We start from the raw sequence: 72,089 nt of genomic DNA on the forward strand, positions 1-72,089 counted from the left end.
ATTAAAGTGAAACTTGATAAAGAAAAACCTAAAAAAAAACATTTACTATTTCATTAGACTACATTAACGACTTTATTTTTTAAATTAACAATTTTGTTTTTTTAAATGAAAGAAAAAAACAAACACATATTGATACTTGATATCTATTTCAATCATTTATAACAGTAATGCAAAAGACTAAAGATTCACTGCCAAATTCTATATGGTTTGATCATTAATTTTCAAGTTCAATTTTTTGTTTAGCATGTGTTCAAAAAAGCAAATAATAAACTGTACTGGCAATAAATAAAACGAGACAAAATATACACAATTAATCAGTAAGCAATCCTTTATTGTCCTTAAGGGCAGGGATGGGTCTTTGATCCAACCGTGCTCCTAATTGTTTAATTGAAGCAATTCAAGCTCCATCCAGATATTAAAGCAGTTAATTATTCCATTATACCTGTTGGCCCTCTAGGGCCAAAGTTACCAATCCATGCTCTGCTTTTTTATTTTCCAGAAATAATTGATCCAGTAGAGCTGAAAAGTTGGAGAACTGTTCATTGCTAATTGTATAGCTGGGTAGGTCTGCAGTAAAAAAAAAAAAAAGGTCAAGAGGCTTGTCCAAGGTCAAGTAGCAAATCATAGGCGAGCTAATACTTTTACCAGGGTGCAACTCACCATGACAGATATATATATGGTGCAGCAAAGTGGAGGCTCTGTCTTCTGGCAGCATATAGCTGCTATGAAACAGCAAGCGGCTGTTGTTTTTGTAAAGTTCCTTTACATGTGAATTAATTGTTAATTTGCCAATCACACAGACCTGAACCATTAATTTTTTTTCTGACTTCTAGTTATGTCCTTCTGTTCTCTTACCATGTTGACTTGTCACGTTTCCATGTTAATTAAAGGAAAATAACTGACTGTAGCATCTGCTTGTAATGATTGGCAACAACAAACCCATAGCATTCCATCCTCACAAATCTGTTTGATTCTCTAATTTTGAAAAACATTTTGTCAAATGTACTAAGAGAAAATATGTTAATGAAGAGAGCTGCAATCTACTTAAAGATCTGTTGTGTTATCTTAACAAGATCTCTAGCATTGCGAGAGTTATACAACATTTTTTTTTAATATATAATAAAAGTCAGTTTATTCCCATCAGATTCTATAGTGGGGCCCTCACCTTCACCCCCAAATAAAATATTTGTTTCTATCAAAAACCTTTTCATAATCACACAGTAGACCCTGGCTAAACCAGACATATTTGTCTGACATGAGGACGTGTCGGGTTTAAAAAATACAATAAAATAGCACACATACTGTACATCTGTGCTCAATGTATTTTAAATGTATAAATCATTGCACTGAAATAACATGAATATATGTTTTTTGTAGGCTACATTATGGTTAAAAATATAAATCTGTACAGTTGGCATATACAGTACAGTAGTGAAATCAAATAAATCTCTGGTGCACTTTCTTTTTTACTTTAAACTGCTGTAGGCTACCGGTAACAAAATAAATCACACTGCTGCATTGTACACATATAGCCTTGACAATTAACACAAAATAGACCATGGTACTGCACTGACAAGTTATGATACTGTGGCCAACCACGGTTCCCGCAAGCAGGGGCTTCTCACAGGCAGAGGTCTGGCGCGAACCCAGAACCTCCCACTGGAAGCATAGCACCAAAACCGCTGTACAAAAGAGCCGGGCTTCCTTACAGGAGCTGAAATAGATTGTGTCACTTACCAGCCCTGACTCTTACCCCCTGTGCATGCTACAATACTTATAGGAAAGTCAGTTCTCTTTAATACGAACTTCAAGGGACCAGCAACACATTTTGCATTATGCCACTAATTGGTATTATCACGAGCAGCCTATAAGCTAAATGTAGACTCAGTTTTTATTTAAGTTAGTCGGATGCAGTGCTAAATTGTGCACAATTACCAACCACCTGCTCATTAATAGAACAGGTGTGTTTCCTATTCCTATACAGATGCTCAGAATGAGCTGGAGGGGTTAGCGTCACACGTGTGTTGTCTATTGCTCCCAACATGTTGGGGAAACCAGAAATATCATAGAAATGTATTTTCAAGGCTTGTAAGTACACACTGCTTTTAGGGGAAAATGGGTATTTGGGTGTTCAAACCACTAAGCACAACTGGCAATGCATGAGAAAAAGCAGACTGGGAAATGCCAGCAACAGCTGCCATAGTCCTCTGAAAGGACCCAGAGGCAAGATAATGCAAGGTTGAAAATAGTTTGACCACTGCAGTAATAGCACGACTTCTCTGGGTGACAGGCTCCAGGTCATCTTTCAGACGGAAGCTCAAGAATTATGTGACTGCCGAGCATGTACTTGTGCTTAATTTGGTTTAAATGCAATTGTGTCGCAGCTTTGGTGAATCTCATTCCAATATCCACCCCCTTTTTGCGAATTTATGCAGGAACGCTCATAACTACATATTTATCTAGGGTTGAACCACAAAGAAAAACTGTTGCTGCAAAGCATTCCCTAAAAAGTCACTAATACCATTGCACTTGTTTCCAGCTGGTTTGTGATTACTACGACAGGTGCAGCACTTTAGTACATCTACCCCTCAGTGTTTTATTCAATAAGAAGTCTATTAGTGTTGTATATGTTTATATATATATATATATATATATATATATATATATATATATATATATATATATATATATATATATATATATATATACAGTACCAGTCAAAAGTTTGAGTACACTTGCTGGAAACTAGGTTATTTTCATAATTGACAATGTCTTAAGTTGTATACATTTCTGTAAATACTTGAAAATGAAAACACATGTTACAATATACAAAACAAAACATAAGGAGGAGCAAAGCAATGTTCAAGAAAATTGAAAATTGTCTCTGAATCTTGGATTCCTCAAAATAGCCACCCTTTTCCTTAATAACAGCCTCACAAACACAAGGCATTCGGTTAACAAGTTTCAGCAGGAAATCAACCGACATGTCTTCCAAGCTCTTCTTCAGCAATTCCCAGAAATGTAGGGCACTTGTGGGTAGCTTTGCTTTGACTCTTCTGTCCAGTTCGTCCCATACAAGTTCTATGGGATTGAGGTCTGGAGACTGGGCAGGCCAGGTCATTAGATTGAGTTGTCCTTCACTTTCCTTCTTCGCCAGATAGTTCTTGCACAACTTTGAGGTGTATTTTGGGTCATTATCTTGCTGAAGAATGAAGGACTTCCCAACTAACCGTAATCCTGATGGAATGGCATGCCTCTGAAGTATGCTATGATAGCCATGCTGGTTGAGCTTGCCATGGACTTGGTAAAGATCACAAACTCTGTCACCAGCAAAGCAACTCCAGACCATGACTCTGCCTCCTCCATGCTTGACGGTGGGAACCACACATGCAGAACTCATGCACTCACCCTCTCGGCGTCTTACAAATACTAGGCAGTTGGACCCAAATATTCCAAATTTTGACTCATCGGTCCATAAGACCGACTTCAGCTCCTCAAACGTCCAATTTCTGTGTTTTTTGGCCCAGACACGTCTCTTCCTCTTATTCTGCACTCTTAACAATGGTTTCTTTGCAGCAATTCTTCCAGTTAGGCCAGCTTCACGCAATCTCCTCTGAACAACTGATGGTGAAACATTTGTACTTCTAGTAGCATTTAGCTGAGCTTGTATTTCAGGGGGTGTTAATCACCGGTTTCGCAGACTTGTGACTCGAATGAACTTGTTCTCTGATTGATCTGAGTTCACCCTTGGCCTGTCTGACTTTGTTCGGTCCTCATGAGTGCCAGTTTCTTCAAATCATTTGATGGTCTTGGCCACAGCAGTTACAGACACTTGCAAAGTTCTTGCAATTTGTCTTAAAGATTGACCTTCATTTCTTAAAGTAACTACAGACTGTATTTTTTGTTTGCTTAACTGAGCGTATTTTGTCATTTTCTGCTCCCTTACATTCAGGAATGACAAACTTGTGCCTATGCTACCTATATTTATAGTAATCATAGACCCTCACCTGTTAACAATAATTGGTGACAAAAGGTTAATTAGGTAACATGCTAGTTAACTCAGAGAACATCTAACAAAGACACTTTTATACTTAGGCCAGATTTCTAACACCTTGTTACACACATTTCAGACTTTTAACTGACTTGGGTTTCAGACTGAAATCCCCTTGCTTTAGGTGACCATTTCATTGAAATTGACAAGATTTACATTTTCATTTAAAAATTTAATTTTTGAATGCAATTCACTTATGATTATCAGCTTATATAAGTACACATATCATATAATGAAATATTAAGTGTTTATAGACAAGTTTTACTTGGTACTCTATTATATATATATATATATATATATATATATATATATATATATATATATATGCATCCCATAGACAACATATAATGCTTGTCTTAATGAAACAAAGAACTAAAACATATTTTCTATATTATTTACAATGGTGGGAGAATAGATTTTATTTGTATGGCAGGAAATTGAATGCTATAGATGATACACTCATGCAGTGTAAGTGTGGCGAACCTCAGTTCCCACAAGCAGGCGCATCACACAGGGCAAGGAAATCCACACGCACGTGGAGGGCAGGCGGAAACCCGGGACCTCTTGCACTAAAGCATAGCGCCGATACCGCTGTACAAAAGAGCCATCTCCTTTGCAGCAGTATTAGCGATATGCTTTAGTGCGAGTGGTCCCTGGTTCACGCCCGCCCTCTGCCTGCGTGTGGATTACCTCACCCTGTGTGAGGCACCTGCCTGCATTAACATATTTCGCTACATAAGCAACTTCATTTTTAGGGGTAGCTGTACTAAAGTGTTGCGCCTGTCGCAATAGTCACAAACCACTTGCAAACGAGTCGTAAGTCTCAGGTGAAATGCACTAAACATGTGTAATGCTGTTTTTGGGAATGCTTTGTGGCAGCAGTTTTTCTTTGCGGTTCAACCTTAGATTAATATGTAATTATGGGCATTCCTGCATAAATTCGATAAAGGGGGCGGAGATGATGCAAATGAGGGTTCTCAAATATTATAGTGAGATGTACTAAAGCTGCCGACAATTACAACACTTACAATTGCACCAATTTGTTAAGAACTTTTGAAAGCATGTTCTAAACAGTCGCAGTTGTTGCTGGTATTTCCCAGTCCGCTTTTTCTCGTATGTTGCCAGTAGTGCTCAATGCATTTTTGAGGCGAACATCCAAGTACCTAATAATTTCACTAAAGTCAGGGTCTACTTTCTACAGGGTCTACAAATTTCTATGACATTTCTGGTTTTCCCAGCATGTTGGGAGCAATAGACTGCACGCATGTGCCACTAACCCCTCCAGCTCATTCTGAGCATCTGTATAGGACCATGATTTATTGTGTGTTAATTGTCTAGGCTACTAAGTAGACCAAGCTAAAAGTAATAATGCTTAAAATAAAAAAAATTAAAAAAACCTAAAAGCATTTAGATTCAATTTAAATTAATCTTTTATTCACATTATACACCAATGCGCACAATACAGCAGCATGATTTATTTTGTGTTACCAGTAGGGTAAATTTAAAAAAAAAAAAGTGTGCTAGGTATTCATTTGATTTTACTACTGTACTGTATACAGATTTATATTTTTACATAATATAATGTGTAGCCTACCCAAAAAAACATTAGTGTTACTTCAGCGCAATGATTTATATTTCAAATACATCGAGAACTGCAAATGTATGTGTGTACGATTTTATTGTATTGTTTTTTAATGTGACACCAACACGTGAAAAAAAAAAAATTCTATAAATTTGTAGAAAATGAATTAAAAATAAAAACTGAAATAGCTTAGTTGGATAAGTGTCCACCCCCCTTGTAATAGCAATCTTAAATAAGCTCAGGTGTAACCAATCACCTTCAAAATCACACACCAAGTTAAGTCGCCTCCATCTGTGTTAAATTGTAGTGATTCACATGATTTCAGGATAAATTCAGAAGTTCCTGTAAGTTCCCTCTACTGGGTAGTGCATTTCAAAGCAAAGACTCAACCATGAGCACCAAGGCGCTTTCAAAAGAACTCCGGGACAAAGTTGTTGAAAGGCACAGATCAGGGGATGGGTATAAAAAAATATCAAAGGTCTTGAATATCCCTTGGCGCATGGTCAAGACAATTATTAAGAAGTGGAAGGTGTATGACACCACCAAGACCCTGCCTAGATCAGGTCGTCCCTCCAAACTGGACGACCAAACAAGAAGGAGACTGATCAGAAGCTATCAAGAGGCCAATGGCGACTTTGCAAGAGTTATAGGCTTTTACGGTCAAGACTGGTCAAAGTGTGCATGTGACAACAATATTCCAAGCATTCCACAAATATGGTCTGTATGGTAGGGTGGCAAGAAGGAAGCCATTACTCAAGAAAGCCCACCTTGAATCCTGTTTGAAGTTTTGTGGTCTGATGAAACTAAAATGGAACTTTTTGGCCTAAATGCAAAGCGTTATGTTTGGTGCAAACCCAACACAGCGCATGACCCAAAGAACACCATTCCTGCTCTGAAGCATGGTGGTGGCAGCATCGTTTTATGGGGATGTTTCTTATCGGCAGGGACTGGGGCACTTGTCAGGATAAAAGGGAAAATGAATGGAGCAAAGTACAGAGAAGTCCTTGAGGAAAACCTGCTGCCCTCTGCAAGAAAGCTGAAACTGGGCAGAAGTTCACCTTTCAGCATGACAACGACCCAAAGCACACAGCCAAAGTTACATTGGAGTAGCTAAGGAACAAAAAGGTAAATGTCCTTGAGTGGTCCAGTCAGAGCCCCGACCTAAATCCAATTGAACATTTGTGTGACTTGAAGATTGCTGTCCATCAACGCTCTCCAAGGAACTTGACAGAGCTTGTACAGTTTTGTAAAGAAGAATAGTCAAATATTGCCAAATCTAGGTGTGAAGAGGTGGTAAAGACCTATCCCAACAGACTCACAGCTCTAATTGCTGCCAAAGGTGCTTCCATCAAGTATTAACTCAGGGGGGTGGAAATTTCAGTTTTTTAATTTTAATATAGATTTTTTTTCTCAATAAAATCTTTTTTCCCCTTAACAGTGCGGAAAAAAATCGTCATTTAAATGTATGAAACTCTGAGGCACTGACACAACAAAATGTGAAAAAAGTTCAAGGGGATATAGACTTTCTATAGGCACTGTGTGTGTGTGTGTGTGTGTGTGTGTGTGTGTGTGTGTGTGTGTGTGTGTATGTGTATGTATGTATATATATATATATATATATATATATATATAATATATATAATACCTTAAATATAATATAGTATATCTATTGGTATATAGAAATGAGGCCTTGGACTTCAATCCCAAACTGAAAATAATTTAAAGGAGACTTCATGATGAATGTTGCAGGAAGCACTGTTTAACATGCTATAAAAGTTTATAATGTAATGTAACATTAAAAACTCTAAATATTAGAAAAGGAAACTGGTTCTTACCAACAAAGTTCTAACAACTTACAAAAAACCCTTCATAAATTTTGCTGGGTTAGAGTGCCACCATGTGGTTCTGTGCTGTATAAGCTTAAATGACCAGGAAAAGTAATGCAACAGGTATGGGCTAGAATTTGGTCATGTTATTTTGTTATATTCACTTTCCATCCAATATCTTGTGTTGAGTGCCTCACACATGTGTTAGTCTTGGTGATGGGTTACCCTGAATGATTTGCTCAATACAGTAAGTATTGTAAGTATAAGTAAGTTTAATACTAATACTTTATTAAACTTCAATGACAGCTTGTAAAATATACAATAAAATAATATTTGGCGTCTAGGAGTAACTTACCCTAATTTTACCAAAGAGAGTAAAATGTATTTTCACATGGGTAAAATGCATTATTACATTGAAGTCGTGAGTAATCTTGATAAATACTGTACAATCTTTAATGTTAATGGGGTAGGCATTAAAAAGAGCCCTCCATTTTAACTGCAATGTTACTTGAACTACTGTACAACCAACGCAGAGGTATGACACAGGCCTGATTTTTGGGATGGAACCGCATAACAGTCTCATGTTTTGATTGTTCCTTGTCTGTCAGAGGAATATGACGTCAGCACAAGTGAGAAAGATTGAAGGCATTTTAACATTGTGATCAGAGAGAGAGAGAGAGAGAGAGAGAGAGAGAGAGAGAGAGAGAGAGAGAGAGTGCCTGAGAAGGGAAAGCTGGGAGTCAGTGAATGAAACAAAGATCAGTTAACGTCTCCATCTGCTGCTTTTTCCTCCAAGTGCACAGGTCATTACAGTATGATGGCCACAGTCATAAAGAAACCAGGTTGCGCTCTGTGGCAAAGTGCCCGCCCCTGTGTGTATTTTGTGTTATATGTTGTGTGTTAATGTTGGTGTATAGTCATTGGTATATGGGATATAAACTGTTTTTTTAACACAATTGTTTCAAGTGTACATTTGTATTTAGGCACGAGGACTGCTGCACAGCACTTCAAGTGCAAGTAAAAAGTAATAATGTGTGAGCATGGGGAATTGCACTTTATTAATTCATGTGCAGTTGACCACAACTGCAATTGAATGATTGATTAGCAATCGAGTCTCGGTACAGATGCATAAAAGCTGCATGCTTTCACTCACTCGGGGTTGTGTGTTCGGTGAGTGGAGAACGGGATTGGAGACGGAGGTAATAATAATAATTGTAGTAATAATAATAGTAGTGAAAAATATCTGCTCACCATGTTTTGTTTAGTGTTAGTTCATTTTGTTTGTCTGTTTCTTTTGGCTACCAGTGCCGTGTCCTGTGTTTTTGTTTGTCTTACAACCGTTTATTTTCTGACTGTCTGTTCATTTATTAAATGCTGAGTGAAACCATTCGCTCAGCTCCACCAAACTCCACCTCTCTCTCTGTTTATTTCCTGGTTCCTGTTTCTGGTCTGACGTCCCCCACTCAGGCCGTCTTTGTGACACGTGGTGTCAGCAGTGGGATTACCAGCGCCTCCTAGATGCAGACCAGAGCAGGGACCTCAGTTTTTAGGCGAAAAAATTGCTTTTTTTTGTGTGTGGGGGAAAATAAATAAATGAAGGAATGGGGAGAAGAAGCGGGTAAAGAAAGCAGCAGCAAGGACTGCAGGAGGAGGAGGAGGAACTAGAGCCCAGGAGAGAGGAGACAGAGCCTTTCCCGTCCTCTGAGGAGATGCTGGACTGGGTGTCTGACCTGGAGTGGAGCAGGGAGGACCTCCCACTGGTTGTTGACCTGCTGTGGGCCAGAGATGGGGAACGTTGGGAACGCTGGGAACAACATTTCTACCCAGTGCCTTTCGTGAACCCGGCAGCTGTGATGATCAATTACCTGGCTGCCGATATGGGACTGCCCCAGCAGGTTGCATTCCAAGTGGGAGGAGCCACATCTACCTGCATGAAGAGAGACGACTTGCAGCTCCCATCTCCCCCAGCAGAGGAAGAATGCCTGCTGGTTTTGCCTCCAGAGCCAGAGGGAGAGGAGCCATCTCCGGCGCCAGAGGAAGAGGAGCCTTTGCTGCCAACTCCAGCGACAGAGGGAGAGGTCCCACCACTGTCTCCAGAGCAGGAGGGAGAGCTGCACCAGTCCCCTGTAATAAGGGTAGACTACACGCCGATCCTACCTCCGCACCAGGAGACTACATGCCGCTCCCACCTCCGCCGCCAGGAGACTACACGCCTCCACCACCTCCATCGGCAGGATCAGAGCAGCAGGAGCTGCATCTGCCTCCGCCACCTCCACCGGCAGGAGCAGAGCAGCAGGAGCTGCCTCTGCCTCCGCCACCTCCACCAGCAGAGGGTGAATGCCTGCTGGTTCCCTGTCCACCAGCAGAGGGTGAATGCCTGCTGGGTTCCTGTCCACGAGCAGAGGATGAATGTCTGCTAGGTCTCCGTCCACCAGCAGAGGGTGAATGCCTGCTGGGTTCCTTTCCACCAGCAGAGGATGAATGCCTGCTGGTATCGCTTCCCCCACCATCATGAGGAGAGGAGATGGAGCTGCCTCTGTCTCCATCACCATCAGGGGGAGAGGAGCAGGAGCTGTCTCTCCCTGCACCAGAAGGACCAGGAATAGATGCTGGTGGTCCTCAGCAGCCCTTCTATTGGCTGCTGAGGGAAACACAGGGAAGAACTTCCTGGCCGCAGTGGCCGAGAAGAGGGCCAACACCCACACCCCAGCTTGTCCTGACTCCCTGCCTCGCTTCGCCCAAGCATGCCTCTCGCTTCGTCCAAGGATGCCTGCCTGGCATCGCCTGGGGTTGCTTGTTGCTCCGCATCGCCTGGGGTTGGCTATTGCTCCGCATCGCCTGGGTTTGCCAGTCGCTCCGCATCGCCTGGGGTCACTGGAACTGCTTCAACAGGGGTTGCAGTCAGCTCTGCTTGGCAGCAGGGATCAGTGTGGCCGGAGCCCCACCAGAGGGAGCTGCCAGCTATGAAAAAGGGGGGAGAGGTCAGGAGACTACCTTCCCCCTCAGCAGTTTTGCGGCCGGAGATCTTGGGGGAGGTCTGGAGACCACCAACCCCAGCAGCTTTTCTGCTGCTGGACTTGCCCTGGCTGAAGGACTCAGTCTGGGAGCTGTCAGCACGTCAGCACCTTTGGCAGAATTTCTGTTGCCAGTGGTACTGCGGGAGGAGAAATTCGCCCCACTGTCAGCAAGTCTGCTGACAGCATGGCCAGTAGCAGCCTGCCTACTGGCAACATTGCCGCTCATCAACCCCTTAAAGTCCCTGTTCTGGGCCCAGGACTTTGAGCGAAACTTTTGGTATTTTAAGAAGGGAGGTGGCCATTGAGGCCATGTGTGCTTTGGGGGGGGGGGGGGGGGGGGGGGTATATGTGGCAAAGTTCCTGTCCCTGTGTGTATTTTGTGTTGTATGTTGTGTGTTAATGTTGGTGTATAGTCATTTGTACATGGGATATAAATAGGTCTGTGTAAGGTCTGTAGGTCAGTGTTTCAAATGTATATTTGTATTTAGGCACGAGGATTGCACAGCACTTCACGTACAAGTAAAAAGTAATAATATGTGAGCACGGGGAATTGCACTTTATTAATTCACATGCAGTTGTACCGCGACTCCAATTGAATGATTGATTAGCAATCGAGTCTCGTTACAGCTGCATAAAAGCTGCATGCTTTCACTCACTCGGGGTTGTATGTTCGGTGAGTGGAGAACGGGATTGGAGACGGAGGTAATAATAATAATTGTAGTAATAATAATAGTAGTGAAAAATATCTGCTCACCGTGTTTTGTTTAGTGTTAGTCCATTTTGTTTGTCTGTTTATTTTGGTTACCAGTGCCGTGTCCTGTGTTTTTGTTTGTCTTACAAACGTTTATTTTCTGACTGTCTGTTCATTTATTAAATGCTGAGCAAAACCATTCGCTCAGCTCCACCAAACTCCACCTCTCTCTCTGTTTATTTCCTGGTTCCTGTTTCTGGTCTGACGTCCCCCACTCCGACCGTCTTTGTGACACGCTCCTATTGCATTTTCAAGAAACAAATACTTGTTATTTATATACAAGTATAAAAATGCTGGACAGGCCTGGTTGCTTGTAATTATGGCTAGCATGGCTGCAAGAGGAGACCTCAGTGACTTTAAAAGAACGATGATTGTTGGGGCGCATTTGGCAGGAGCTTCAGTGACCAAGACAGCTCAACTTGCTGAAACTCCTAGGAAAATAAATCATCAGCAAAGGGCAATAGTGGGTGGAAGCACATACTCTAGGATCGTGATATCCGTGCGTTAATTCGAAGTGCAAGGCAAAACAGGCGAGCAACTGCAGATCAAGTGACTTCAACTTTCAAACAGTTTCATCAAAAACGGTCTGCTGAGAACGCCACAGAGAGGGATACCATAGTCGGGTTGCAGTGCACAAATCGCTCATCACACGTCTGCGAGTCCAGTGGTGCAAAGAGCACAGGCAATGGTCTACCGAGTAGTAGGGAAATGTGATATGGTCAGATGAATCACCCTTCACCATGTTCTCGACAAAAGGACGAGTGCACATGTGGCACCAACCTAAAGAACTCTACTGCCCTTAGTGCTTGGTTCCAACAGTGAAGTGTTCTGGTGGTTCTGTAATGTTGTGGGGCGTATTTTCCTGGCATGGTTTGGGCGCACTCATTCTCTGAGAAGGCAAGGTCAATGCTAATCGCTACTTAATGGTACTGAGTGATCATCTTCACCCCATGTTGCAGTATAGCAGAGGGGGGGAGGGAAAGGTGTCTTACAGGATGACAATGCCCCCTTCCACAGAAACAGAAATCTCTTTTTTTTAAAAAAAAAAAAAAAAAAAAAGCTTGTTTTTTTTATTACAATGAATAATCTACATTGCACTGAAATAGATACATGAAAATTCATTAAAGCAGGCATATTCCTTTATTAAAGGTTAATAATTGAGAAAGAACATGGGATTCCAAAAAGGACATCTCATTTGCTTATGTGCATCAATATATAATCATGCGTAGGGGTTTATCAGACCTCAACATGAGTAGAATAGTGGAGTTCAACATATTTTATTCACCTATCAAAAAGAAAGAAAAAAAAAAATAAAGGCCTATATCAGCACTTTCACTATGGGTTTTAAGAGACCAGTGGCCTTCAGCAACTTAACATGAGTAGTATTGTATTGTACTGGTCAAATAGTCCTTATCTAGTCCTGATATTTTAAACTGTAGGCTATACATAATGTTTCATCAGTGGGACTATGCAAATACAATGGAAAAAAAATACATTGTACTGATCTTACATCTTTACATCTAGTGAGAGATTACAGACATTGTTGTGCAAAGTGCAAATAATATGTAAAAATATGCCCCTCTACCATTAACTTTACAGTCCTTCCCATTTACATAGGCCATAAAAGGTTAATTGCAAGAGTGATAGAATGACCCAAGTTAATTGTATCAACCTGTACGATCTATGTAATGCCTAGATTGATACTTTGTTGTAGTTGATACTTCTAACAGTCCATAGGCAGTCCTGATATTAATAGAATGCCACAGGTTAAATGTATCAACCTGTGCCACCTAATAACTGTGATTGATACTGTGTTACACTACACACTTCTAATAGTCCACAGACACAAATGCCTGACATTCTAAACAGCTTGACATTATAAATAGGCTTGTTAGTTTTTGACGTATATTCCTAACAAAACTACTTGCCTTCAAATGTCATTTTTAAAAAAATCTAATCTATTAACAGCAAGACTAACTTAATCAGCCTTTCTTTTCTCTCCAGCAAATAACGCACAGCACAAAAGGCGGTGCGCTAATTGTCTAGTTCGGCACTCTAACAAGTTCATTGCTTCGTATCACCAGATTTACATAGCTCCCATTTTAAATCAAACACAAACTAATCCCCTATAACAGTGCGTCTCCAGTTAGGATATATTTATTTAGTGAAACAAGCGGTGTGTAACGTTGTCACTACATCTTCCTTACAAGATTAAAGCCATTGGTTTTGTTCAAGGAATGTACAGCTAGAAATATGCTTCAGCTTGATTCATCATTGTCAGATATCCATGCTGTAATTAATGGAGATGGTTTGACAATGTTAATTACAGCAGGCAGGTAGAGAGCAGCAAGCCTATACAACCTGTCATGCATTTTGTGTTCACCCACAGCTGGGTTTGAGGTAAGAATGTGCTAAATGACAATAAAAAACAGGAAACTTCCTATGCCCGCTACCACAATCCTAAAGTGGTCACAGGTAAGCAATGGAATGCCTTTTTTTCACACCATCCATTTGTGTTTGGAGTAAAATGTCTGTGATCTCTCACTGGTTGTAATCATTACTATTGTACGATGTATTTTTTTTTTCCATTGTATTTGCATAGTCCAACTGTTTAAAAATTATGTATTGCCTACAGTTTAAACTATCAGGAACAGATAAGGAATATTTTACCAATACAATACAGTCATATTTATGTTTATTTGTTGAAGGGCACTGGTCTCTGATATAGGAGCGGATATAGGCCATTATTGTTTTTTGGAGGGTTTTTTTGTGTGTGTGACAGGTGAATAAAATATGTAGGTGACTATATATTGATGGCAGGGCCGGATCAACCTGTATGCAAATTACACTATAGTGTAGGGCCTCCAGCAGAATTGGGGCCCCTGCGAGGTCACCGTTTGTTTGGGACATTTTACAAAGACTGCATGCAGGCGGACGGGTCCACACACACAGGAAGAGAGAACAGAAGCTTGCTTTTGGTTTATTTTGTTCTTTTAATGACGGCTAGCTTTTTTTATGTCTGCGATCCATATTGCATCATTTTCTGTTGTATGTTCCCACACTGATGTTTGAATGTTAATTAAAATGATCGTTATCAACAGTGAGATTTAATTATTACCACTCGCATGTGATTTCTGTCCCACAAGGCAAAAGGCATACACAGTTTAATAACCCTCATGCCCAGCTATGATCAGCTGAGAAAAAGGGCCTAAAGTGCTCAGATAAGTTATGTAATTCAATTCAGAGACACTTTCTCATTATTATTGATTGGTACTAATAATATGTGTAAATTGAAAATGAAGAAGAACCTAGTAAATATCATCTTACAGGGTTTTAACAGGTGCTGTGAAAAAGCGGGCTGGAAATGTCTGCTCCATGCTCTGCTCCAGCAATTACCCCGCTCCATATACAACTGGCTCGCTCCACTGCCCGCTCCGCTCACACTACACTCTGTACCCAGCGCAGAGCAATATGCCAATAGAACCATTTGCAATAATATGCATAGGGACCCCAAAATACCGTGCCTATAGAAAGTCTACAACCCCTTTCAAAATGTTCACCTTTTGTTGCCTTATAGTCTCAAATTAAAATGCATTAATTTTTTTTTTTTCATTTATCTACAGATCCTACCCCACAACTTCCAAGTTAAAAAAAATATTTTAGAAATTTGTAGAAAATGAATTAAAAATAAAAACTGAAATAGCTTAGTTAGATAAATGTCCACCAACCCCCACCCCCTTGTAATAGCAATCCTAAATTAGTTCAGGTATAACTAATCACATTCAAAATCACACACCAAGTTAAGCTACAGGCTTTTATGGCCAAGACTGGTCAAAGTGCGCATGTGACAACAATATTCCAAGCACTTCAAAAATCTGGCCTATATGGAAGGGTGGCATTACTTAAGAAAGCCCACCTTGAATCCCATTTGAAATATGCAAAAAAACCACTCAGGAGATTGTGGTGTAATAAAAAAAAGTGTGTTGTAGAAAGTTCTAGAAATGCGTTCAAGTTCATCTTTGCCCTTCCCCTATAATAACCCTGTATCTTATATAACTTGTTTTTGTCACGTTTATATAACTTGATTTGGTTAGAATGTTCTAGGGAAAGGAATGGTTTATTCAGAGGGCCGAGCCTCGAGGGAGTGATCTGGCCAATTACTCTCTCGCATGCAAAAGCCTAACTTGGTAAGTTATAAAGGACGGGGTTCTCCCCTGCTCTGATGAGAGTCAGCCGTGAGGATTAGCGTGCAGTCCTGCTCGGTAATTTCTTGGAGACAGCTGCTTTCTCTTACCAGGGTCGAAGGGCTCTCCCGATCCGCTTGGAAGGGTAAGAATTAGTTCAGTTGCGTCTCATGGATTGTATTGATCTGTGATTAATATAATCTTTGTATGTAACCTTGCTGGGTTGTGTCCCGTTAGGGATATCGTTATTCGCAGTATAGCATCTGTGTATGTAACTGCGTGTGTGTGTGTGAAATAATAAAGGACCTTTTAAAATTACTCTGTGAAGTACTTATTTACTTCCACATCAACTTCCTTTTAAATTTAAAGTAATTAAATTTCACACAACATGTGGCAAAAAGTTTTGTGGTCTGATGAAACTAAAATTGAACTTTTTGGCCTAAGTGTAAAGCGTTATGAAACTCAGATGGAAGTTCACCTTTCAGCATGACAAGAACCCAAAGCACACAGCTAAGGAACAAAAAGGTAACTGTCCTTGAGTGGCCCAGTCAGAGCCCCGACCTAAATCCAATCGAAAATTTGTGGCATGACTTGAAGACTTCTCCCAAAGGAACTTGACAGAGCTTGAACAGTTTTGTAAAGAAGAATGATCAAATATTGCCAAATCTAGGTGTGCAAAGTTGGTAGAGACCTATCCCAACAGACTCACAGCTGTAATTGCTGCCAAAGATGCTTCCACCAAGTATTAACTCAGGGGGGTGGAGACCTATCCAATTATGATCTTTCAGTTTTGAATTTTTAATATATAATTTTGTTCAATAAAAAAAACTTTTTGCCCCTTATCAGTGTGGAGTATGGTGTGTAAATAAGTGGGTAGGTAAATGCATTAAACTCTGAAGCACTGACACAACAAAGTGTGAAAAAAGTTCAAGGGGGTGTAGACTTTCTGTAGGCACTGTATGTGTTAGCGAAGAGGCCCCAATGTCTTTCAATCCAGCCCTGATTGATGGACATTACATAAGCAAATGGTGTGTTTTAATATTAACCTTTAATAAAGGAACACACCTGCATTTTCATGTATCTATGTCAGTGCAATGTTGTTTCTTCATTGTAATAAAGAAATAAGCTTTTCTTTAAAAAAAAAAAAAAAAAAAAAAACATTTCAACTTGATTTCTGTATCTTCTTAAAAAAAAAAATTGTGGCGAGTCAAAAAATACATTAACTTTTATTAACATGCTAAGGGTTACTCTTAAATTAATTCTGCTGTGTATTTTTATGGTAAACTGAGCATGATCTTCAAGCTGAGCTGTCACCTGTAAGAGCAGAACATCCCAAAAACTGGGCTGAATACAGAACAGCAGAGCGGCCCAGAAATTGGGATTTTATCCGAAAACTAAAGCAGTACAGAATTTGGGACGTTATCTGAAAACTAAAGCAGCACAGAATTTGGGACGTAGCCTGAGAACAAGGACAGTCTATATGTAAAACTGATTACATTAGAGATAAACTAAACTGTAATAGTGGGCAGGATATATAAAATAAATCAAGCAAACGCTTATAGATATATATTGTGAAACAAGTGTGTTCACGTAGTTTGGGACCTGGCTAACGTGTAGTGCAGTGATCCAGACCGTAATTGCAAATAATACATTTCTTTAATGATTCCAAAATTAAATAAACACACAGAAGTTCTTCACAGTTAATAACTCATTAAATGAACACAGTACAGTTCTTCAGAAAGAGGAGGCAACCCTCTGCACCGGGACTCAGGTGAGTACTTGGCGGTTGTCTGCAATTCCCTTTTCCTTTTGTGGGATTATTGCTGTGTCCCCTTTCCAGGTACTGGGGAGCTTCCAGCAGATGGTGCTGTGGAGTCGGGTTCCTCTGTTCTCCACTACACCTAGGTTTGTATTTACTATTGCCCCGGTGGTCCTTTGCAAAACTACACGGCACAGGCAACCTTTTGTGAAAGTAAAAACAATGATCTTCAAATTAAATAATATCAACTGTATTGTAACCACAGTCAGGGTTCTGTTCGTACTTATATACTTTCCTTACAGGGTTCCTTCTCTATGGATATAAATCCTGTGGTGGGAAGCCCCACTTAAAAGGCCCGTATGTTGTGAGCTTTTTGTTACTGTCCTGCTACCCCATTGGCTGCAACCAAGGTTTTTATAAAACACGCACCAGTCCCATACCACAACACATCCAGGAACAAAACACAGCGCGATGTACTAACTATAACCAAATCCACGATGAATGCGTTGTTCCACCGCGATTGTCTTCTGTCTGGTGGAATTCCCGGTGCTTGTGTACAGTTTTCTGCTAACTAAAGACATTGCATTATGGGAGATGTAGTTGTTAGTGGAAGTTTAAGGGGAGGCAGACAAACTGTGCAGCATATTTTTCGTATTTCAGATTTAATGCGTAAAAACTGCAGGCACACAGTTTACCTGGACAGCTGCACATGGGTTATCGTCACCGTCATCCACAAAGGGTTTGGGGGGTTGCTGGCAACACTGTAAGCAAAATATCATTTTACAACATAATTACCCTAATTTAAGAACATAAGAAAGTTTACAAACGAGAGGAGGCCATTCGGCCCATCTTGCTCGTTTGGTTGTTAGTAGCTTATTGATCCCAAAATCTCATCAAGCAGCTTCTTAAAAAAAAAATGTTCCCCATACAACACACTGTTCTGAATACAATACAGCAACATTTACTTTCCACGTATACCCATATTCCCATTATATATAGGAAGAAAACAGGGTTTTGAGTAGCTAGATTGTTTCTTTGTTGAGAACGTAATGTACGACCGGAGCGTTGTTTGTTTTTCTGTTTCAGAGGACGAGTAGGGTACCCCCCTGAGCACTTCCTTCGCTACACAGACACTCGCCACAATTCCTTGGATTTGAAGAGCACAGTTTCGTGCACAGTGCACGTGGACTGGGGATTTATTGTTGGTAGAGGGCGGCGTTTGATTGCAATAAACCGACGTTGTGTGAGAAATACTGCCTTGACAGTCACTTATTATACCACTCACATCGGGATCACACCATCTTCCCAATAAAAAGAGATATAAAACAGTGATCTGAGTAGCTTGTGTTTTTTGCCATCTTGCCATGTTTAGGTCTTGTTTAAAGACATCTTTCGACTTTAGACTTGTTAAAACCATTACTTTGAATAATGAAAGCAGTGTTTTAAAATGCACATTTTCCATAAATAATCATTTGCCCACACAGATTATTAATAGTATTTGGGTTGTTCTATTTTCTGGTACTTTTTTTTATTATTTGCACTGCCATCTAGAGTTTGGAGGAGTCATTGCAGCCAATTATTCCAATCGCCCTTTTAATACGACCTCGTTTGAAAAGACAGTATCAAGTGCACTATAATAATGCCTGCATTAAAAATGAATGTGATACAAACTGTGTATAAAGAAAGCATTTGCAAAAGACAGCATAAGTGCACTATAATAATGCCTGCATTAAAAATGAATGCAATATTAACTGTGCTTAACACCCTGCATTATTTAAAATTACTGTACTTCCTGTACTTGTAAAATGTATTTTAGAAATAACTGGGACCTATTTAACAAAGCTACTTACATTTTTAAATCGGAATTTTTCAAACAACGGTTGATAATCATATCACTGAGCCTGTGACACACATTTTGAAATGAGGAAATCAACAATTGACAATGAGTTAGTGATGAATTTAGTTGAAATCCTATTTGTCAGTTACAGGGTCAAATGTATGAAAAACCAATTCTGCAGTAACCACTCAGAATGAATGAAAACATCACAAAAAGAAAACGTAAATGTATAATAATAATAATGTATCAATGCCCTGGAAGCGCTTGACACAGAAGCTTCCACCCAAGCTTCTCTCCATCCGCCCTAATGTTGATTACAGCAAACGATTACAGCAAACTGGTATGAACCCTGGAATGAACTGCTGAACCATCCAGTATGAGGCACACTGTTCCAGTTATACAGCACCCTCACAGGTCGGGAGGGAGATTGCTGACTAGGATTCATTCACTCTCCTTCACAGCAACTGTATGTTAATAAACTAGAGTAATAAAGTAAGAGACAAACTAGAGTTAATAAACTAACTGTCTAACTAAATTACACAGCACCCCTACACACATTAAAAATGCAGCAGCAATATATAAGACATGCACATCATTTAACAGAATGGTGATTCAACATTTTGTAAACACCAAATTGCTCGACGACTTGTGTCTGATTGAGGTTTTTTTCAAGAGCTCGAACAATTAACAACAATTTTTGCCATTTGTTTACATGCTATTTTGTAGCAATGAGGTGCACTTGTGGAAATCAGAATACAAAATAAGTCAATTATTTGACGGTGGTCCTGGAAAAATGTATTAAACCAATCAGTATGCCTCAAGATACTCTCACGATGACAAGTTGCTTTTGGAAAGACTGAATAAACCATTTAAATTTAAGTTTGTTGATGAGGAATTATCATGTTACAAAACAGTACTGTATCCATTGTGAACAAATCGCTATCAGTACCAAGAAATTTTTTTAAGCAAAGTTCCTGTTCCTTTAGCTGAAGCATTAACAACGGGAAAAATCAGTTTCCGAAAGGCATTCACTTCGGTGAAGTGTTCGCTTAGGAGGTGTCCCTATACAAGGAGACTACTATAATAATAATAATAATAATAATAATAATAATACTTAAACACCTACATCAACAAATGAGAACCATTTCACAATTTGCAAAGTTTTTCTTCATCTGGCCCTTTATGTATATGTTAATATAATAATATTTATTAGCTCCAAGCTGTAAAAATTGCTGTCTGATGGGTAGGCTCTAACTCAAAAAACAGATATAATACTAAATGCCAGTGATTATTTCCTGTCTACAAAGGAAATTAACATGGGAGGAAGGTTCAGTTGAAAATGTGGATAATTTTAAAACTAAAAGAAAAGCGCAACCAGCTATATCAGACACACACACACCCAAAACAGCAATCATCCAGGAAAACAGTAACCAAATATATTAACACATATTAGGTAGAGGTACTGTACTGTGTATAATTTTTAGTGAACTTATTTGTTGGGTTCAGATTTCTCGTGGAGTCCATTAAATCAAAAGTATCCTTACGCATTATTTAAATAGATAATATCTAAGGCTTACAACCAATTCTTATTTCTAATACATGTTTATAACTGCTTGTGATGGGGTGCCCACCCCTTGTGTGTTTTATTATTTATGTAAGTATTCATTTGTTGTTGTTATTATTATTATTGTGTTTATGTGCTGGCGGTAGATCACCGTCCGTCTTTTATTATTTACTGTTTGAGACTGACGAAAAGCCGGTCTTATAATGTGTAGTCGTGGGGATGGGGTTAAAATTTCTTTCCTAGACCTCTCGTGGGAATGTGGCTGGAGCCTTAATAAGGTAATTTATTAACAGGTAATTAAGGCTCCAGCCATGAATATAAAAAACCCACTCTCAGCTCAGGAGGAGGAGAGTGTCAGAGAAAAGATGTAAATTTCTGAAAAAAGAAGTAGTAAGCAATTGCTATGTATGCTGGTTTCACAACCAGCATACCACTTGTTACTGTTTGTTTGTTTGTTTGGCCCTTATGCCCTTTTGTTTGGTGTTTAGTTTTATTTAAATCTTTTCTTTTATTATTTAATAAACGCGCTGAGCACCGTCGTGCTTCAGTTTTGCCCCGTCCTTCTTTGTTTTGTTACTTGTTTCTGGTCCGCGACGTCACAGCACCTACACACTGCAACCACTCTGCCACAGTGCTCCATGGCCTATTCTAGACATATTAGAATTGCCTCACACATTCTTTGTTGTGTCAGGCCCACTAGTGGTGTCTATAATACAATCTACTGGACAAACATCACACTAATATGGTTGGAGGTAGCCACAGAACACATAAACATTATGGGCCCAATTTTGGGTAAATTTGAGGAAAAACGCAAGGAAAGTGCTTTACGTTTGCACTGGATTGCAACGTGTTGGTGGAATTCAGTTAGTGCTGACCAATGAAGACAAAGTGGGGGTCAGAAGCTGCTAGCAAATTAGGAGCAACTGGCATTCCCTTTAAGAAAACAATAGCCCTAGCAATTGACTTTGTTGAACAAAAAGCTGGTCATTATTGCCATAGCACAATTTGTTAATGCAGAATTTAGAAATATTTACATTTTTGGCATGTTTGACTGCAGAGTTTTGTTATATTCCTTAACATTTTATACTTTACTGCTGCTGTGAAAAATAAAGATTTGTATGAAATATAATTAAAAAAATACATAGGACTACACATCATACTTCATCATTTCTGGAAGTAATTTATTGTTTTAAATTTAAATGTGCACTTATTATCTGAAAAACAGCCATTATATTAATTAAGAAAATACCAGAGCCACCTTAAAAATCAACAAATGCATAATGTAAAAAGTTAACCTTTACTAAATGTTACATTTATTTAAATACTAAGTCAAAATGCACATACTGACTAATGTTTACTAGCAATTTGAAGTATTTAAAAAACGTATACAAAGTGGTACAGTTACTCTAGTTATAATTCTAATAATAAGAAAATGTTGTTTTGCACTTAACGTTTTCCTCATAAGAAATCCAAAAGTTATACTCCAACATACATTTTATACACCGGTGTTTGTGAAGGTCAGTGTCACCAGTACATACATGATTTAAAGGTTTCAATTCCATCAGCTGTGATAGGCTACATTATAAATAAGAAAGAAAACTGAAGGTTAAACCCTTCTTTGTATTGTTGGATTTAAAAAAAAATAAAAAAAGGATGTTTCACAACAGTTTTAGGCATTTCTATGAGCAGTACTGTATATAAAAAAAAGAAAAAACCTTAGGTCTGTATTAATAAAATAAAAATACCAAAATAAAATGTTGACTTTAGGTAATACATTCACTCAGCCTAGCAGATTAAATGTACAGAATCTTTAGAAATTAAGTCACGTAACTTTGTGTATTGCATACATCATTATAAATTCAATTACTCACTAATCCAATACATCATTCAAAATTATTAACTTTGCGCAGAATTTATGTCCGCTGCCAAGGATATAACAGCTCATTCACTGTGACTATTTATTCAGGATAAAATGAATATTTGCTTTAAAAGCTTATCTGTAACCTTCTGATTTCTTTTGTGTTTCAAGTCTTTGGGACTTCAGGGAGCGGCTGCTCAAACAGGAACATTGTGTACTTTCGCAGATGTTATATAAAGCATTGAGCGACTGCCAGATCTCAATTTCGTTACTGTTGTAGGCATCCTGCTACACTAGCTAATAGGCTATTTAGGGAAGAGCTGATTCAATGCGTATGCTCTCTCCCTCCCTGGAAGTAGTAGGACACAGTGGTTGAGGTAGGACACAGGCCTGGTTTTTGGGATGAAACATCATAACAGTCTTGTATTTTGATTGGTTCTTGTCTGTCAGAGGAATATAATGTCTTGGAGGAGAGAGATAGACGTCACCTGAAAACCAAAGCGGCCCATAATTTGGGATGTAGCCTGAGAACAGGACAGTCTATATGTAAAATGTGATTAAATTACATTAGAGAAATAAATGTATCCTGTAACAAAACTGTAATAGTGGCCAGGATATATATTTGCAATTAAAATAAATCATGTGAATGATTATAGATATATGCTATTTGAAAGACAAATGTATATCACCACGGAAGGCCAATTCCTACATTCGTGCTGTCACAAAGACGGCTGTAGTGGGTGACGTCAGACCAGAACCAGGAATCAACATAGAACAGATGTGGAGTTGGGTGAAGCTGAGCATTTCATAACTGAACAAACAGAAAATAAAAGGTTGCAAGACAAACAAAACACATGACACGGCACTGGTAGCCAAAACGAAGAGATGAAACAAAACAGACTAACACTAAACAAACAGTGGACTAACAGACAAACAAACACGGTGAATCAAGACAGTTCTAACTACGTTATTTTACTTTGTTTACTCTCCTTCTCCACACTCGTTCTCCACTCACTGGACACACAACACAGAGTGAGTGAAAACACGCAGCTTTTATGCAGCTGTAATGAGACTCGAGTGCTAATCAATCATTCAACTGGAGTCTCGATACAACTGCACTTGAATTAATAAAGTGCAATTCCCTGTGCTCACATATTATTACATTTTACCTGCACGTGAAGCGCTGTGCAATCCTCATGCCTAAATACAAATATACATTTTAAACCCACTTGTGTTACACAGACCCATTTATATTCTGTGTACCAATGACTATACACCAACATTAACACACTACACGTAACATACAACACAAATAATTAGCCCAGGGGCGGGGCACTTTGCCACACGTGCATAACATGATAATTTATATATTCCAATAGTTACCCACAGTTTGTTATATTAGTACAGCAAAATACCATATCATATTTTAATTGAAAGTGTCTGGAAAAGCAGGTCTATCTCTTTGACCACAATGTTAAAATGTCTCCAAGCTTTCTTACTCGTGTTGTCATATTCCTCTGACAGAAAAGGACCAATCAATATTCAAGACAGTTATGAGGATCCACCCCCCCCCAAAAAACAGGCCTGTGTCACACCTCTTCTTGACCCTGTAGACGTATTTAAAAAATTTGATAAAATTGCGCAGTGAAATATGGGACTTGTAGTTTTTTATTGTTAAAAAGGACTGTTCAGAAGTACAAAAATACAATGAGCCTGCAACAAGAAACGTATCAGAATACAGTACAACTTGTTAATAACGTTTTATTACAGATTTGTATGACTGCTAAAATATTTTACTCAAAAGATGATCAAAATGTTCAAAACTCTTAACACAAAAAACAGTTCCAAAATTCTAAACTTGAAACACATTTTCACATGTTTACATACACAATGCTAAATTCTTAATCACCCACTCAATTCTTTAAGTGCTATTACCTTTCTCAAAGACATATTTCAAATGCTAATACCTATTCTTGCAAAATACTTAATTGTATTTTAATTTACTAACGATTAGTGCTCATTATTGGAAATGGCCTTTTCAATGTGAGAATGCAGAGAAACTTAATTGATAATTACTACATCACTACTTAAAAGGCTGTGAGGAAACAGTAGCAGTTTATGACGACACGAAGCAGGCTGCTGAAGTTGCTGGTCATGGTCGTGGTCGACATCAAAGTCAACAACAAGGTCAACAACAAACAAGACAGACCGTGGTCACCAATGAAATCAGAGCAACCATAATCAGAGCAAACCAGATACTGTAATACTGTGGTAGTACTGTGAGTTGATATGGATAAGTAAACCCAATTCTGCATCTCTATTTTCAGAAGGCAATGGAGCTGGATGCAAACGTCAATTGGCACAAATACTTTTTTGTTGATGAGGCTGGCTTCAACTTGGCCAAAACATGAAGACGTGGCAGGAATATCTTCAGCCAGCATGCGACAACTCAAGTCCCAGGGCAGCGTGGCAGCAACATCACCATGTGTGCTGCCATTTCAGATGATGGTGTGGTTGCCCATAGGCCATTACTTGGGTCGAACAATTCCACACATCTACTGAATTTTCTAGATGAGCTGCTCAATAACCTTGTTCTTGTTCAAGTAGTGGTCTGGAAAGACAGAGGAGTTCGCGGATCCTGACTGGACCACTAGACATCCCTGCACATAAACATGCTGGAGTTGCAAGCTGTATCCTTTGCTCTCCATCACTTTCTCCCAGTGTTGAGTGGTACACATGTGTTGATCCGGACGGACAACACGACAGTGGTGCCATATGTCAACCACCAGGGTGGCGGTCCTCATCTGTCAGAGTGGTTACTCTATCCTCAGATAGTGGTGCGCATTCGGGTAGGCATGGGTCGGTATACCGGTTTTTCGGTTTACCGCGGTTTAGGTACATTACGGTATTAATACCGTTGCTTTTATTCTAAACCGCAATTATCGTAGTTCGGTTATACACCGGTTAACGCATTTTTTCAACTGCAAACACGTTTCTTCTAAATCAAGCAATGGTACTTGCATCCTTAGCAAAGTGTCAGAGGAAGATCTTTTTGTGAACTGATACAGTATTTTGGTAATGGTTTTGAAGGAAACGGTCGGCGACGCAGAATACACGTTTCAGTTGCTGCATTCTGTTACTATGGATGGGCTGATCGATTAAAGTATCGATACTTCCGATCCTGACTTTTCATTTCTGAGACTCGATCCTCACATAAAAAGCCAGTGATTTTTTTTTTTTTTTTTTTATGAAACTAAATGTGTATCAGATATTGAAAAGTGAAAATAAAATAAAATGAAATGTAGCACATTGTTTAGGATAGAAACTACCTATCCTTCCGCCTTCTCCCTCCGCTCCTCTATAGCCTATACACAGGCACGCAGAGACACACGCAGTCACTCAGTCACAGTCAGTCACATAAACGAGAGTGAACACGGTTACCGGTGCTGCGAAAACGAAGCGTCGTTTGGAGTCATTTCACTCCAATAAACAGCAATGAAGCAAAATGTGACATATGTCAAAAGTGTGTAAGATATTATGGCAATACCACAAACCTTCTAAAACACATAAAAATCAGTCACACAGGAGAGCATGACGAGTTGCAGCGGAGGCGATTAGAGGAGGGGGAGAGAACAGAGACAAATGCCGCCACGTCTAGTGACAGAGTGAGGCTGAGTTCTCTGACAGAAGCCTTTCAGAGAGGCAGGCATTATCCATGTATCTAAGTGATAATATTAGGTTATTTTAATTATTTGAACAGAAATCGGTTAATTCGTTCTATTTCTTGAGGAGCATAATATTACAGTGGGTGCATGTACTTATACACTAATACTCCGATACCCCGACTAAAGTTAATAACCGGCTATGTAAAAAGTAATGTAAACACCTTTATCTGATATCTTTAATCGGTGTCTTAATAGCAGTAACACACCAAGATTTCTGCCCAACACTTTGATTAATCTGGGCATGTTATCAGCTTTGTCAGATTTCTATCTGTTTTTTTTTAAATGCGTTCATGTCCAGGCCCTTTTACAAAGAGAAACCCCACTATTTCACCGATCCCTTCGAAACAAGGTTTTTTGTGTAATCGCGGTATTGCTGTGCATGTAAACACTTCAGCCGAATTATTGCCATACCTGATTTTTTCCATTCGGCGTTTTGTTGTGCATGTAAACGCACTCAATAGGCTGCTAGATTGGACACATTGAATGCATTGTATCAATTTTCTGGAAAAACTGATAGGCATTGCTCAGGATTTCTAAAACACAGATTATATTTTATAAAATGTAAATAAAGATCTCAGGTTGCTAATACCTTCAGGAATGATCTGGTGAATATAACGCTTATGCCAGCCATCATTTTATCACAAAGGTGACACTTATCAAATGGTGGATAATGCATTTTGGAATGAAACTCTTCATACTTTAATTAAATTACACATTTTAAATGTTAAGTAATTGCCTGTAGCTACTTAGTCTAACTATTTTATGCTGAATGAGAGTTACTCCCATATACTGCCTATACTGTGTAAAGACATAACTGCATGTAGTATAGCTTGTAGGACAAAAGTATTTTTATTTTTCATAGATAACTCCCAAAGAGCTGCAGAGGTTACAAGAAGCCTGGGAGAGATGATTGTGAGGGACCTCCAGCCAATCTCAATTGTTGAGAATAGAGGTTCCTAGAAATCAGAGAAGCATTTATTTTTCTTCTTAAGAGACTTTTATTTTATGTTGTTGATTTCACTTCAGGGTATCTGATTAGCCCAAATTTTCAGTTGAAGTGATGTGAAGAATAACACCTGAAAAGGGTAATAATATAAGTGAACATTTGTTGAACGTTATTGAACATGTGTTTTATAATTGCTGTTATTAAACAGAAAACAAAAAGAGAAGTCTGATCATTGGTAGTTTATTTAATACTAATACAAAGGCTTTGAAATATAATTTTTGATGTCTGCATCTACCAGTTTTCACTGTAAAAATCACAAAGATTTCCCCTTTTTATGTACATAAGGCGGCTTTTAAAAGTATCGGTATCGGTATCGATATTGGGATACTAGCATTGGTATTACCTGGTATCGGATCGAAAAGAAAATCAGTGGTATCGCCCATCCCTATCTGTTACCCAGCGCTTGCTGCGCCGGCTGCTCTTGGCTGCTGTCTTTCTGACGTCACACGCAACGTTTAGAGAAACGCCTCCTCCAAACGTAGCACCAATTTTCAACGTGCATTTGTCTGGAATATCAAGAGTCAGTTTTTTTACAACTTTATTGTAAAATTATACATCACTTATCACCGATTTACTACAATATGGGTTTTTTTTTTTTGTTGTTGTTTTTAATATGTTATTTCTTTATTTAATATAGCATTGACAAGGCAGTTCACGGCTTCATTGTATAATGATAAAATTTTGCTCGCCTCCGCTAACAAGGTGGCAGCGGTAGTTTTAGTGGTTATTTGCATTACGATTAGCAGGTCATTCGTGATCTTTGCATCGTCCCTTTGGTTCACAGCCACAGCCAGCCTCCCACAGTAACATTTCAAAGCTGTACTGGGCTCTGCAGAATCTGTACAGATTTCTGTGGGTGTTGAGTGACGTCTACAGCGCATCTCCACGATTCTGTGCAGCACTGCGGAAATCTGCGCTATAAGAACACCATCAATGTCTCAAACAAAACTAGCACAGACCCGCGACAGCAGCAGGATAGCCTACTTATTATCAACGTAGTTTTGCTAAAACTAGTTGTAACAGTATTCCAATTGTTTTAGGCAAGTGAAGAAATTTTTTTTTTTTTTTTTTTTACAAACTCCACATGTGTAATAATCATTGGAAGCTTACTTGTGCAGTGTTGTAAATCCAGTAACACGTTTTACTGCAATTATTTTTTTTTTTTTGCTATACATATTTTATTGATCAGGTTGAAATGATAAACGACTCATCTCTGCTCTTAAATAATAACCTGTGGTACATGTTTGTGTTTTAAGCAAAAGACCGATCATTCCCCCATTCTATTTGCCATCAGCGAAACAAAGTATGTATTTATTTGTTGGTTTATTTATTTAATTTTATATGTTAAAATACAAACTACAGCACCACGTCATTTTGAGCAAATAGATCTTAATACTGTTGTAGTATAACATTGAGAGTGTACAACTTTAGGGTTTTTTAAAAAAAATGTATTTATTTATTATTATTATGACTGTATTTTATAAAAAAGAAATGTACCAAGTTATTTGCATAGTAAAATACTAAATACCAAATGTTTAAATCATCCCATGAAAGGAGGTGTGTTTTGTTGGTTTTAGATTTGTGAATTACGGTAATTTAATTGATTTACATTAGTCTTTCTTCTTTTGAGACTTTATTTGATAACTTGCATGATGTACTGTATACCGTGATATTGTGGTTACCACGGTATTTTTTTTAACGAAAGTTGTACTATCAGTCAAAACACATATTATCAAATTAGAGGTACCTAGGCGGGACTCCGCGTGAAACTTTATAAGTCAGTGTCGATTAAAAAACAACAGACTGTTCCATTTACGGGGGGGGAGGGGGGTGGGGGGCTACAGCTACTGTTTATAAAGATCACAACAAACAGTTTACTAAAAAGGTATATAATCACAAATACTTCTGAAAAAAATAAACACATAGGCCTATCAGCCAACTTTAATTCTCTGTGCGAACTCCTACATCACACATTTTCAGTAATAGACTTGCCTGGTAAAAAAAATAAAAAAATACAATTTTAAAAAAAGCGCTAAGTGGAAGTAAGCTAACTTTTTCACAGTTGTGGTAATAAGTACGTAACCTACGGTATATCAAATATGCCATCAAAACACAAGTCGGGTTGTTCAAAGCGAAAACAGCAGAAAAGACAGCAAGACATTTCCCCAAATTAAGCAGAAAATGCTTAAAAAAATAAATAAAAAAGTGTACAGTAAATGGTTTAAAAGTGGGTCGACAACAGCAGATGAAAATACAGCGCAGCAGCGGAATTGCCATCCTCCTCCTTGTGCGAAAAATAAACAATACTTAAGCCAAAAGAAAGAGGTGAATCAGAGACATCGGATTGGAAATGTACAACAACAGCAAATACAAGGCACTGAATCATATACTGTATTTAATTTTTGGAACAAAACTTCAATTAGATTTTTTTTAGTTTGATTATTTTTTTTTTTTTTGGGGGGGGGGGGGGGGGGGGGGGGGGGGGGGGGGGGGGGGGGGGGGGGGGGGGGGGGGGGCTACTTCACACTCATGCACCAGGGCCCAGTGGATCCTAGCACCGGCCCTGAAAATGATGCCTTAACAGTATTCTGTACATTAGGTTCAAAAGTTAATCCAGGATCAAGAAAACCTCCCAAATGTCTCTTTTTAAATAATTTTTATATAGCATCTTTCATAGTGGACCACCATCACAAAACACTTTACAAATTACAAGACTAGGGTGTGTGAACTATGCATCAGCTGCAGAGTCACTTACAACAACGTCTCACCTGAAAGACAGCACTAGGAGGTTAAGTGTCTTGCTCAGGGTCACAGTGAGGCAGTGGCTGAGCTGGGGTTTAAACCAGGGACTTCCTGTTTATAAGCCCATTTCTTTAACCACTGGACCACACAGCCTCCTCATATACAGGCACCTCCAAAATTATTGGCACCCTTGACAAAGATGAACAAAAAAGGCTGTATAAAATAAACAACACAGGTAATGAGTTATATTCTATGCTCAAAAATATGGGTAAACTGTTGTTATTTTATACTAGTACAATTGCTCAGAGAAAACGTTTATTTTTAACAAGTAATGTAGCCTTATGACGTAGTTTGGGGGACGCCGTAAAAGGCACTCACCTGCTTTCCTCTCTCTCTCTTTCTCAGCCAGTTAACCCGAAACCACGCTGTCCTGTCCTTACTGATGATATTCGGCTGGGGGAAGGGAAGCGGACGCATTTTCGGTATATCTGCTTTCGGGCGGGAGATGACTCGGCAGCTGACCCCCCAGCTGCTCCCAATAACTGGCATTGTGTTCTCGCTGGTTTCTGGGCGGGGTTTGTGCAGCGTCGGGGATCCCCTCTGGCTATACCATCTGTCAATCTCTCTTTCTTCCCTATTTAAGTTGTGCACTATTTCCTGCTCTTGTGTTTCGTTTTGTGTTGGTCCTCCTCCTCCTCCCTCCTCCTCCTCTTCTTCTTTTCTTCCTTCACGCATTGTCCGCACAGAGCTCCCTCTGGGGAGGAAGTGAGTCTCCCCCCCCTCCTGCCGGGCCTGGCTCCGCCGCCCAGGTTCCTCGTAGGTCAGAGAGGACTCCCGGCCACACCTATTCTTTCGCAGCTCGTACGCTTTAGCCTCAGCGAGGCTCTAATCTATATGCCTTTCTGTTAACCGTTTCTCATTTTCCTCCAGGTCTCAGCGGGTGCCCGGCCCTCACTTCGGGGCTCACGCCTGATGGAGGTCAGTTCTACGGACGAGACCTGTCTAGATCTTTTTCCTTTCCAGGTCCGGGTACCTTTCTGTTCCCCCGGGGTAGCCAGGTCTCCCTACCACCAGGCAAGCTGCCAGGACGGGTCCTCCTCCGAGGGGGGGGATTTCCTCTATCCATGTTGTCCCATACTCGCCACAACCGCTCATGCAGTTATCGGACCTTCAGAGTAGGGGACCTGTCCTGTCTGTTCGACTTTATCATTGACACTCTATCGCTCAAGTCCCACAAGCACTCCAATCCCCTTCCGCCTTTGCAGGCATTCTGTGAATTTATTTTTTTTCTTCGAAAGACAGGTGTTAAAATTATTGGCACCCCTAAAGATTCTTATAAGTAAAATCAAACAAAATTCAATCTGCATTAATATTCTACTTTTTTAAGTACATCTCATTCATAAGGAACTGTGTTGTTGCCTTCCATGGCTTCCTGTTTCACTGGGGTATAAAAATGAGGTAACGCGCATGTAAATCCATTTGTCATCCATCACCATGGGGAAAGACAAAGAACTCACAAATGAAAAGAGACAAATGGTTGTTGACCTTTATAAATCAGGCAATGGATACAAAAAAAATGGCTAAAAACCTACATATACCACTGTGGCAATGTTGCCCCGCCCCTGTGTGTATTTCGGTGTTGTATGTTGCGTGTTGTGTGTTGTGTGTTAATGTCGGTGTACAGTCATTGGTACACCGGATATAATATGGGTTATGCGCACAAGTGTTTAAAATGCATATTTGTATTTAGGCACGAGGATTGCGCAGCACTTGTTAATGTCAACGGCATCATGAACTCTACCAAGTACCAGGACATTTTAGCCAAAAACCTGTTTGCCTCTGCCAGAAAGCTGAAACTTGGCCACAAGTGGATCTTCCAGCAAGACAATGACCCCAAGCACACAACAAAATCCACAAAGAAATGGTTAATTGATCACAAAATCAACATTTTGCAATGGCCATCTCAGTCTCCGGTCTTGAATCCCATTGAAAACCTGTGGTTTGAATTGAAGAGGGCAGTCCATAAGCACAGACCGAATGATATCAAAGATCTGGAAAGACTATATGGAGGAATGGATTAAGATCCCTTCCAATGCGTTTTCCAATCTCATAAAGAATTATAGAAAAAGGCTCAGTGCCAGAGGGTACACAAAGTACTGAAAACAAGGGTGCCAATAATTGTGACACTTACTTTTTTGGAAATTAATTTATAATTTGAGAAATGTGTCATTTTGGTTGGTTCCCTTGAATCATTAATAAAGTACAATATATTCCACATGTTGGAGAATTACCTGTGTTGTTTATTTTATACAGCCTTTTTTGCTAATCTTTATCAAGGGTGCCAATAATTTTGGAGGTGCATATATATATATATATATATATATATATATATATATATAATATATATATATATATATATATATATATATATATATATATATTTTATATATAATATCAAGTATCAAATAGAACGAAATTTCAGTGTACCATTTGTAATTCGGTAATATGACAGAATTGGTCAGGGGTCTGAACACTTTTGCAAGGCACTGTGTATATGTATATAAACTGAAATATCTTGCTTGCATAAGTATTCATCCCCTCTGCTGTGGAAGCTCACAGTTTGCACCAGTGAAAGATATTGCCCTAACGAGGACACAATTACCTTTGGCTGTGAATCTGAAGTAAAATGAAGACCAAAGAGCCTTTTACAGAAGTTAGAGATAAAGTAATACAAATGCATTGATTAGGGAAAGGGTACAAAATAATATCCAAGTGTTTGGATATCCCAGTGAGCACAGTTGGATCAATAATCAGGAAGTGGAGGCTGCATCACACCACCCAGGCACTGCCAAGGAAAGACCGTCCCTCAAAACTCAGTGCTCAAACAAGAAGGAGACTTGTGAGAGAAGCCACAGAGAGCCCAACAATCACTTTGAAGTGATATTTAGAAGTCAGCAGTTTTTCGAGATTTACGATTATACTGTATAAGCGTAAATCTCGAAAAACTACTCACTTCTAAATATTTTGTAGTCATCTTTGTATTACTTTAGTATAAATACATGTTAATTTGGATTCATATGTTGTTTTTTTCTGACTTTATGTGAACGAAAAGATACACATTTGCCCGTTTTCTCATTGGAAATAGTGATATTTTGAAATATCACTCTCCTGGTCACAAAAGCAAAGTTTGTGGGGAATAATAGCCATTTTCTATACTTTTGAGCCATAAGCAATTAGGAAATAACACTTACTACCCAGGAACAAAAATTGTGTTACATAGTGTTATGTACCACAGAGCACGGAGTCACCCAGCTATTCTTTGTGGGAAAACTCCCACTGCGAATGACTGCCTGTTCTAGCAGCCTGAGCACAAGGGTTTTATACTGTAAAAGGAAGTGATCACACCGACAGTTTTGTCAGGCCAGACGTTATTTCGTGGTCGTTGTTTTTCGACTTGTGTTGTTTCTGTTTTTTTTCGTTGACCGACAGAAAAGCAGTTTCTGAGTTCAGAGTGTAATAGAAATGAAAATGATGGGAGTTGTGTTTTGGGCAGTTGCCGTATTGTCTTTTACTCTAGGGCAAGATCTTTCCGTGGGTAAGTAAACAAAACTAGAACTACTGAGAGTGTTGCATGTACGTGGCCTCGTTGTTTTTCGTTTGATCTCAGCGTCTATCCAATGTAATTCATTAATTGAAATGTTACGATTATTTTAATTGCATTATTATCACATATTAATGTCAGCTTTCTTTGTACTTGTTTTTACAATAAAGACCGACGTAATAATATAGGGCAGTATAATAAATAGCTTTTGATAAAAATCAAAATAAAAATACAATTGAAAAAATTGGATTTATATTAATCCACCTAAGTTTATATAAACCATTTATCATGTTGAATTTTATGTTTGGAATAATATAACTAACTTAATTTTAGTTGAGTCTTCAATAAATTACAATCAGAATGTTTGAAATGTTTAGCTTCTAGCATATCACGATTTAAAAGGTTGAACCAGGAAAGCAAAATTATTAAAATGTCCCGCAGAATGACATGGTTACAATAATGCTTACCATCAGTATCATATTATTATGTTTAGTGTATCATTTTGGTCTATACCTACAATCATTCTATAAATTATAAATGTATCACGTGGTGAATAGGTGCTACATTTTCCAAGCTTAGGAATCGTCACTTTGTTTGCAGTCAACAGAGACGCAAGAAATAGTAGCTGAGTTTGTTTACACACTCCAGGGGTGTTTGAATTATGATCAGATTGGTCTAAGCGAAAAGATATTAACTTGCATTCGCCATTGGCGACTGTGGGAGTGGGCAGGTCAGATACAAAATAAGTTATAGTGTTAGTTTCACATAATATTATTACTCCTTATTAATATTATTACACACACACACACACACACACACACACACACCTTTATTTTATTTTTTATTTTTTTTAAATGTTTACCTCAATATTTAACATGGTTTTCTCGGAATTCCATGCGTGGTTAGAGACCCTGTTCACGGTTCGGTTCATATCCCAGCGGCTCACGTAAGAAAAAATATGCTAAATAATTTACACACAGTGTACTGTGTGTACCTTAAAATGGTTGTTAACTGTGTATTTTTAACTAGCATACATGTTAAACAATCAAACTACCTTTTTTGCCCCCCCCCCCCCCCCCCCAATAAATATTGTTTCAGTGCGTGTTCATTGTGTGGATTTCAGTAGACCCTTACTGTATTTAGTACTACGTCTTAAAATGTATTAGCGAAAGTAATATAATTTGACATCTGGTAGCCAGTGTGTTGTTGTTAATCGTGTTGTTTGTTCAGTTTTCATTGTGTTCATAAAGTTTATTCAAAGTCTGCTGCAGTTGTATATTGAACTACTGAAATCAAGCTGCTCAATGTCAGCATCCATTTGTTTTATTTTTTACTTGTCATTAAAACCATAGAGTAGCTGCTATTGCCGCTGATTGCAAACACTTTTAGATTGTTTTTGTTTCATACCACATTGACAGCGTTGATAGGATGTGTACAAAAACGGAGATTCGCATAACAGAAAATAAGTAAATTACACAAGCGAATTCATACTGTATACACGTTTTTTCGGGCAGATTGATTTGTAACGGTGATTATAAACAAGAATGTATTCGGGCTGGCTACACAGTGGATTAAGGCACGCGTATTGACCTTTGCGGGTGTCAAACAGTGAAGTCACTATATAGTATTTTACCTCGGCCATATATATATATATATATATATATATATATATATATATATATATATATGTCGAAACAGCCATGACCCCACCTTCTCTCTCTGTGGGACTGCTGAATTAAAAGGTCACATTGTTTTTACACAAAAGGAGGAAGTTTGTTCAGGCCAGACAAGCTCAAAGCCAGAGAAAGAATGACTAATCCTCACTGTAACAGAGATGTTCTGCAGAGAAACAAGAGAGACACCACTCAGACGTATAGGTTTTACTAAAACACAGGCAGTTGCAGTGGTTGGTGGCTGCCACTAGGGTACCAGCAATGGTAGCCCAAGTGCAAAAGGATACACAAACACAATATACATGACAATACAAAAATGCAAACCAAAACATAGTGAGAAAAAACAGCTATAAAACAAAAGGTGGCCAAGCTTGGGCTGTGTGCTGCTCCCACTAAAAGGGAGGTCCCGCATTCGGAACCTTCTCCCTGTACAAACTAACTAAATGGGTGGGATTAAAAATCTCCTAAATGAATCCCTGCTATACACCAGGATCCTGGTTAATACACGGTGGTCCTCGGTCTTGGTTCACATTCCCTGGATATTATTATGGTCTCTATTCAAAAAAACATGCGTGACTAGTAAATTCACGCATGTAGCATTTGTTTGTTTAAAGTGCATACCTTTATGAAATAAAATGAAAATATAGCCACTGTCACATCCAACAACTTTGTTGGGTCCCAAGTAAATTTGATGTTTTAGTCACGGGATGGGTAATTACAGTCAGGTTTGCAGATACACTTAGTTTTCTATCATTTCATATGAATATGGTCCTGACTTGCTGTTCCATGTCAACCACTGATATCCTTGCTGTAGTTACAGCAATCCTGCAGTACAGCATTGTGTGTCATTGGATATGCCATAGTGATAATGAATGGCGTATGTGTACAGCATTGTGTGTCATGGGATATGCCATAGTGAAAAAATGGAAAATGAAAAAGACCTTTGTGTGATATGTGAGACTAATATATATATATGCAGTGCCTATAGAAAGTCTACACTCCTTTGAACTTTTTTCACATTTTGTAGTGTCAGAGTTTCATGCATTTAAATGAGGATTTCAACTTATCTACACACCATACTCCATACTGTTAAGGGGAAAAAAAGGTTTTATTGAGAAAAAAAATAATATTAAAAATACAAAACTGAAAGATCATAATTGGTTAAGTCTTCACCCCCCTGAGTTAATACTTGGTGGAGGCACCTTTGGCAGCAATTACAGCTGTGAGTCTGTTGGGATAGGTCTCTACCAAGTTTTCACACCTAGATTTGCACACCTTCTTTACAAAACTGTTGAAGCTCTGTCAAGTTGGGGAGCATGATGGACAGCAATCTTCAAGTCATGCCACAAATTTTCGATTGCAACGTTGCCATTGGCCTCTTGGTAGCCTCTCTGATCAGTCTCTTTCTTGCTCGGTCATCCAGTTTGGAGGAACAACCTGATCTAGGCACGGTCTTGGTGGTGCCTTCCACTTCTTAATAATCATCTTGACCATGCTCCAAGGGATATTCAAGGCCTTTGATATTTTCTTATACCCATCCCCTGATCTGTGCCTTTCAACAACTTTGTCCTGGAGTTCTTTTGAAAGCGCCTTGGTGCTCATGTTGAGTCTTTGCTTTGAAATGCACTACCCAGCAGAGGGAACCTACAGGAACTGCTGAATTTATCCTGAAATCCTGTGAATCACTACAATTTAACACAGGTGGAGGCCACTTAACTTTGTGTGATTTTGAAGGCAATTGGTTACACCTGAGCTAATTTAGGATTATTACAAGGGGGGTGGACACTTATCCAACCAAACTATTTCAGTTTTTATTTTTAATTAATTTTCTACAAATTTCTAAAATATTTTTTTCACTTGGAAGTTGTTGGGTAGGATGTGTAGATAACTGAAAAAACTATTAATATATATTAATGTATTTTAATTCCAGGCTATAAGGCAACAAAAGGTGAAAATGCTATGGAATGCCACTTGGGTCAAAATTCTACAATTTGTGTGTTAGAATAGGACAAAACTGACATCAAATAATTTTCAGATTAATAATTATTTCATTGTTCTTTGTACCATCTTGTGCTGCTTATTGTACATTTGAACCAGGAAATGAATGCATTTAAATAAAACACATTTACAAGAACATCATTGCAACCACGGTGATAACCCTTTAACTTCAAAGAAACCATGGTTTCCTTGTGTGAATGTGTGTACTAAGGTGTTATAATCTCAGTGTTCCTTATTGACTTTACCAGCACTTAAGAGCAATATTTCTGTACAGTTTGGTTTACATATTAATTTCTGTGTTAATACTTTATTATAGTGCTAGGATTTGAAGGAATGTTGCTTATTAGTCAAAAGTCACTGTGAATGCCAAGAGTATAATGCACATACCTGTATAAAAAATAAAACAAAATAAAATGTAAACAAGAAAAGTAACGTGAATCCCCTGCCTAGGCTGTACAAAATTTTAGCAAACTGTATAATGAAACAGTAGGTCGACTTTGCTGGTTCCTTTACTAATATATTTTAATTGTTATAACTTGTGGTATAGAAGGTAGGAGACAAGTTTTATCACAACTGAATATAAGCAAATGTTGGTGTCCACTCTGGAAGGGTATCCTTGAGGCTAAGGCTGGCTAGAGTCTGGAATAGCAAATGCAAGTCAGGAATCAGGCTTTTAGCACATATTTATTAGCAACAAAGTAGATCAAAACAATTAAATAAAATACAGAGCAAGGATCACCCAAGCTTAGCTAGCTCAGTGCACAGACAAAGAGCATAATGACCTGCTACTGTCACTGTCCAAATACTTTTTACCCAGGAGCTGTCTTCCAGCTCCTCCTGTGTGGTCAATTAGTGAACCTATTTGACTTGACCACAGTCGCGTAAGTACCCTTCCAATCAGGTCAGTCCAGCCAGTCCAGCCAGTTCTGACATGGCTGTCTTGCCTGTTTGAGGGGATTTAAAAAAAAAATGTAAATCCATGTTTTAAAACACAAATCATATATTCAAATTATTTAAACAACCCAACCACATGCAATATACATTTTTAATTTTCATGTGCAAGCTTGCTCTTTAGTTGAATGGCAAGACGTTCTTCATGTCCACTCCTTTCCTTTTCATTCGATTCAGTGAGCTGAGATGCCTAACCATTGCAAGTACATCTGTATCTGTACATTAAGACAGAAGGGCAGACATCTTCTTTTATTCTCAGATTTTATTTTATGGTAATCTTGTTGGAATGGAGTACTGTGGCCAAAGAGGGTAAGCTGACTGCCATAGTGTCATAATAAAAAAGATAAAACACAGAGCACGGTGAAGCTGTAGATTCTATTTTGATATAATTCAAAGTTCATGTTTAGCTCCAGGGTATAGGACTTATGTTTCATTGTCAGTTTACTGTAAGTAAGGGGAGTGTGCTTTTGGAATGTGTAATCTTGTTACTCAGTTTCTCATAAACCTACAGATAATATTAGGAAGCTGGCAGAAATATTTAAAGCAGATGTTAGTTCTGTGTCTGCAAGTAGTGAACTAGTGGTCTGATGTCAGACTTTAGAAGTTCCAAGAAGCAAGATGAAGCTTTCGATACAACCAATTGCTTTATTTTAGTTCACACACAATCTTATTTTCAGTTAGCATTACAAATGAAAGAATATCCAAATATTCTTCTGAATTTTAAAAGAAAAAATATTCCAAACATATTCATATTAAACGCTTACAGTAAAATACATTTATCACAGGCATTTATTTTTTTAAAAAGTGTTTTTTTCAATTACTAATGTGGGTGTTTCCAGGAGCTCCTTATCTGTGTTCTGAAAGCACATTTGCTTTAAGCATTCTGCGTGACATTTTCATACTGTGGGCTGGTTTCTTTTGACTCAGTATAAAGTTTGCTCCACCTTTTTAAAGTGGAATAAAAAGCTAATACTGTACTGTTTAAAAAAAATAGAAGAAAAAAAAAAGCTTTTGATTATTTTTAGAGTTCCTATATCTACATGTTAATCATTCTTATGGGGTTTGGAGAAACTGACAGTTAAAAGAATATATTTTTCTTACAGTACATAAATATAAAAATATGGTAATCTTGTTGGAATGGAGTACTGTGGTCAACAATGGTAAGATGACTGCCTACAGTGTCATAATAAATAAGATAAAACACGGAGCACTATGAAGATTGGCTGTAGATTCACTAAAGTTGGTTCTTTAATCTGTCCCTATTTGTCAGTGTACTGTAAGGGGAGAGTGCTTGTGGAATGTGTGATGGTTCCTGTATACAGTGTTTTTGAATGATTCCGAATGTGAAGGAAAGTGGATGATATTGAGGACTCCCCCAGGGGGAGGGGGAGGGGGGGAGGGGCGGGGCGATGTGTTGAAACAATGTTGTTGATGTGGCCTATTGTTAATTTCAGTACTTTCCAGGTTCTGGTTATGTTTTTTTTTTTTTTTTTTTAATTATTGTTATACCCTCTGAGAATATAAGTTATCGATGGTAAAAAGTGTTTTTAAACTTTACTTATTGTCAATGAAAAACAAGGGGCAATTTTTTACAAAAGCACAATTATCAGGTTTAAAAAAGCAGGCCTATGCTGGGACAAATATTAAAATATTATTACAAATATTTACTTAAAATCTTACTATTTCAAAATCTTACTGTTGGCATAAAGTACAAAATGGCTTGGAAGCAGATTACCTAAGAATGATTCTGTTCCCATATAAACCTCCCCAACTTTCAAGTCAGCTAACACTGGCCTTTTGTGCGTCCCAAAGGTAAAGTTGAAAAGGAGAGGAGAGGGTGTGTTTAGTCATAATGCCCACAGATTGTGGAGCTCATTGCCCTTTTCTATTAGAGATTCTACTTTGGTTAATATTTTTAAGTTAAGATTGACAACTTACTTTTTTAGTTTTGTAATTTTGTATTTTATCATTCTTATTAATTTCCTGTTTTCTTCAGTTGTTTAATTTTGATTTGTTTATTGATATTATTTATTAATATTATTGTTAGTAGTACTATTAATATTATTGTTAGTAGTATTATTTATTGATATTGTTAGTAGTATTATTTATTGTTTGTCATTTTTACTACTTTGACAAGTGCTTTGAGATACTGTGGTATGAAAGGTGCTATATAAATAAATATAATTGAAATTTAAATACATTTTATTAATTCAGAGGTAAAAATTGATATGTGTGTGTTTTGTATAACATAATGCTATATAAAGCTTACCTACTGGTATTCATAAAAGCTTTTAAGGACAGTTTTTTCAAAAGGGCCCATAGTGTATAAAAAGATGCCATAACATTAAAAGGTAGTTTAATTTTGACTCAACGGTGTCTGTTGTCCATATGTCCAACTTTAGAGATTTGCATATATTTAGAGAATCACTATATATTCGTCCTATACCAATTCTTTACCAATATTTGAAAGTGACTGCGGTTTGGGAAGTTTAAAGTCACACCTTTGAAAGCAAGTGTGAAAATAATATGCTGCTGGTTCCAAATGTATGACGTCAAAACCACAAATTCAAAATGCTTACACTGATCTTTACACTTGAGTCAGTCCAACATTAATTAATATATGAATCAACTTGCTTAAGATTTGTCTATATACAGTAGTGCTCAAAAGTATTGTTTTGATTCAGATAACCAATCAGTCATTCAAGAACATGTTTTAAATGTATGTTTCTAAATGTTTGGTGACAACCACTAATCAAGTCGATAGTGTTTATCTCGCCCACACTTTGTTGTGTCAGGCCTGCACTCAATCTCCCAACATAGCTAAAAGCTCTTTTAATTTTTACTAAATATCATATAATAGAGTGATAAAAAAAAAAAGGCCAGGGCTCCAAGACTCTGAAAATGACAAAGAAAATGTTGTGGTTAGGTGCCATTGTCGCCTGTAACCCAAAAAATGCTGCCTCTTCCTTTAAGAACGTGCGTCAGCATTTATAAGTGCTCTATGTTATCTGTCTGTAAAGAAGAAGAAGAAGAAGAAGAAGAAGAAGAAGAAGAAGAAGAAGAAGAAAAGCCGACATATCACATGTTTTAAACTGAAGTGCAAGAAGGACAATAACAATCTGATCGAATACAAATGTCTGGAAGCCCAGAGGTGCTGTATATTAACATGAGCAGAAAATGCAAATATGGTAACCCGTGTATTATAGCCTCATTATCAGACCCACACGGAAACTAGTTTAGCGCTGTCACACACTTTTATTATTAATCAAATAAACAAAACACAGGAACAAAATGGTGGTCCAGTGGTTAAAGAAAAAGGTTTGATACCAGCGGGTTCAAGGTTCACATCCCAGCTCAGCTACTAACTCACTGTGTGTGACCCTGAGCAAGTCACTTAATTGCCTTATGCTCCATCCTTCTGGTGAAACGTAAAACCGAGGTCCTGTTGTACGTGACTCTGCAGCCACAGTTGTTCACCCTCCTAGTCTCTATAAGTTGCTTTGAATGTAAGCGTCTGCTAAATGTCTAATTAATATTAATGAAAAATAAAGGTTTGAACAAAAAAACACCAAAACTATAGCCAGCACAGTGAAAAAACATGTTCTCTTTCGAATTTAAGACGCACTTTCTAAACCAGTTTTTTATTCTCAAAAATGAATAAATTAGTGATGCGTGTAGTAAAATTGGCAACAAAAGCCATTACTGCCCGAGTTCTCAAACAGGAATGTGCCTAACTTCCTGAAAAAAGACGAACAAAAACGTTACTGCCTGATCTCGAATCATTCAAGACATATTACAGACAGCCATTGACAAAGAAGCATCATTAGTTTCCTGAGGAATTCGAAGATAAGCTTTTACAATTTTTAACAAACAGTGCCAGCTTGGACAGACAGAAATGCTCGTCAGACCCCCATATTTATTGACATGCCAAGCAATACCACAGTTCACAAAAAGGGAGAAAAACAGATGTGAGTACCGTAACTGGAAATAAGAAGCAGTGCGTAACTGTAATGCTCTGTGTGACAGCAGACGGCTGCAAACTGCTTCGATAAGTTGTTTTCTTATATGCGTAATTGAGGTTGTATCTTTGAAAATTCATCTATTTGTTGTTTTATTTTTTTCTCAAATTGAGGGTGGAACATTTGGGCTGTATCTTAGTCGAAGGAATTCTTTTTTTGTTTTAGCTCATGTGAATATCAAAGTTCTCCTTCAAGTTGGATTGAAACCATTTCCTTTCTGATGTTTGCAAGTCAGCCACAATTTCGTAATGGTGAGCAATGACATTTGCGGTTTGCATAATGTACTAAAACAGTAGAATGGTGCTTCCTGTCTTCCTGAGAGTACAAGTAGCACCAACAAATACAGTGAGTAAAATAACACTGAAACTCACCAACATACAGCTGATGCATCTGTTGTTAAGCAGTCGATCTACAGTGTTCTAATAATCACAGTTCAAGAGGAAGGATGTGAGTTTTAAGTAAGACACCTGACCTGGTTTCCAAAAAGGCAAACCAGCACAGTAGCTGACATGAATCCCCTTAGTGCAGCAGTAACAGCTGGTTGCACTAAAGTAGCAAACTGCATATAGTACTAAAATGTAGGCTTTTATTCCGAGGTTTTGTAACATCAACAACAATTGTACTGTATAATTAAAAATTTGCTTTTTTTAGCTTAAAGTACGTCGAGCTAAAAAAAAAAAAAGATTCCTGTAAATCTTTTCTCGTACCTGTATGGATCATATGTTCTACTATTAAATACTCTATTCAATGGTTTCTTTCCTGTCATTAACTAATCAGCAGCTTCCCCAGCTGATTGACATGCTTTCACCAGTAACATGCTCTGACCCACAAGACACTACTGAGGTGAAACGACCCAGGAAGTGCAAACGAATGACTTGAGAATAAGGCTTAGAAACAGAGCTCTTGCTTTTACCTTACAGAATAAGTAGCGGAGTTCCGAAAAATATGGTGTTACACATCCCTACGTATTAAAACCATTTAAATAGCATACCTGTAATTTGTCTTTTCATTGTTAACATCCTGACAACTTTTTACACTTATAACTTTAAATTCTGTTTCAAAGCTCTTTTCAAAATGGCCACTGTAATGCACTGATAGCATAAGGATTATTGCCCACATTGTCAGACAGGTAACACAACAATAATGATCCATGACGTAGTACGGAACAGAAATGCCAGAGTACATGTTATGTTGTTGTTGTTGTTTATTCCCTCTTCCTGCAGTGATTTAAACCAGTGGTTCCCAAACCACTCCTGGGGACCTCTGTGCCTGCTGGTTTTCATTCCAACTGATCTCTCAATTACTTAACTAGACTCTTAATGGAATTTTTAATTTGCTGAATTAGATGTTTTTAATTGCTTTCAGCTCTTCATAGTTGCATATTTCAAGTTAGCTCTAACATTTTATAAGTAACTATAAGTGTTTAAGAGTTGAAAACAATTAAAAAGTTGTAATTAAACAAATTATCAGTTCATTTATCTAGTTAAGTAATTGAGAGCTCAGCTGGAATGAAAACTAGCAGACACAGGGGGTCCTTTAGTAGTTTCCAAAAAATAAAATTCTACAAGACCACAAACAATAACAGTTAAGTAATATACTATGATCTGTACCCTATTACTGTTTGTGAATATGTTCCAGCTCTTAAATTCAAGGTCTCAATGTATGTGAAAAGAACAATAGAAAATTGTGAAAATATGCAGAAAGTTAAAAAGATACTACATGCACCCTTCATACAGTAAAATCAGCGTAAAATAATAACATTTATGGATTTTCAATATACCAGATTCTGCCGAGTCAACGGCCCGGTTTGTACGATTTCCCCTCCAACTTTTACCTGAAAAGAACATTTTCACCATTAATTTCAGGTTTTTAACCATGGGCAAATAATGCCTGAGAGGAAATATATCCTGGGGTCGCGTGAATAGAAAAATCAGCCTATAAGTAGTTGCTCTGTGCATTAATGATTCAGATAATTGCTTGCAGCACCAACGAAGGTTCAGATGACGAAGACGTGGAGTGCCGCGGTTTCGGATCAGACAGTACAGACTCCGCAGTCTGATTGATTACGCTTTCCTGTTGTTATGCTACAGTCCATATTTGGGATTATTTTTTATTATTTTTTTAGACACTGCAGTACTTGTATCTCATTTGTATTGCACATTTAGTGGTACTTTGGATGCTACGTTCATTTATTATTTTGTGTTGTGTTTTCACATAGGACAGTCCATTTTGCTAAGGAGGTTATGTAAAGCCGTTTATTTTAGTGGGCCAAAAATTTCATGTGTTTATATATTTTTTTAAATGTAGCGACGTTTATTCTAGCATTTTTCACCTACAGATGTGGTTTTTGATGAAGTGCTTTTGCAATGCACGATGTAGCTTTAAAAAATAATGATTTTCTTTTTTTTCTGAAAATATTTGAAATGACAAAATGGTGGAAAATACTTTAGCAACTTTGAATTGTATTACACCAGTCATTAAAAGTGTTAACTGCACTACTTGGTTCTTGATCGTGACCGTGTGCTGTGCTCTACCTTTGAATTGTAAGCATGCCTAATTGTAAACCTAATCTGTCTACCTAATATTAATAATGCCTGTAATTTCGCCCATGTCTGAGTCAGCCCCTCTCCCCGCCCCCCTTCCCGCACCACTAATATGGCCTCCCTACATAACGATCCTCACCTAAGATGGAGTATGTGTTCCTCAACCCCATGGTCCTAAAGACTCCAATTACTGTCAGGAACATTAACTCCATCACAATATTCAATTTGCTTAGCCTCCCTGGAGCTGCATATCACCAGTATAGTGGAAGCATTTCTACGTACACCTACTGTTTTACCAATGCAGTATCTACAGAACCATTAATCCAATTGTGACACTAGTGTCTATACATGCATACAGTAAATGTGGATGTGAGCAACTTTTTCATAATGCAGATTGCTCTAATTTTGCATTTCAGCTGTGAGTACACATGTGACTGCTGTTCCAGGCTACGTACAGTAAATTAACTGAAATGAGAGAGGAACTGTGGTCAAATAGTTTACTGCTTGTAAACAAGTCAGTTAAGGCCTTTTTTTTCTGATTAATAGTGAAAAATGGACATCCAAGTAAATAATATATATATATTTTTTGTTGTATTCTGTGACGCAGTTCTCTGTAATATGTCACTTCCTGTACATCTTTAGTGAGATTTGTTTGCCATTTATTTGTGTTCCTTTTTAGTTTTAAAACTAAGTCTAGTTATTTAGCTTATTGAAGTTTGTGGTTTTTTTGTAGGTTCTATTCCTCAACCAACCAACCCGTCACTGTCATGTCAGAATTTTGAGACTTTTCTTTATTGGAACTACAGCGACACCTCTCTAAAACCAACATTCACTGTGGAGGTGGCACGGTATACGTAAGTGGATTCAAACACCTCTCTTTATCTTTACCTTTATACCACTTCTATTTCTGTAACTGTTAATCTGCTCCTGTTGCTGCAGCTCCTGCTATAAGGTTGAATGTGATGGTTCTGTCATTTGTAAAGCAATTATTCCCGGGCCAATTCCCGATCTGTTTTAATACATACCGTTATACCTTCAAAATGAGTTCTGTTTTTTTCCTTCAGTAGAGTGTAAAACTATGACAATTAAACTAGATAGCCTCCCATTTATAGTACGCTGAAATCTTTGAAATCCTATTTTACAGCTCAGACTCACGTAATGTTGTTGGGAATATAACACATCATTATTGCAACATCTCCTCCTTTTTCAATGATATTGAAGAACATTATTATTTTACTATAAAAGCTGTTGCCGGAGTGGAAAGTAGCAGCCTTCGTCTCCCAAAGTTTTCTTTAAAGGATATCTGTAAGTTGAAGTTCATTTTAATGTCATTTCTAACCTTCAGCTGTTTCTACAATCGAACATAATGCATCGTGCACAAAGAAAAAGTTTTGGTTTGAGGTAATGCTCTGTTGGCAAGTTCCTTACAGTAACCACAAGATGACACACTTCATATATGGAACTGTACAATTAAAAAAAAATTCCAGCCTCATTATACTGTATTTTATCTGTGGGGGTTGTTGATATAGTATAATACATTATTGGCACTGCTCTATTTCAGATACGGGCCTCTTATCTTTACACCTCAAGCTAACTTTTTAAATGACCTTCACCTCCAATTTTAATTACCTGCCATAGTTTAATTAAATTCCATAAGTGTCTTTTTGTTCTCTAGATGAGAAGCTTAGTGCATTTTGATATTGTCTGCTAATTTAGTACACTTTAAGCATTTTATGATTCAAGTTTGCTCATTGGTTTCCTATAGTAAAAACTGTATGTATATACACCACTGATACTCAGTGGCACTTTGTTAAATGCTTGTTTTATACTAATAATGACCAGTTTCGTATTTCAGGCGTGTTAGATTTTCCCAATGTAAATCTGACGGCTACAGGAACAACACTCAAGATACGGTTTAAACATCCTTATTATTTCTACAAAAAAAAGAACTCATCCCTCAAACGAGAACCCAGCATTGAATATAAATATAAGGTTGAATCCAGGAAGAAGAATGATCTGAATCAGGTAAGCCAGTCTGGAATTGCATTTGGTTTCTTGAAGTTGTGCTGGACTTTTTAGTTAACGTCTGGGTCCTGACTAGTAGCCACAAGATGTGTCCAGGAGCTTCACACCCACCCGCAGGTTAAGCTATCATCCACTATGATCCCCTGCAGTGAGGCTTGTCAGAGGATGCAGAGGAGGCACAATTTTGAAAGAAATATGTATTTTTTTTATGCATTTATTTATGTATATATAGTATAACAATAAATACATACTTTAACACCAAGACAGCCATCCGATCCAAATACTCCAATCAATCATGCACTCCTGTCTCCTCTGTAGTTATGATTAGCACGTTATTATTCTTCCATTTCTTCAGCTGGCTTGCAAGGAATGCTGAGTAAAGCCGTCTAAAAAAAATAGCCAAGAGAGACGTGTGGCCTCCCATATAGATAAGTGTCATATGTACAGAACTGTATGTAAATATTTTGTTGGTTATTTATTTAAGTTTAGCAGATGAAGTCGATAGGATATGCTTGATTTTTGCCTCCTGCTTTGTTAGTGACGTGGTCTTGAAATCGAAATCCTATATTAATGTTGTATCCAGTGCATTTTTAAACATGCGCTGACAGAGTGTAACAGTTAAGTTTATTAGAGTAAACTATGATGGGGTACTGTTTTCTTTTCTCTGCTGGCAAGTGGAGAATTTTGTTTAACAGCTAAATTGGGGTAAAACATTAAGAAGATATGAAAAGTGTTGTCAGTCAGAATACAATATTACGATTCTACTGCTGGTGTGGGCTTAAGGGGCTGTCATAGGTGGATTGCCTGTCTCTCTCCTGCAAGCACACACATGCATCTGAGAAGATGTCCTTTTATGTTTGTTTCTAATTCTAAAACATTTTTGGCGTTTTATTCCACCTGTATAGTAGACGGGAGCAAAAACACTGTAAAGCTAACCCATATTAAAGAGATAAATTAAACCATCTACCTTTTCAAATAATATAATACTCATTTTTAGTAGCTGTGATTGACTTGAAATTCATTTATTACCTTTTGCAGTCATCCACAGTATCTTTTATCTGCAAGACGAAAGAATGTGAAGTGGATTTGAAGGTGTCAAATGACAATTATTGCCTATCATTTAGTGGCAGGATGTCTGGAATACAAGTAAACAGTACAGGTGAAATCTGTACAGAAAACCACCCCACACCAAAGCCTCTAGGTATGTTCTATAAATATACACAATTATGTTTCTAATAGGTATTCTTTGTGATGATGCAGTTTGCAGATAACTGCACAAATTAGTGTGTATTAAAAGTAAGTAATCTTTTTATTGCTTTACATTAACTTTGTAACAGCAACGTGCGTCTTTCAGCAGGTAAACAAGTTCCCTTTCAAGTACAAAATGTAAGCATTACCGTATGGGTATTTACCTCCTAAAGACCCAAAACCCGAATAAGATACACCAAAGTTGCTCAGCGAGCCTCTGGCACAGTCATGCCCTGCTCCTGGGAGTAAAAGAGGTCTGCGCTCACAGATCTCTGCACCATTTTTCCTTTCAAGACTGACCTGACCTGATCGGAGAGCCTTGTTCAGATAAGTACATGTAACTTCTGTCTGCTACATATTTGACATTTCTTGTGTTTTTACACAAATGATATATGATATTAAAATAATTGCACATATTTTGTGTACTATGGCCTGTTGTTTGTGCTGTCCCAGACCGCACCTGGACTACACCCTTACCGACCTGGTACCAGTCTGTACCACCCGGTCTTAAATTCACCGAACTGGTACAGTACTGGTACTGAACTGTTCCCGGTGCCGTCGCGGTGCCGTCCCAGACTGTACTTGTTCCTACCCGCTGGTAAAGTCAACGAACTGACCCGATACTGTCCCAGTACCAACCCGGTTCTGACACGGTACCGTCATGGTACAGTCCCGCTTCTACATGGTATCATACCTGTACCGACCTGGTGCTAAAGTCACCAAACCATCCCGGTGCCGTCCTCGACCATACCCAACCCAACCCGCCTGAGACTGCCCAAACGCTGCGACCTGCTTAGTCAGACGGGGGACCTTATGGCATCCCGACTCACCGAGCCTGCAGCTCTGGGTCTGGCTCCTGAACGGCTGCATTTGTGCCATCTGGGACTTTCTAATAGGGTCATTGACACCCTGCAGAATACGCATTCCCGGTACAGGTACAAGTGGGGTGTTCTTTTAGATGTGGCGTCTGCCTCGTGGGTTGGACTCCACGACCTGTCCCACGACAGTTACACTGCAATTTTTGCAGGACTTTTTTGATGAGGGAAAATTCCCCTCTACGTTAAAGGTCTATGTGGCAGCTATTTCAGCTTTTCATGTCAAGATTAACTTGGTCCCCCCACCCAGAGCTCACTTCCTGGCAGGGCAATTTTTTAAAGGGGCGTGCTCGGTGGCTTCAGCCATTTGTGAAGGACATTATTCCTTGCTGGAGGCTAAACATGGTGTTTAATGCACTCATGACGCCTCCATTTGAGCCTGTGTTTAGCTGAGCTGAATTTTTTTATAATTTAAAGCAGCTTTCTTGCTCGCTATCACCTCCGCAAAGCGGGTGAGTTAGATGCAGGCATTTTCTATTCTGAAAGCCTGCTGAATTTTTACAAAGGCCAGGACAAAGGTTACCTCCCTACCAGTCCTGCTTTTTTGCCGAGACAATCTGGGCATTCTATGTCAACCAGTCTGTGGAATTGGAGGCTTTCCATCCACCTGCTTTCTAGTCTGAGAGAGCAACAGCTCAGTACGCTCTGCTCATTGTGGGTCTTGGTGTACTACATCAACAAGATGAAAAGTTGGAGATAGTCCAAACAATTTCTTGTCTGCTATGAGACGAAGTCCCATAGTCAAGTACGGGCTAAGCAGCGGCTATCCAAGTAGGTAGCAGAGACAGTCAGGACTGCCTATGAGATGGCCAACTTGCCCCCTCCAGAAAAGCCCACTGCCCATTCCACCAGGGGCATGGCAACTTCGTGGGCTTTGTTCCAAGGTGCATCTGTCAAGGACGTGCAATGCAGCGGTGTGGGCTACTCCCCATACCTTCACTAGGTTTTAAAATGACGGAATGACGTTGATCCTCAAATCCCTGGCTTTGGAACTAGTGTTAAAGGTGACTTCGCAGTCGACCCATGACAACACAGGCATGAAGGTGAGTTTCTCCTTCAGTTGTTTAGCTCTAGCTGCTGTTACTGGGGTTCTGTATGTTAGCGCACAAGGCAGCTTCTTGACCAAGCCTTGTAGCATTCCAGTCGTTCTGTAATATTACCGTTGCGACAGCTTTGGTACACTCAAACATACGGTAATGGTTACATTTCGTACTTGAAATGGAACGTTAGGTTATTATCATAACCCTGGTTTCCTGAAATAGATAACCAATAACCTTAAAGGTCTCTGCATCCACGATTGCAGCATGCTTGAAGGAAAAATGGCACTGAGATCTGTGAGCGTAGTCCTTTTGTACCCTCAGGGGAGGGCATGACTGCATCACAGGCTCGCTCAGCAGTTTGGCTATATCTTATTCTGGTTTCGGGTCTTGAGGAGGTAAATTCATATGATAATTGTTACATTACACCGGCTATAGCTTAACACTGTATTTCCTTTTCTTGATAACAAAGGGTAAACTACCATTTTCTCCACAGTCTTAGGGGATTATTTGGCCCCTATGTTAAAAGGCTTTCTATCTGTTTATCAAATTAAAGATACAAAATATATTGTTGCTTTTTTATTATTATTATTACTTATTTATTAGCAGTACAAAGTATCACATTGTAAAATATCACATTGCAAAATACCACATTATAAAATGTCACATTGCAGAATATCATATTACAGAATATGATATTACAGATAAGAGCAGTTATAAAGTACAGTTAAGTCAATAGCAAATAAGGTAACTTATAGTAAAAATATTTGCTCATACGAATAAAGTCCAGTAAGAGCACGTAGTAACAATAAATGGATGAGAATGATTTGAAATAAGAGCAAATGCAAAAACAGTTAATCGTATATTTACAGTATAATCGCAAATCTCGAAAAACTACTCACTTCTAAATCTTTTGTAGTCATCTTTGTATTACTTTAGTATAAATACATGTTAATTTGGATTCATATGTTGTTTTTTTCTGACTTTATGTGAACAAAGAGACACACATTTGCCCGTTTTCTCATTGGAAATAGTGATATTTTGAAATATCACTGTCCTGGTCACAAAAGCAAAGTTTGTGGGGAATAATAGCCATTTTCTATACTTTCGAGGCATAAGCAATTAGGAAATAAAACTTACTACCCAGGAACAAAAACTGTGTTACATAGTGTAATGCCCTGGTACCATTGGTTCTTCGAAGACAGCAAGTCTCTCAGGGGTTGTCATTTTCAGCTAGATGAGGAGTACAGTTACCAAACTGGTTTACCTTTACAAGGAAACTTCTTAATTCTATTCAATGGCAGCTGTCTTCTCTGGGTCAGGCCACATTCCTTCAGACAACAGAATGTGTACCAGAAAGTTTACTTGCTTCAGATTTAGGGTGGTGCCCGTATCCTTCTGCAGCACTGCGCTTCTTGCTCATCGTGTTCCTTCTGTGTTTTCCCTCAGATCAGCATATCTTCCATATGACAAGCTGCACCTTCTAGGCCCTCAGTAACCTCAGTGACCATTCAATTCTGGAAGTGCTCTGATGCTAATGCTGTCCCAAAAAGCAGCTTGTTAAAGTAGTATCTACCAAGTGGGGTGGTGAAAGCAGTGAATTTATTTCGGCAACACTTCGTTACTCCTAGGTGGCAGAAGAATTTTTTTTTTTTTGTAACACAAGTATCATTGCATGTTATTTGTTTTTGGCTTCTTCCCAGGTCACGTCACAATGTGAAGTAACGTGTGGATAATAACATTTTAACATTAATGTTGTCTGTGTACCTAATGCAAAGTGTCATTTCAGGACGTCCTAGAGCGTATTTGCAGTTTAACATAAAAACATTTTTAAAAAATCCTGTCTGCCTTCATGTAATTGTGATGAATAATGAATGGGAAGCAATTGGGTTCATATATTTGCCTTATATTGCTTTTATTTGCATTCAAACGCATATGATTTACATGTAGCCCACACTACTGCTGCGTATGGGGTCTTCTCCGCATGATTAAATGGCAGATGAAAATGTAGAGCTCAAAATAAAAAAGCTAGTTATAAACTCAAGCCAGAGCATTAAGTATTAATGAAAAGCATGTACCCTTGTAGTGTACAGTTAGCGAGTGTCTGACACAATAAATAAACACATAAATAGTAACATTAAACAATTCTGTGATATACATAAATGTGAGATAATATTCCCATGAGCATCTAACAGCAGGATATAATTTAATTTAGGATACTGGTATTATTTTATGTATTGCCTAATCATGAAGACTCGGTAAAAAACTAATTACATGAAAACTACTGCGGCAGTAAAAAAAAATTAAATTAATAGGTTTAAATATACACAGTGCCTATTAAAATAATTAGGTTTGTAGTTTGTTTAATAAGGAAACACACATGTATAAATTTAGTTTTCACAAAAAAGTGTTTCCTTAAAATTACTTATCGGGATGTCTTGAAATTTTGAGTTGAACTTATAGCCATATAGCGCCCTGTAGTGTTCAAAACTTGCAATGCTCTGTTAAACTAATTGTCATTGCAGCAACCTTAATTGTGCTACAGATTCTGCCACAGGACTTGCGTCACAGCGGTTGAAAAAATTCTATGCTTTCCATGCATTGAAACTCTGCTTTCACTTGAGACTTCAGTGGAAGGGATACTCTTCTTGAGGCTTGAGGGAATATGGTATATAATTTGACCTGATCTCTATTTTGTGCGGTTGTTGCACAGTTCCAAACCAACTGAACAGCTTTGGGTACTATTCTTTTAGCTTCTGCCTGTCCACACTATGTAATCTTGAGACTAGATTTAGAGTTGTGATAGCTGGTCTTCCAAGCAGTGGTATATGTAGTAGAACTTGCTTGAAGTGACCCTTTTTATCATATTTATGATGTCACCTCTTTTGCTGGACACTGTCGTCTTGAGTGGGGAAGTGTTTTTCCACATCTCTGACATGGTTTTCACATAGAGGGTTTTGCATCATACTATACTACTGTCATGGTTTGTTGCAGTTTTGGTTAGGCAATTTTTGGTTTTCTTTAATTTAGAATGAACAAGATCGAAATTGCTAGGTCATTGTGCAGATTCACATCTCAGATTAGTCTGCTGTCTTTTAACTGCTTCAGACTCAGTTTCTCTGACAAGCTGATGTCTTTAATGCCGACCACTAACCTATTGGTGCAAGCTCATCGTGAAGGGGACTGTAATTACAATTCTTGGCTAACACATACAGTTCAGTGATGAAACAATCCACAGACTCCTCATGTTGCTGCCTTCTCTAATTAAATCATGCTCTTTTTTATATCAGATTTGTTCTTACTGCAGTATATTCATCAAACCTCTTTTACAAGCTTGTATTTCCTCTTATCCTGATTTTTAATAGTTAATCGTCTGAGATTGCCGTCGGCATCCTGTCCCATACACTAAATAATTTTTACCTTGTTTTCCTCTCGTAAGTGTGTACAGGTTGTTTGTCTGGCAAAATCTATCAAATCTCCATATCAATTTTATTCATTCTTTGTGAAAATCGAAGGGCTCTGGAGGCTGAATACTGAATGCTGTGCCTACTTTAACAGGTTCTGGCTGACGGCCTGCCAGGTTCACAGCTGTTACTGCAGTGTCGCTCAGTGCAGAAGCTCCTTACATTTGCACTTGTTTTTTTTTATTCTGCTGTGAAACCATCTCAAGTCCATTCACAGGTCAAGCAGTTCACTTCTGACACCATGCAATGATGCAGGTTGCAAATAACTGCACAGATGTAATTTTTTAAAATGTATTGCTTTACATAAACTTGGTAACAATAATGTGTGCATCTCAGAAGATAAAACTGAATGTCTGCTTCCTGATTAGTTCAGTATACATTTGGTTTAATACTGGCTAAAGCAGAACACTACGTTATTTACCTATTTTAATATCCTATTACAGTATGCGTGTTTGCTGTCATTTTCTATTCAAGGTACACTTGTGAACCTTCGTGCACTGTTAGTTATTCCACCAATGAGGATGACCAACTAACCAGTGTCCTCTGAAGAGGACGAGGGGGTTGTTTACAGCTGTCCTCATGAGCGAAATAACAACAAGCACATTCTTTCTTCTACCATGCATGGGAAAAAAAGCATGTTTAAAGATATATAAAACAGCTTAAGTGTGAGAATGACGTTCCCTAGATCTACATTTTCTTACCAGCAAAGTATAGTTTGGAACTGTGCAACTGGCCAGGTCATGGTGTTGTTCAAGCAGTTATTCTAGGCTAGATTTCAATCAATCATGAGCCCTTTAACCCTCCATGACTAGCATGTTTATTTTCAAACTCATGTAAACATTTTATTAAAAGGCAAAACAAAACCAAAGCAATCGACTGAAAAAGTTATAATTGGTAAGAAATATTAATTGTATCCGTGACATTCAGTTTCTCTAAACTAGGTTAATATAATGGGAATATATTTGAACTATTTGTATTATTTATTACAATTATTTTAACGATGTAAATCAGAATCAATGTTATTTCTCATATACCATGTTAATGCAACCCATATTAACTTTTTTTTTTTAGGTAAAAGCATAATTATCATCATTACAGTCATTCTCTGTATGATTGTTATTGTTTTGCTCAGTCTCTTTGTGATATTCCGTAACGTAATGCAAAAGAAGAACATCCCTTTGCCAAGCTCTTTGGTAAGTATAGAACACCAAACAGATCTTCATGTAGGTCAGTCATGCGAACTACATCAGCATGTTCAGTTTTCTTTCTTGTTGGAATTATATGAGGGAAATGCATTCTTTGTTTTTTTTTTTAAGATTCACTAAGCATTTATACAGTGGCTCCACAAAGGGCTGGTTTAACAATACAGCAACAGAGCTACACCAGAATGTTATCTACTGTTTGGGAATGAGAAGCAACTGGGGGTAGAACAGGCAGTACCTAATAATCCCACTCAGACAGCCTGTTTACTAAATATTCTTGAATATTTACTGGTCACCTTCTCAAAAACAGGCAACATATTTTAACAAACAAGACTTCCTACAGTTGTACCCCAAATGTTATCCATCTACTACCAATACAAACTGTGTGGGATATTTATTGTTCATCTTAACTATAAAAAAAATAGTTTCAGTAATTGAATGCTTTACCAGTCTACCAGTAAAGTTTTGATTAGAAGTCTTTCAGTGTCTTCCAATGTTGGAATGGTTTGAGATTCACAGTATATACTGTACTGGATTGTGGACGCCACCCTTTATTGTTTTTAGAATTGTAACTTGGTGAACAGTGCCATCTGGTGTCCAGAGGTTGTAACTGCAGTTGACATTGATTTGGGAGTCAAAACTATGTATCTAAAGTTAACAAATATGATAGTTCAAGGGAAGAATTAGCCTACTGTACACAGCAGCAACACATGAATAGCACTTGCTAGTGCAAAGCAGTGTAAGAATTCAAAGAACAAAGGTTACCATTGAAATAAAATTTGGAAAGGGTAATTCATTTTAATAAATATTTTTACTGTGATTTGGGTTATGCAGGTAAGTACCACAGTATAGATTTAGAAAATGGCTGTTTCCTGGTACATTGTTAATTCCTGTGCTTCAAGTCAATCACACTCTAAAGGTCTAGACACACCGGACGTGATGCGATTTATCCTGCGATAAAGTAGTATTTTGCTGCGACACTACCTTTCACATCAGCAGCGATGTCATGGCAACCCCCCCTTAAAGATATATTAACAAATGTTAGTAATACGCGTCAAAACAACCAGCACTATTGGTGTGTCTCTATGAGACAATATTACAAATAATAACTCAGTTATGCATAAATACATAAACACACACACAGACACATATATATGGTTTAATTATGATAGTGTGTGTGTGTATGTGTGTATATGTATACAAATTAAACCATATTTTCTGTTTTATTTGTTTTACTGTAAAGGTTATGTTAATTACACGTTGATCAATGTAATGTAAAGAGTCCAGAGATGATAAAGAACAAAAGCAAGAAAAGTATCAACATTACAATTAAATACTAATAAAAAACGCAAATATATTATTGATTTTAGTGTTTGACAGGCACGCACGTTGCGACTGTCCTTTGATTGTATCATCAGCTGAAATAAAGTCACACATATTTTAGTCCTGTTATGCAGCTAATAAAAAAAGCAGAATACATGATAGCTTTTCAGAATATTTATTTTAGTAAAGGTAGACAAATCGTATAGCACCAGCTATATCTAGTTCCCTGGAAATGGACTGACAGATGTTCTCCGATTGCCACGTCTTTATAATTTTTGTGGCTTTTTTTTTTATACGGCTCTTGGTATTTTGATACTGCAAGAATGATCTTTTCTTCCGCCATTGTTTACTGGAGGCACACAAGGGAAGCTGTTCCTCATTGATCAGTTCTCTAGCTGCCGTGCGACAAAATCGCAAAAATAGACACAATTTCCTTTTTTTTTTTTTCATCAACAATACAAAAATACATTGTGTCCGGTGTGTGGTCACTTTGTTTCTTCCCATGGAGAAGTCTGGTTCAGACCAGTAATTTGTTCTGATTGTAATCAGTTTTAAATACAATTCTATAGATTTGCGGCTCTCGTGGTCTGATTGCAGCTAGACTAGTGGAGTTTGCACTACAACACCTGAGGTGATTAGGTACCAGGAAGCAGTGGGACGTTTTATTGCATTATCTTTAAAATATTTGCATTCAGTATGTAAGAAACAAAAAGTTATTTAACAGAAGGGGGGACCAAGAATAATATTGATAGTGTTAATAAGAAGTAGTAAAATTGATTTTAAAACACTGATTACATTTTGAGATTGTGCTCTTAAATTTTGTTTTTAAATCAACCCTCAAACAGCACTACGGTAACGAAATATGCAATATGTTTAGTTTCACACAGAAATTCTAAATGTATGACTAATCCTGTGACTGGTACTAACATAGTACAGGACATGGCACTGATATGAATGTTTTGTTTTCTTAAACAGGCTTCAATGCTGACAGGAATAAAACCCTACATGAACATAAAAAAAGAGGACAGCACCTTTTCTGTGGTAAAACGTGCCGAAACACCAAATCAGGTGGAGGAGGAGGAGAACGCTGTGACGGAACAAATTAAAAATGATGGTCCTGAGCATGAAGCCCCCCGCTTTAAAACAGGCTTAAAAAACATTGAGAGAGATGAGATCATCGTCCAACCAGAAGTCAGTGACCTTGCCTTGGAAGTCAGCCTCAGTGACCAGACTGATCTGAAGGAAAATGCAGAGCTTTTAAGCAACAAAATGGACAAATCAGACAATGGCTTCTCGCCAAGGCCTATTTGCAATAATGGGTATGACAGGCCTCATATTTTAATAGAGATGAACACTGATGATACGGTTGAGGGGTATAGTCATACACAACTGGACTAAGACCATAAAAGAGAGTGGATTAGAATTATCTGCATGGTTGTTTGTTACATGTTGACCAAGGAGAAAAAGCACTAGTTTACAGGATCACCAAAAACACTCATTAGATGAGTTAGCTAATACATTCGTAAAACCTTTAAGCAGTAAATCCCATTTCCAAGCCCCTTTCACTTACTAGTACACTTGGCAAATGAAAACATTCAGCAGAGTTGTTTGTCTGATAGCAATAACATGTTTCAAAAGTCACACCATGTGTATTCATTTGTAATTTAATTGAATCAATTTTTAGGTTGGTAGTTGACGATTGGTTACACCGTGTAACAATTTTTTTTTTTTTTTTTGTTCCTGGGTAGTAAGTGTTATTTCCTAATTGCTTATGTCTCAAAAGTATAGAAAATGGCTATTACAATACAGTATAATCGTAAATCTCGAAAAACTACTCACTTCTAAATCTTTTGTAGTCATTTTTGTATTACTTTAGTATAAATACACGTTAATTTGGATTCATACGTTGTTTTTTTCTGACTTTATGTGAACGAAAAGACACACATTTGCCCGTTTTCCCATTGGAAATGGTGATATTTTGAAATATCACTGTCCTGGTCACAAAAGCAAAGTTTGTGGGGAATAATAGTCATTTTCTATACTTTTGAGGCATAAGTAATTAGGAAATAACACTTACTACCCAGGAACAAAAATTGTGTTGCATAGTGTTATCGTCATAAACCTGTAGAAAGGCCACCGACATCTCAGTAGATTGTACTTGCCTTACAGATCTGGGACAAACGGAAACACTCCTTCACAGAGGCTAACCAAACAGTAAAGAGGGATCATTTGAAACATTTGTAATGCCTTTTGTTGGGGCCACAATTTTTTAACACAAATACCTCCCACAATGAGTAGCTCCAGGTGCATTGTTCGAGTAGAAATAGAACATGTCATGTTATACAATGACTCAATTGCGTTATTATTTCCAGTGGTGTTTCTCTGCCAGCATTGCCATTCTGACACCTGGGTGACTTGATTGATGTTTTAGTCAGTGTGACCACTGTATTCAGGGACAAGTTGGCTGCATGAGAACCTACAAACAAGATCTGTTGCTGACAAGACTCTTACAGACTACTTTTGTTTTGTAGATCAAATGGGAGGTCATCTGACTATATACATTTGCCCCTGTGTGGTAGTAATGATGCTAGACAGATTTTAACCCATACCTTCTTGGTGGAAATGAATGACTCATGAGGTTTATTTATTTAGTTTTTATTTATTTTGCATGGTAGTGTTAATGGAGAATTGTTGGGTCTGGTTCCTTTGTTAAACTGACCAGTTCTTTTTCACTTTTTCACAAACATGGCACAAGTGCTGAATGTTTTGACGTGTCATGTAGTGAGTAGGTGGCCTAACAATGCACATTTGTTTCACTTTCCTTTTTTCTGGGCCCTCCAGTGTATTTTATATATCAGGCATGGACAGGTTTGAGTAAGAATGGCTCGCAGCTTAGTCCTAGTCATAAATTAGCAATATTTAAACAATCAGCCTTTAATACATGTTTGTATTTTTTCGTTATTGCTGCGCACCGGTGCAAACCATGCTCTGGTGCATTCTACTACTTTGTCAGTTTGTTGTATTATATGCTCCTATGTTTAAAGCACACTGTATTAGCAAATAAGTAATAGTCCTTAACTACATTCCTCTGCATACTTCACATAGCAACAAGCAGTATACTGTAGGCTAGTAACTGCCGTAGTACAAGAACAAGCAGATGAAGTTCAAAGTCTGCAACACACTTTTAGATTTGTTTAGTGAAATATATTTGAAAAATACTGATTTTAAAAAATAACCTTTTAAATTACTGTAAAGGCTAGATATAAATGTAAATCAGTTTCCCTGCACAGCTTCAGATAACATTAATAAATCTGGTTGATTGTTTAATAGAAATCTGGGTAAATGGAGCTTTATGCTGTCCATATGTTTATGTCTTATCGCATTTGAAACCAAGTAAAATACCAGCAATATACTGTATTTGGATACATTTCTTTAGAAGAATTCAAAACTAAAGCATGTTGAATTTCACAATTCAAATAAGCACATTGTTGGTAAAATAATTAAATACAGCATTCAAAAATGCATTATTTCCTTGCATTTTGTGTTGGATTTTACATTAAGATGAGGTTATGTAATCCAAACCCTATATATCAGTTGAATTTACATTCAAGAAACCATTATATTTAAATAATTTGATTAAACCTTTTTCTTAATTGTTGTCATGTGAGCATTTTTAATCAGGTTTGCAAAAGTGTCATAACCATCAGTCACATCTAGATATAATCAAACTTTAAAGAAAGGAAATTCAATTTGACTTAATGTGAAATATAGTTGACGTATTTTGATGTTAACTTGTAAGAAATGTGTCACACCACACTGTATAACTTCAAACATTTTCAAACTTTTCAAGCTTGTAAAAATTTGTTTTCAAACATTTGTTTTCAAATCGTGTTGCTATTTTATTTGTACTGCAATGTGTTTTTCAGTAATATTTTTCAATAAGTTAATTCTACTGTAGAAATACAATGATTCACTGCTAAATATTTATTGACCATTGCAGTGCAAGTATATATATTTTCTTACATTTAACATGTTACACAAATTCTACATTGTTTTGTTACATTATGAATTTTATTTACAAATAACCTACCGCTGTATACAAACTATACCATGAAATATGTTTTTATCTTGTTTCATGTCAATTAAACCCCGTATTTCTGGTGTTACTACTACGATTCAAATTGTAAATAATATGATATTATCAGCAAATATAAAACAGCACACAAAACGTGTGGGAAATGTGCCAAATTTGAAAAACAAATCCTAGATAACAAGCTTCGATGCATTCCGGACACCCCTTTTCATCATCCTCAATAATATGTAAATGAGTGAACTTTATACTCTGAAAATTATGGTAGTCCAATCAGTTCTGCTGCTTTCAATTTTAGTATTAAGCACTGTTAGTACCTGTTATGTTAAACCATTCACACAAGATTAGCAGCAACAGAAACTCATTCAGCTAATTTTGCAATGTTGCTAAACAGTCAAAAAAGTACAGTCCTTCTTAAGCCCTGAATGGAATGCAAAAGGGAAGTTTACTACCCAGATAGCACGCTGATGCTGGCCCAGTACCGGCTCAATTATGGCCTGGAACTGGTTCAACAAAACCAGTCCAACAGAACCCGACCGGAGCCCAGCCATTGTAAGCAGCTTTGAATTTGAAATGTCATGCCAAAAAGAAATAGCCCCTAAACGGAAACTGAGGTACTGTCCCCTGACGGATTGGTGTTTAAAGTCTGGTTCAATCGTCAACATAATCTGGCATAACTTGGATGAGATGGTGTCAGACAAATAACAAAAACATCTTCTGAGATCCAAAAGGATGAAACGTACTAGGAAATGTGTGCCTCGCATATAACGAGTTAACAAACTCACTTCAAGATCCGGCTTCAGTCTCTACCATCCCAGGCATGGTATATATCATGGAACCGCATGGCCTGTCATGGTTTACACCTTACATATAAAATGGGTTAGGAGATCTCTACCTCCTGATTGGATAATAGGCATTCCAAGCCATTGAATTATTACGGTACAACCAACGGGAAAAATCAGCAAATAAGACTTTTTTACAAACAGGTATTATTGCGCAGAGCATTTAAAAAAAAATAAGTTTGAATTGACTGCATCCCCCCCCATAAAAACAAAATAACAATACGTCAGACTTCTTCCGTGTAAATTTGTAACAATTAAAAAATATACCAGATACGTATAGCGTCTTCATTTGCATGCAACATCACCCTGCTGTGTCCCAGACTTAAACAAACAAGTCATTGGTACTCAGGACGCAGATATCTCCCAACCCTTACTGAAATACACACTTTCTACTATACTTTATGCTGTTGGGGTAAGCAAGTCAACACCCAGAGAAAATAGTGCCTGCATAATAACTAAACCGCTGTGCTTTAATGTGATATGGTCTCATTTAAACCTGAAATTAAACCTTGTTTAAAAAATAATAATAATAATAATAATAATAAATTTAAACCTAAAATTTCTATTTAGTTTAAGATGTCCTACACAAAAACAAACTCGGGTACCTAATGGATTTTTTCTGACCATGACACAGCAATATATCATATATATATATATAGATATATATATATATATATATATATATATATATATATATATATATATATATATATATATAGTACTGTGCAAAAGTTTTAGGCAGGTGTGAAAAAATGCTGTAAAGTAAGAATGTTTTCAAAAATAGACATGTTAATAGATTATATTTATCAGTTAACTAAATGCAAAGTGAGTGAACAGAAGAAAAATTTAAATCAAATGCATATTTGGTGTGACCACCCTTTGCCTTCAAAACAGCATCAATTCCTCTAGTACACTTGCACAAAGTCAGAGATTTTGTAGGCATATAGTCAGGTGTATGATTAAACAATTACACCAAACAGTGATAATAATGATCAATCAATATGTAGGTTGAAACACAATCATTAACTGAAACAGAAACAGCTGTGTAGGAGGAATAAAACTGGGTGAGGAACAGCCAAACTCAGCTAACAAGTTGCTGAAGACAGTTTACTGTCAAAAGTCATACACCATGGCAAGACTGAGCACAGCAACAAGACACAAGGTAGTTATACTGCATCAGCAAGGTCTCTCCCAGGCAGAATTTTCAAGGCAGACAGGGGTTTCCAGATGTGCTGTCCAAGCTCTTTTGAAGAAGCACAAAGAAACGGGCAACATTGAGGACCGGTGACGCGGTGGTTGGCCAAGGAAACTTACTGCAGCAGATGAAAGACACATCATGCTTACTTCCCTTTGCAATCGAAAGATGTCCAGCAGTGCCATCAGCTCAGAATTGGCAGAAACCAGTGGGACCCTGGTACACCCATCTACTGTCTGGAGAAGTCTGGTCAGAAGTGGCCTTCATGGAAGACTTGCGGCCAAAAAGCTTGCAAGTTAGGGGCTGAATTTCTGCAAATGGAGTTTGGTCAGAATTAATGGTCTCCTCAATGCTGAGAAGTATAGGCAGATACTTATCCCTCATGCAATACCATCAGGGAGGCATCTGATTGGCCCCAAATTTATTCTGCAGCATGACAATGACCCCAAACATACAGCGAAAGTCATTAAGAATAATTTTCAGCGTAAAGAAGAACAAGGAGTCCTGGAAGTGATGGTATGGCCCCCACAGAGCCCTGATCTCAACATCATTGAGTCTGTCTGGGATTACACGAAAAGAGAGAAGCAACTGAGGCTGCCTAAATCCACAGAAGAACTGTGGTTAGTTCTCCAAGATATTTGGGCCAACCTACCTGCCGAGTTCCTTCAAAAACTGTGTGCAAGTGTACCTGTTTTGAACGCAAAGGGTGGTCACACCAAATATTGATTTGATGTAGATTTCTTCTGTTCACTCACTTTGCATTTTAATTGATAAATATAAACTATTAACATGTCTATTTTTGAAAGCATTCTTTACAGCATTTTTTCACACCTGCCTAAAACTTTTGCACAGTACTGTATACACACACACATATACATATATATATATACACACACCCACACACGTGAAGTTTGTGAACCCTAATGTAATTCTAGAAATTCTAGAAAGTTTTTACTATGAAATCCTTGTTTAATCAAAACCAGTCTTTACTAAAAGAAAGGGTTTATATTTACAAATGTCATGTGTTTTTTTTAGAGGCATTGATGTATGTAGTTGCAAATTACCAAAGAATGGATTAAGAGGAAGAAATTTTGTGTTTTTGGACTGGCCAAGTCAAAGTCCAGACCTCAACCCAATAGAAATGTTGAAGCGGGATGTTCCTGCAAGACAACCCTCAAATGTGAAGCAGATGCAACAGTTCTGTAAGGAGGGATGGGCCAAAACTCCTCATGGAAGATGTGAGACTGATTAGTAACAATAGGAAAGGTTTGGTTAAAGTCATCACTGCTAAAGAAGGTGCCACAAATTATTGAATCAAAAGGTTCATTTGCTTCTGCACACAAGGATTTTTGAGTTTCTGTTACATAAACATGTTTTGTTAAATAATGAAAATATATCTTATTTTTTTGTGTGTCTCTTACTCTAGAGAGAGAGAGACACACACACACACACACAAAGTAAAAGTCTGGTGAAAAACAAACTTGGCCTTTATGTAATTTCCAGGTTACGCTAATTAAGTGCAAAAACTCCCAAGCTTCAATAAAAGCATTACAGCTTGTAATGGACGATATCCGGAGAACAGTTACCAAACACTTCAATGGGAGGTGCTCTTCTCCCAATTTAGATGGAAGACTAAGGTATTAGTTACTGGTTAGAATTTGTGAACCAGTTACCATACAGTTACCAGGTTGTAGTAATATCATTACATAAAATAAAACAAGATTAGATACCATAGCATGAATTCTAGTGTAAGCAATGTGCATTTTTAGATTTACAGTATTGCAACATCCACTGTTAATGTCTCCTTGTTTTCAAGATTAGTATATTTTGTATTCATTGTAATGATGCAATGTGTTCAAGAAAAAGTTTAAAAGAAGGACCAAGCCAGACTGGCATTACACAGGTATTGTGGGAATTTTCTTCTTGGTTCACAAACAAAAAGCAAGCAACCTTCCTTACTACATTTACAAAGCAGTGGGCCACATGAGCAGACCTTTGATTGGTACAGATAACAAAAAAAAAAAACAAAAAAAAAAACTTACATTTCTTTACTAGCAATTCTTTTTATATAAATATTCTAATTTAAAACATTTTCTGGAACACAAATTAGATACAGCAGTAAGATTTCTGGCTACAAATACCACATACATTAAACAAAAAGGAAATCAAGGAAATTTAACATACAATACATTTACAACCTACAGGATACATGACCCAAGACCAAGTATTAGTGTTTTGGCATATTCTCAAGAAAATGTCAGAAACTGGTCACAACGGACAAAGTGAAAGGATTCATTGACTAAAACAGACAGTATTTGCCTTGATTATGAAGGGTAGGTCTTACTGTCAAAGCATGAAGGAATTCTCTAGTCTTAAAAAGAAGCTATGTGGTCTGGAGATTAAAGAAAAGGGCTTGTAATCAGGAAGTCTAGGGTTCAAATCCCGGCTCACTCACTGTATGACCTTGAGCAAGCCACGTAACCTTCTTGTGCTCTTTCAGGTGAGGCATTGTTGTAAGTGACTCTGCAATTGATACATAGTTCACAGACCCTAGCCTCCGTAAGTCACCTTTCATAATGGCATCTGCTAAGTAAACAAATAATAATAAGGGCCTACCTGAGAAAACCACTGTGCTAATATATATATAAAATTCCAACAACTGACAGCTGGTGTTCATCAGAGGTAACACACCTCAGATAGGTAGAGAGAAGCTGGTAGATCATGACAAATTGCACTAATCTAGCATTATATATATATCTACATTATATATATATATATCTACAACCTGAGTATTTTCATGGACAGTTAAAAAAAGATTACATTAACATTCTAGAACCCAGAACTCACTTGAAATCATACAGCATTTAAATCTAAATATAATTCCATCCTCAATAATTAGCTAGTACACCACCTACTCGATATATTGCGGGTGTCAGGGTCCAATATAAATCTGCTATACACCAAGGGCTGTGATATAGTGAGAGACCCATAAAAAAAACAAATAGGCTGACAAATACCGTACAACCATTCCCTCGTTTTATCAAGGGTGTCAGGGTCCAATACAAATCCTCAACGCAACCCGCGTTTTTTCATTTTTCATATAAAGAGCAGCATGCCATTTTAATTCGTACCGCAGAGGGTAATTGCTTCTCATCAACTTAAGTCTCCAATTAATTTCATGAATATTCCGCTCCTTTCTCAAATACACAAACCCGCTACATTGAAAGAATATATTGCCAACATAAGAGGCTTGTTGCTAGGGAGCTGACATCACTGCCCTGTGACTTTTGCAAGTGCTTTGCTGCCACAAGTGAACACCTCGTTTGCTAAAATAAAAACTTCTTCAGCAAGCAGATATTTAATTTGCTTTCTGTTATTGTGCAATGCATGTGTATATGAGAACAGTACAATTTTAACGCTTTGTTATTGTTTTGTATATTTTTGTTTGTGATGTGCAGTACAAAGTAAAATGAACAGTAATTCTAAGTGAAACTGCCTATGTATATTGCAGTATATCCGCAGTATAGCGATGAGCAATATAACGAGGGGTGGGTGTATGAAACGTTGTAAGACATGTACGGTACATTTCGGCCTGTTCTGGGTGTAAACTGCAGATATTTCTGGTCCTTGCATGATAAGGTAGTGTCACAGAAATGCTTTAATAGGCTGCATTTATGGTTGGTCGTGAAAATTTATTTTTTAAAACTATGGTGTTTGAATTTGAATCCTCATATAGCCATGGCAGTCCGGAAAAGCTGGAGACTGTTCTTCAAACAGTATAGATTTTAGTATTTCTAATTCAAACATTTCTAATTCAAACATTTCTAAACCTGCCTCTTTGTAGATATTCCGAAACACTTTATTCATTCCTGTCCACCAATGGTTTCTAGTTAAGGATGTTTGACCCTTTTACTATTTAATCTGTAACTGCCACCCTGATTTATGGATTAAAGATTCTTATTCAAAGCTGGTGTATCAGCTATGTATTTGATAGTAAATAATCTACTGTATTTTTAAAGTTGTTTTTTACTCACAAACCTCCAGGACTGGTTTACTTTTTTCAAAACTGAACCTCAACCACATGGGGTTACACCAAAGACAATACACCGACAGTAAATTATGATGTTTTCGTTCAATCACAAGCTAGATCGTTAGTTATGGAAAATAATTACGCTTTGGAAAACTCAAGATAAGAAAGCCTTTAATGGACTTGACAGGTAACTCCATACCATAATTAATATACTATTTGTATGAAATATAACTTAGAATATTGAGACCCATTACCCTCTCAAGATTAAAAGTATATTGTGGAGCAGTAGAGATTACTGGAAAAAGGATGGGTTTTACATCCTCCAAGATCCTACACTGTACTGTAAAGCTCCCAAAAATCACAGCAGCATGTTTGGTTGTGATTTCTGATACTTCTAAAAGTACCACCATGACTGATAATTAGTGTTAAAAAAAAGTAATCATCGAGATTGAGTTCTTATCATGATTCTGTAGCTATTATAGTGTACAATAATCAAATACACAGTCATCAAATTTTATATTTAATAAAACCTAGCAATTTGTTCCATTTAAAAAAGTAAATACTGTACTATCTTATAAAATGTGCACATTGTAAAAAAATAGAATACAAATTATGTTTAATAGATTACTATAGGAAACCAGTGAATAATTTACCAATAGTTTAGTGTGCTTTATCTATCTATCTATCTACAAAAAGAAAAAAGAAAGATCTATATTAGAGGTGAGCAACAATATGAAAATTGTATATCTATCGTCCACGTTTTTCGATAGATATCGAAGTCTTTCAAAAAACACGAAAAATATAACACAATTGCAATATGAAACATATATACATATAGATGTTAACAGATATTTACATATGCAAAACAGTAACTTTAACTTAGTGGTGCTTTGCTTCACAATGTCCACAGTGAAAAACAGGGTCTTCTTATATTGTTTTATTAGCCACCTCAAAACGGAAATACTTATGTACTTCACTGTGCACAGACTTTCAAGCCAATCCGGAAGTAACTGAATTTTCATCTGCTCTGTGTGTAAACGCTGACTCCCAACACCTCTAAAAGTATGAAGTATGGTGTCATGCCAAATTTTACATTATTTTGAGGTGTGTTTTGATGTTTTAAAAGTGCATCACGTATAATACAGAAAGTTCACCTTTTAAAAATACAGTAATAATAGCTTAAGTAATGAACCTCTGATGCATGCGCAGATCTCAAAATAATGCAAAACGGGTGTTCAATGGTGATTAATGCAGCATACAAATAGCGTTTGGTACCTAAATGCCAATCAGTGGAATAAAATGGTTAAATAATACTTTAGTGTGTGGTGTTTGCCTAGGAGACTGACAACGATTGGTATGTATAGGTTTGTTGTATATTACTATAAAATAAACTTTATATTTACGTATTTTATATAAAGTATTTTTAGCAGTATTAGCAATAAAAAGTATGTCTCTGCAAGCGTGTTTCTTTTTTTTTTTAATCCCACGATATCGTGATATGGAAATTGTTATCGATATAGAACGATATCATATCAAATTATCGATATTGGCGCCCATCCTTAACATATGTACACTTTTTTTTTTTTTTTTTTTTTTTTAACTAATGAACAAAAAACTATTGGTCTTGCCAGTACTCTCATATAATATTGATGACTTCAACATAAAAAATAAAAAAAACCATGACACATTCATGGAATGAATTAAAATCAACTACAGTAAGTAAAATGATTTAAGTTCCACATGCAATTCTGTGTTCAAAGGCCAGGTTTCCTTTCCTTTTAAATGTAACATTACAGAAGTACATTTTGTATGTTCATCTTAAAACAGAAGGTAATTTCTCCCCTTATTTTTAGGAGATGTAGAAATTATACATTCAACACAACTATACCATGTGTAGCAGCTGGTTATAATATCATACATATTATGTAGTGAACACCTTATGTATAAATCAACCACCAAAATATTATAATAGACATGGTTTCTAATCTAAACGCAAGGAATACCTGTATATTTAACACTGCATCAGGGATACAGTATGCCTCGACAACACTGTAGAAAGCAACAACAGTGGCATTTTTAACCCAATATCTGATTCAGAAATGCAACCATTGGATGACAACAAAAAATATGTCCACCAATACATTCAATTTGGGATAATTTTCTAAATGAAAGAACAGTTCTATATGCAGAATTATTATACATAACCACTGCTTTAAAATCCACTATATCACCTCAGATTAGTGTTATTAATATTGTTTTTGGTCCCTTTGATTGTGTCATTAACCTTTTTTGTTCTGTAGTTAGTTTACATTAATACAGGATATTCAGCAATTTCAAAAACAACACCTTAGATGAACTACATCCTGGTACCTTTGCTGTTGGACACACAGTCTGAACTACAACAAATGAAGTGATTACGTACCAGAAAGCAGCAGCAACTTCTCATAAATAGCCTAGCTTTTGAAATATCTGCATATTCCGAAGTGGAGTACAAAATGCAAGCACCAAGAGTTTCAACAGAAGAATAGTGCTAAAACTGATTTTAAAACCTTGGTTCACACTATTAAACCAGATTGTACAAGGAATTCATATCGTCTTTATTATTAACATTGACCAGTTTAAATTGGAATGTGTTGATATTTAAAAAAAAAAAAAAAAAAAAAAAAAAAATTATATATATATATATATATATATATATATATATATATATATATATATATATATATATATATATATATATATATATATATATATATATAGCATTCAGCAAATAAAGCTCCAGCAAACTACAACTTAGCCGTATCAGAATTGACATAAATTATCTTTATGAAGTACCTGTATGAACTGAAAGTCAACCTGCTGCCTGGTGAAGGTTCCAGTTTAGTAGTAGAGTAGTAGAGTGGCTTTCATTAAGAAACACTAATGTGCTAGAACAAACATCTTTGTTTTCCATCACAAATTGCTAAGACAATGACTCCTTCTCCAGTTCATATACTGTAGATCTGGCAGGTTTGCTCTGAATTCTGCAAAGGGGTACAGTGCAGTCCCCTTTCTGTCCTTCCATATCAATGTCCAGTAAAGAGCAGGCAGCAGGGGCAGTGTGACAGCCAGCTTTTCCTTCAGCAGCAAGCAAATAGTTAATATTTTGTGCTGCTTTCTCTCCTGAGAAAGGTCCTGCTGATGAGCTCTTGTTTCGGACAAGATGGCAGGGGTGGGCTTTACTTTTAAGGGACAGAGGCCGAGGCCTAGAGGTATAGTCTCCAGAGAGATGCCTTTCGGGTGTGACATCTCTCTTGTGGTTTCTTCTCAGCACAGAGGCTGGATACACTGCTTCAGGATTAGGAATCTGGGGGTATACTGTTGGATCCCTTTGCAAGCTGGATGTGCCATTAGCTATTTAAAATAAATAAATAAATAAGAGAAATAGAAGAATGTTATTCAAATCCAAGTTTAAATTGATAGCGATAATTGTGCATTTTTTGTGTTACTTCACTGAGGTCAATTGTATCTTTGTAGTGTATAAAAGTTGAAGATGTGTTCATAAAGTTTACTTGTACTGAATTTCCTGTTTCAAATTCTCTGTAGCAACATTATGAAAAGTCAACTTATCCTAGACTCTAATACACCAGACAATTTTAATAAGGAATGTCCACTCAATTTGAAGTGTGACATATGGACAATTTATATCACAGGACAACTTATCATAGGAACATATGTCCCTGTCAGCAACTGGTCTAATGCCTCACAGTAAAATCTACTGGTCATATTCAAACTGAAGGCTGCATTTTTCAACCTGATTTGAACCACCCTGTCATTGGTGTTACTGAACACAGCTGTTTCAGAAACAAGAATCTTTCTATTTTAGTTTCTAAGGTTGTAAGTGTAGGAAATGAAAAAAAAAAAGACAACCTGATGTCAGGCAGGTTTAAACAAAAATACTTACTGTAATTCTGAATTGCAATTCCCACCGACATTGTTTGCTTGTGTTGCAAAACAATGTTGTTCTCAGAGTCAGGCGACTGAAGGTCGGAATTCCATTCTGACATGCTACTGAAGGCCCTGTTCTTCAATACCTTGGGTGAACCAGACTCCTTGTGCTTGTGTTCGCTGTTGCCGTTTTCATTTGACGACCCTTCCTTCAAATACAAACTGTATGTACTTGCTTCTTTGGAATTATCCTGAACCAAACACTTTGTGAAGTTGCATTCTGAAATGGAAGACATGGAAAGGAAATTATCTGAACCGGAGGGAGGGCCCAGAGATGGAATGTTGCCGTCATCTTTTTTCAAACTCATTCTGTCGGGAGGACTTGTACTCCGATGGAACCGGGTGGCTCTCTGGAATATCCCCTCCCTCTTTTTCTTTTCCTCCTTGACCACAGGCTCTTCCATGGACTGGGGCCTATTGTTCGCATCGCGGATATCGAAACCCAAGCCAACTGAAGCGAGGAGCATGGCGCACCCGTACAGCACACTGTCCGTTTTCTTTCTCAGTGTCACTCGTTTCAGACTGTTTGTTGGAGTGACTTGAGGTGTGCTGCTAGCTGAGCTGACGGGAGTTGCTTCCTCCATGCTTTTGCTGCCTCCTCTGTTCTCCCCCTGTTCATCTTTCCAAAGAGGTAGATCGATATACACCTGATTACAGAACTTTAGTTGCTTTGGTCGGCCGTTGTCAATGCCTTCAGATGAACAAATCTCTTCTGGAGATGCCCCTGCAAACCAGAAAGTTTGGTTACATCTCATTTAAGCTTTTTTATGTTTACCAAACTTTAGGCCACATCTTTTTTTCTTTAGCGTGAAAATACTTTTAATATCCTTAGTAAAAGATCATTTAATTATTTGCACCCCAGAGCAAAATAATAAATCAGTCATCTGATAATCCACAACTTTAAAAACTCAAAACATAAATTGAGGCAAAACTAGAGGAAAATTCTTATTTTATCATGGTAATGGATTATTACAGGTTATTGCACAATTTATGATCTATTGGAGCTATTTCCAGCATGAAGATAAGGGTTATGTTTCATTATATTTATACAAGGTAGCTCCTTTGTTTATAGTACGTGTTTGTTTCCAAAGAGGCCATTTATAGCACGTCCAATGCATCTTGTGGAAAACTGGGCATGAGGTCAAGGAAAACACAGACAACACTGTCTCAACCTTGGATCGTCAACTGATCTGGGGAGTTTATTGATGTTCCAGAGCTGACGTGTACTGTCTAAATTACACAGAGGAAGACATTACTGAAACATTAGACTACTTCACTTCAACTTATTGATGAAATCACCAACATAGCTGAAGCAACACCACATTTACTTGCTCAGGTGAAACTACATTTAATAGACTTAATGGAGTGGTGATTCTACCAACTTATTTTTCCTAAGCAAATAGTCATACCCTGATCCACAAACAGTGCAGCTAAAGGCACAGACGTCTGGTTTTTCATCAAACTAGTGGACCACGGGTTGCTGCCATCTGATAATGGCCTTATCCTGCAAATAAAACAGACATAACTACTTTAAAAGTTTAAACGTAATAAAATTGCCAACACTTGACAATTAACAGATATATGATACATCCATTCAGCTTCATGACATTTAAATACAGATGCTCATTTGGATTGATCTGGAAGGACTGTGCTGGATGACTCTTCTGCAGCTGTTGTTTTCTACAGTCAGGAGTTGCTTTCAACAGCACAAAGACGGACATGTTTGCAATTCCTAAGGCTGCCCCAACTAGTCAGACAGCCACTATCACATTCCTTTAAGACTCCAATGAATAGCTGCTTCAACCTATTTTATGATCAGCTGTGGGTTGTTCTTTCTATACACCCTGTAAATTCAGGTGTAGACAGTATGGTTGGATATTATCGACTAAAAATGAACATCATGATAATAATCCTCTTTAATCATGATTTAACTGATAAAAGGGGACTGAATTCAAGTTAAGTTTGACTAAATTAAAACTTAACACCCCACCCGAATCTCTTTATCGACAAATTAGTTCTCCTGCAAAAAAGAGGAACAAAACATCTTCGTCAAAGTGGTGCTGATACTTTTTACCTTTAGATGG

General features: G+C 37.6%; 2 protein-coding genes across 3 annotated transcripts in view; one reads left to right on the forward strand and one right to left on the reverse strand.

Annotated features, from left to right (window-relative positions):
* The first annotated feature begins 33,280 nt into the window (after positions 1 to 33,280).
* Positions 33,281 to 57,630, forward strand: LOC121316064 (interferon gamma receptor 1-like). Its single transcript, XM_041250794.1, has 7 exons — positions 33,281 to 33,497; positions 45,421 to 45,541; positions 45,832 to 45,992; positions 46,543 to 46,712; positions 47,751 to 47,913; positions 54,408 to 54,529; positions 56,837 to 57,630. Exons 1-7 carry the CDS (start codon positions 33,425 to 33,427, stop codon positions 57,257 to 57,259), a joined length of 1,233 nt encoding a protein of 410 aa, XP_041106728.1. The 5' UTR covers positions 33,281 to 33,424; the 3' UTR covers positions 57,260 to 57,630.
* An 11,153-nt stretch (positions 57,631 to 68,783) lies between these two features.
* Positions 68,784 to 72,089, reverse strand: part of LOC121316065 (mitogen-activated protein kinase kinase kinase 21-like) — a 41,454-nt gene continuing 38,148 nt past the window's right edge. For both annotated transcript variants that reach the window (XM_041250796.1, XM_041250795.1), the window contains 3 exons: positions 71,415 to 71,509; positions 69,962 to 70,729; positions 68,784 to 69,411 (listed from right to left, as the gene is read on the reverse strand). In XM_041250796.1, coding sequence (XP_041106730.1) covers positions 68,981 to 69,411; positions 69,962 to 70,729; positions 71,415 to 71,509 — 1,294 coding nt within the window. In that variant the 3' untranslated portion in view covers positions 68,784 to 68,980. The remainder of the gene's footprint in view (positions 69,412 to 69,961; positions 70,730 to 71,414; positions 71,510 to 72,089) is intronic.

The sequence above is a fragment of the Polyodon spathula genome, chromosome 5 (genome assembly GCF_017654505.1).
Source record: "Polyodon spathula isolate WHYD16114869_AA chromosome 5, ASM1765450v1, whole genome shotgun sequence".
NCBI classification, from domain to species: Eukaryota; Metazoa; Chordata; class Actinopteri; order Acipenseriformes; family Polyodontidae; genus Polyodon; species Polyodon spathula.

What these genes read in the sequence shown, in the direction of transcription:
- LOC121316064 (XM_041250794.1), top strand. Translation starts at nt 33,425, where the DNA reads ATGAAAATGATGGGAGTTGTGTTTTGGGCAGTTGCCGTATTGTCTTTT. An exon ending in GTTTTCTTTAAAGGATATCT is followed by an intron (nt 45,993 to 46,542) that starts GTAAGTTGAAGT and finishes TTCGTATTTCAG; the next exon opens with GCGTGTTAGATTTTCCCAAT. An exon ending in CCCCACACCAAAGCCTCTAG is followed by an intron (nt 47,914 to 54,407) that starts GTATGTTCTATA and finishes TTTTTTTTTTAG; the next exon opens with GTAAAAGCATAATTATCATC.